Source organism: Papaver somniferum, chromosome 1 (genome assembly GCF_003573695.1).
Source record: "Papaver somniferum cultivar HN1 chromosome 1, ASM357369v1, whole genome shotgun sequence".
Taxonomy (NCBI): domain Eukaryota; kingdom Viridiplantae; phylum Streptophyta; class Magnoliopsida; order Ranunculales; family Papaveraceae; genus Papaver; species Papaver somniferum.
This window is the reverse complement of record NC_039358.1, coordinates 136,040,513-136,112,601: the sequence shown is the minus strand read 5'-3', so window position 1 is coordinate 136,112,601 and position 72,089 is coordinate 136,040,513. Positions and strand designations below refer to the sequence as shown.

Sequence of the window (72,089 nt, the reverse complement as noted above, 5' to 3'; positions counted from 1 at the left end):
TCATTTGTTTGTTGTACAGGTCTGGCTCGCTACACTTACTACTTTCTGTTCAATGGTAGTATTTTAGTCAACTCTTGATAGTTAGTTCCCGAGTCACTGTGTTTGTATTCTCAATAGCCAGAGTTGTTATTCTTACACAATGGCAAATAAATGCAATTTTGTTCTTGAAAGTCATTTTCGTTTTTTATGTCCAGAACTTCGTTTTTTATGTCTAGAACTAGACAGGTTTATTAGAGACCACATCTGAGGGAGAGAGCATGTAACAAACAGTTAATTAGGTTCTGGCAGAACTGCCTTTCTTTGTTCTCAGTTGTTGTAAAGTAAAAGAAGTTCGGTAATGTTTATTGCTGTGGCCAGTTAATTTCATATCGCCCTTGATGGCACAATTAACGGGGAGGGTACCGGGCATAGTAGTTTTTACAGGGTAGCCTGATATCTGCAACTTACCAAACTTCTTCCTTGACTTTCACGGTGTAACAGCTCTTTACTGTAATGAATTTAAAATTTGTCAAGGCGCCGACAACTAAGTGTGCAAAATTCACACATCTCCATTATAAAGTTGATTTTAAAGTGGTACACTAAGAGCATCCATAGTGGGCGAGTATAACCAAAAATTTGGGATGAGATCGTAACACAGTGGGACGGAGTAAAGATCAAATCCCAACCAAAGATCAAATTCCAGACCAAATATGGTCGCGACCAAATCCCAAATTCTAATATAGTCGGGCGTAAATTTAAAGTACGCTTGTTAACGGGCGGAGATTTAAATTACGCCCGATGAAATTTTAATTAAATAATAAAAAAAAAAGAATGAGACGGACTTTTAAAGTCCGCCTGATGAAAGTTACAAAGAATGGGGCGGACTTTTAAAGTCCGCCTGATGAAATTTACAAAAAATGGGGCAGACTTTTAAAGTCCGCCTGATGAAATTTTACAAAAAAAAAAATGGGGCGGACTTTTAAAGTCCGCCTGATGAAATTTTAATCATGTACCGTTGCGTCACAACACGGACTAAACCCAAATTTTGGTCTTTTTTTTGATCTTTGATCTTTGGTTTTGATCGCACCACTGCAGTTGCTCTAAGTATGTATTGAGTTAGTTTTTTATTTTTATTTTTTTTCCGGAAAAGAGGCTGGCCTCATATCATGATAGTAGGCGCAGATTCATAATCGGAAAAGTTAGAAGAATCATTACATATCATCTTAACTAATAAAACATAAAACATCAAGGAAAAAGAGTCATTACAGGAGGCTTTTCTTAGACGTAGCCCACACTTTTATTACCGATAATCCATGTGATTTAGTCAATCAAATTGACCAATAAAATAAATTGACTTTTCCGGTTATTATCGAGAGCCCATGAAATTGGAAGGCAGATCTAACTCCTCTTATTATAATTATTATTCTTCCATGATCATTATCATCATCAACATATATTTTGATTGATATCAAATTATAGAAACATGATTTATTTATAATTAGCAAACTAAAATAATTTAATTAATCTAGCTACATGAATTTTTAGTTATATTATGAGAATTAATTATAAACCCTAATTCTCCCATTATTCGTGAAAAATTACCATGTCTTAGTTATGAAATAGAATGTCAAAGCTTTATAGACTTTTCCTCAATTATGATATTCATGGATTTGTAGTCTAGCCTTTTTTGATCGTCGAAAAGTTTAACAGGTTTTAGCCATTCATAATTCTCCATCAAGATTTTTCACTGTGATCTTTTTTTTTTTTTTTTTTTTTTTTTTTTTTTTTTTTTTGAAGATTTTAATGGGTCGGCGGAAATGGAGTTACTAATGAGAGTTTTCTTTTAATATTTATCGATGAATGCGCTTGTTAATCATCTATGTTGTGTGAAAAAGGAATCACGAAGTAGTGGTGAAAACCAACAGCAAAATAGTTGATATAACACTAATCCCTGATTATCAAGTCGTTAATGATAAAATTTAATGAAATTTGTTTTGTGGGTTTGCTTGTATTCATTTATACAGAGAATAAATAAGCCGAAAACATATTGAAACTTCTTTTAAACTGAAGAAGAGTGCTAATCACGGAAAAATGGTAGAATCACGGAAGAGTGCTAATGATGAACGAGTTGCATTTGGCGTTCAATCTGGACAAGCTTAATTTCATGGGCTATGGATAATAACCGGAGAAGTCAAATATACTTATTATGGGTTGTCAATAATAAAAGCGTGGGCTATATTTAAAAAAAGCCTTACAAAATACATATCATCTTAACTAATAAAACATAAAACATCATGGTACCGACATTATCACAAGATTTGCTCTACAAATACTGATCATGAGAATCATCTTCTTCTATTAATTCTACCATCCCAGTAATCAAGTAACACATTAACAGGTTAAATGGTCTAACTGTTTTGTTAGAAACAAAAACAAACTACATATAACTACAGATTGTAGAAGTGTAGGGATCATCAGTTGATCCAACCATTTCTCAGGGTTTTCAATCCAAAAGTAACAATCAAAACTAACTAAACTAGAGTAACAGAAGTTTACTGGGTCGGTCGGAATCGGTGTGAAAAAACTTGAATTTGTCTGAATCTGCATTTGTATCGGAGTCTTGGTGGCTGTTGTTAGTGTCTTGGTGTCTTTTGTTGCTCTACGTATCTTGGTGTCTATTAATGTCCCTTCAATTGTTGTTGAGGTCACAGTTGTTATCGGAGATCTTCTGTTTGTAGATGCAGTTGAGGATGTTGTCACTGAGAATTGAGTTCTTCTGCAGAGAATCGAAAACCAACTTTTGGGTTTCCTCACCACGGTTCTCATCCACAAATTAGAAGAAAAAAAAAACCCAAAAAAATGGGAAAATTAGGCTAAGGCCCAACCCATGGATAACCCATAATATGAGGCCCTTAATTAAAAGAAGTTTAAATCTAGGCCCCGAGTTATTAAAAGACATCCATGCGCTTTTATATATTGTCAAGCCCCACATTAAATAAAATTTAAATTTAAGCCCAAAATTATTAAATCTAGGCCCAAAATTATTAAAGTATAGTGTGAATGTGTAAACAGAAGTTACACATGCATATGCCATGTGTATCCAGAATTTACACATCCTTATGACATGTGTAATGCAAAGTTACATATCAAAAATAGATATCAAAAAGAACGCATAAAAAAAATACACGTATTACTTTAATATTCATTTATAATAATTTCTTAGCATGTGTAACTTCTAGTTACACACGCATCTGTCTAGTGTAATTGAGAGTTACATATGCATCTATCTAGTGTAATTGAGAGTTACACATGCGTCTGACTTGTGTGTTCCAGCGAGACCTAAAATATAACGACAAGAAATTAGTTTTTATAAGATTAAATGAAAAACAATGTATATTCAATTTCACATACATCTGAGTAGTGAAAGTAGCAGTACCCATGCAACTGACTAGTGTAACTAGGAGTTACACATCCATATTGGAATTCAGCAGACGAACCAATAAAGAAAAGAACATAAGCATGATTACCAAGTGTATAATGTTCAAACCACTGATTCCTGCGGTAAAGCTATGAGTTAAAGGTTCAACATTTCCAGGAAAACGAAGAATAGAAAACAAAATATAGACTGAGGCATGCTGGACTAACCTTGCAGTAGTATCAAGCGCAATTTTAGTGCTGGCATTCACCAATCCACCATTCTTTTCCACTCGATAAGTAAGTTCAGCTCCATCTAGACTTGCATCAATATACACGACAGAGTTCTCATCAATCTCCTCTCTTAGAAGCATATTTGACAATGTCCAATGCAGCATCAGACACATCTAGTGCAAATTTCCCTATCAGCCAAGCGAGATGCCACATCCTTCATCAGAAATCTAGTTACTTTCCTCAGTTGGATATTTTCATGAAATAAATGTAAAAGAACATTTTGAATGCTACAACAGTTAAAAGAAGTAAAAACAACTAAAAAAAACTATAAAAAGTTCATACACAAGCAAACTGTTCTACATGTAATCGGCAGTTACACATGCATATATCATGTGTAAGTCGCAGTTACATATGTCATAGGCAGTTACACATGCATATGACACGTGTAAGCCGCAGTTACACATCAGTATTATGGCTTGTATACTTGGAACGTATACTATGTTAGCTATCAGACACCACACAAGCCCTTTTGCCTGCAATATCAAACAAGTTGTATGATATTAATATACCATCTGGCATTCCATCCATACGTGTTGAATCGCATACTAGCTCAGGTTGAGTCACATACTAGCTCAACACTAAAAACCTATAAGCAAATAAGATTGTGGATGGGGAAAAACAGTTTGCTGGTTTTTTAGGAAAGTGAAGAATCGAGCGTGTGGACAAGACTCCTCAACCGAGAAAACTGTTGAACCTCACACAGATGCACTGCAAAGGGAGTGCTTAGATTCAAGAGATCAATCTGTAGGACTCCATCCTAAACCAAGACAATGGTCGTTCCAGAGTCAATTCAGTCACAAAGAGGGAGATGGGTTGATCTGTAGGAGGAAAACTGAGAATTGTGTGGGATCAATGATGATCAAGGATTGTGGATGTGTTGAAGGTTTCTGCAAATTTGATGAACTGCTGAAGTTGAGTTCTGTGAATAAGTTTTTATCGAGTTGTTGACGAATGATGATCCTGATCGGTTGTCCTCGATTTGGGCTTATTTATATTGCAAGAATGATGAACACCCTGATCCCTGTAAGTGTCACGGTTTCTTAAGTGAAAGAGTGGGAAAGTGGAAGATCGTGGTGAAACCAGTTCCAGGTCGTGTGGTGACTTGGTTAACCGTCCACCCACTACTTTGCTAACTCCTTCAACCGTTGCACGACTTACTCACATTCTCATCGTGGATGAATCCACGTGTCGTAGGCCGCCAGACCAAAAAACCTAATTGATATCCCCCATGTGACGTGATTGATGTCTCACGAATCATGGAGTCTGCATGACAGACATGTATTTGATTAGTCACGTTGACTGATTAGACAATGGCTCTAGGTTTTGTTGAATTGAGCATGAATGACGAATTGCTCAGTAGAACATTCGAGTAATTTGCTCGACGAATTACTGGATATCGATGGGTGGATCAATATTCGAGCAATTGAGAAAGTATTGCGAATTACTGAATATTGATAGTTGAGCGATTGAGAAAGTATTGCTCAATTCGACGAATTACCGAATATTGATAGTTGGATCAATATTCGAGAAATTGAGCAAGTATTGCTCGATTCGAGGAATTACTGAATATATTACTGAATATTGATAGTGATCAATATTCGAGTAACTGAGCAAGTATTGCTCAATTCGACGAATTATTTATTTATTGGTGATGTGATCCAATAAAATATTAATTAAAGTATTGGTATATTACTGAATATTAAATAATTAATCCGCATGTTGCTTGATGGATCAACATAAATTTATTTAATGTTTGAACTTGCTCAGAAAAATGATTTATTGAGCGTTTGTTCGAAAACCCTAATTTTTGATCAATTGCTCATTAGTCGACGAATTGCTGAAAATAGGTCATGAGCGAAGGAGGGACCGACCACATGAGACTATGGACGTCCATGTGATGCCCAACTGCTCGAGTGAGCGTACACCAGGGTCCTGAGTTGGCCAGTTGGTGAAGGAACGACGATTAAATGTCGGTTTCATCATTTATTGAAATAGTGCTGGATTGAGCATTAGGTGATAAAACCTAATTATAGAAAAGTGAGAGACCGACCAAGGTGGCATGAGACCGGCCCTTGGTGGTCATGGGACCGCTGATGGGAATTTGCACAAACTCTTAGTTAGTTGTGAAGAGTTTGGACCCAATATGAGCGATTGCACAAATTAGGTCAAAAGTGTGAAAACGTGTGGACCGGCTTTGTGCAAGACCTAGGAATGACCTTGGTCGGTCAAGAAGGCATGCACGTGTTACCATGATGCCCATGTTTCCGTACTGAGAGTTTCAGTATTTTCTGATGTGCGTTCGAGCAATATTTTAGGTTTCCAAAAGAGTTCGATATTTGGCTGAAATCCTCGATTTTGCTCGAATGAGCAAGTATACTCGTTTGATCAATATTTTGTGAATATTAAAATAATAATATTTTAATATATTTTTGTGAGTGACCTAGTCGGTCGTGTGACCATGTTGTCTTTTGGCTTTTTCATGTTTTGCGCAATATTTGAGAAAATATGGAGAAACCATGATTTTTGCTGAAACAGGGAAGTTTCACAAGATGAGAAAAATAACAATTTACGAAAGATTAGGGATTGCAAGATGTGGGACCGGCCACGGCTAGGGTATGACCGGACGACGAAGTTGCGCGGTCCCGCAACACCTTATCATATTTTATATTATTATTTTTCATGAGACCACGAAAATATGGAGAAACCATGACAATGTGCAGAAACCATGAGTTTTGCTCAAACAAGGAAAGTTGTTAGAATGGAGGAGTCTTTATGAGTTCATGAAAGCAACAAAAATAAAGAAAAAATAATGGAGGAAGCATGGGACTGGCCACGGCTAAGGCACGACCGGCCGGCTGGCCTGGCCCATGGGCGCTTCTCCATTATTTTAATGTTATTATTTTCTCTCTCCTATTTTATGCAGCATTCCTCATTTTTCCATGTTTTCGCATGCTCATTCGTGCATTTGGGTGTACGTTCGTGCATCATTGTCGAGTACACTTGCACCATTTTATGGGGCTTACTCAGTGGTAGTCCAGATGCCCGATTATTGAGTATTTATTACTAATTTATGAAATTCAGTGGAGAATCATTCATGAAACTGAGTAATAAAAGTGAGTAGTTTTTTATTAACAATCCATAGGATCATCCGTGGATTCGACCATGAATTCAAAATAATAAAACGAGTATTACCATTCCATGGGATCATGGATTCGACCATAAAATTGGAGTAATGAAAGTAGTTATTACCGCCCATGAAATCAGCCGTGGATTCGATCATGAAATCGGAGTAATGAGATTATCTATTACCATTTCATGAGATCAGCCGTGGATTCGATCATGAAATCGAAGTACTGAGATAAAATAGATTATCTTCTAGGAATTCAGTGGTGAATATCACGGTAGAATTAATCCATTACAGAAGGGATATTAGCCAGTTAAAGCGTCATACCCCTTCTGAAAGGTGCATAGTCAGAAAACAACGAGTGTTGCCGAAGTCCTGAAGGCGTTATTTCTCTCAATCTTATGGAGAACCGCCTGGATGTATACACGGTCTCTCTACATAGTCAGGGAACAGTGAGTGTCACCGACGTCCTGTAGGCGTTATTGCTCTCAATCTTATGGAGAACCGCCCAATCGTTCTTCTATGTGGAGGGGGGTGTCTCTCATGTAGTCAGGGAACAGTAAGTATCACCGACGTCCTGAAGGCGTTAATGCTCTCAATATTACGGAGAACCGCCCAATTATGTTATTCTACATAGAGGGCACGATGAAACGCGAGGTATCGAACGCTCAGCTAGTGGAGGCCTTTCGAGAAGCATATTCATCATGGCTTGTAAAATATGAATCGTCACATCCCTGAAAGTCGTGTCAGAAACATGCAGTATCATGATTTTATGATTTTGACCTTTGTTGAAAATCCACCATCTACATTAAGTCCCCTGCTTAGTGAGGGACAGTCATGTTCCGCAGTAAGCATTAAATGGTGATTTTCATTCGCCAAGATCAGTGTTGAGCTCAGTTGTACAAAGGTATTTTCAGAATCCTCGATTTGCTCAAATGGTGTCATGTACGAGCAAATATTCGGGTGAGGACCCTGATAGTATGATAGAGTGTCACCCCGTGAGCACGGAAAGATGTGGCACTGCTTATTTGGTCGGTCGAAAGTCCAGTTTTGGTCGGTTTAGCGTTTGCGGGCCCGAGCCCAAAAGGAAATCTATGTTTTAGGAACAAAGTTCGTTCTTTAGTTTAAGAAACAAACAAAATAGACCTGAGTCCAATGATAAAATTTTTGTCTATGAGCTTTCACAAAAACCAAAATTTTATTTTCTTTTAAATATGTGAGATTTCACAAAATGGAATAAATCGTCGTTTTAAAGATGGATGCTCGTTGGAGAGAAAAGTTTTTTTTTTTTTAGACGTGTCTGTTAGTAATAAAATTTTGTCCATGAGCTTTCATGAAAAAATTTATTTTTGAAAATATGCTCTTGTTTCAAAGATGGATGCTCGCATGAGGGAGCAAAATATATATTTTCAAATTTACGTGAGTTTCAAGTTAATTTTTTTTTTGTTTGTAAAATCAATGTTTTGATTTTGAACAACTGTTGAAAGTAGACAATCATACATGGTGAAATAATGTCTGAGTTTTCACAATTGTAGAATGGGCGTCTGTCCAATTTTTGGAAAATCAGTGGATGTTCATAGAGTAAACTTACGTGGGTTGTTCACGGTTTTATGAAAATCAATTTATGATTTTTGAGCAATTGCTGAAAGCAAACAATTGTATATGTGATGAAATAATGTATGTATGAGTTTGGTGATTTTATAGTGTATGCACACATGTAGAAAATCAACGAATGTTCACATGAAAGGTTATGTGAACTATTTATAGTTTCATGAAAAGTCAGGTGTTGACTTTAAATAATGAATTTTTGCTCGTCTTGGCAAGTTTGAAGAGGCGAGCAAGTTTTTCGAGGTTTTTACGTTATTATCACTAAGTTCGTGAAACCGTAAATAGGTAAGACTGAGGATTACCATTTTAACGCGTATTGTTATTTGTATATCCATGACTCCTTGTCTTTTGCCTCAGATAGCGGTGACTTCTGGTTACAACCACTCTTCAGGATCTTCCGGGGAACGATCCAAAAATATCAAGTCAAAGATGAAGACTTCTGCAGATGCTCATGCCGAGGTGCATCAGCCTTTCAGAGACATTGGAAAGCTGACACATTGTATGTCTCTCGATCATCTGGGAGTCATCCCTCAGCAGAAGCACCGCCGGCTTCAGCAAGTGAGACTATCGACTGAAGATGAAGTTCGGATTTGTGTTGATGGTGTAGCTCCTGATTCAGATGTGGATGAATGAAAATTTCGTCATAATTCGTCATCAGAAAATTCAGAAGTTAGGTCTTCATTGAAATTGTTGTAGAATCTTCGTCCGATGTCGGATTTTTGTGATCTACCCATGTTTCTTCATCCTCAGAAAATTTCCAAGATTTTTCAAAGAAGATTTTCGTCTTTGGAGCACGTTTAAGGGGCTAAATTGACGAAACAGTAAACTTCCAGGAGGTTTTCAGAAAATTTTCAGCTGTCATGTAATCCAAGGTTTTGGCCACATCGTTTTGATCGTTTCTCCAATTGCTGTGAATTTTGGATATGTTGTAGAGGACATGCATACGAAGAGAATGGTATATGAACCATCCCTAGATTCTTCACCAATTTCTCCCATCTCGCTGATTTGTGCGTGACAGTGTAAAATCGTCTCAGGCGAGCTTATTGTAAAACACCCATGTTGTGTCTTTAGATCACTCACTTGTGTCTGGAACAGTTGGTGAAGGATTTAAATGTCATTGATTCATTTGAGATCAGGACTCCTTGATTGATACATGAGCATGGTGCTTGCAACCATCTTGTTTCTGTCAGTCGTACAAACATCACTTCTGAAACCCTGGTCACGGGACCATAACTGAAGTTGCTCTCAAGAGGGTTGGTGTAATGACCATGGTTTCATGTCCCGGTGGTAGCATTACTTTTATGACGAATGATTATCACATGAGAGTCTGGTGCCACGTGTTTTGGACTGTGAAACTGATCGTCATGATCAGTGGACCGTCAGTCCCCAGTATTTTGTTAAATCTCTCCTTTTCGTTTTCTCTTCTTCCGGAAAGACTTGGATAGAGGACCCAGGTAGAAAAATTTATGTAAAGACCTAGATGGTCGAAGTTGGAGGTACCTTGATGAAGTACTTAGTGGAAAGACCTAGTGGACACCGATCGACTGTGGAAGTTATGAATCCCGACTAAGAATTGCTGCTTGCATGTTGTACGCTCTGGAAGCTGTAGGAATCTCATACGACGTCGGAATTCGATGCTTGACCCCAAATTTTGAAGCTAAGAGACTGAGTTATCACATGAGAAAAGAATCACTCAATTTTCAGTTGTAGAGGTCAGCCAACGAAGCATGCACATTTGTAATTTGTAATCCCGTATAAATTTTTCAGATACCATAGACCTGACGATAAAGGCCATATCTTTCAGCTCGTATGTCCGATTGATGCACCCTTTTGGTATGTTGTAGAATAGACATAGGCGAACATCTTTTGTTGAGGAAGAATTGTCCCATTCCTCACCCATTAGTACGCTTTTGTAAACCCATGGCCTGAAATGTGTTGTATCTCATTTGTAAAGGTGATGAGAACATCTTATAGAAGACTTTGGATTGTGCCCGCCAGTTGTGCAAGCTTTGGGAAGACTTTCATGTGAACATGTTATCATGTCAGCACATCTTGATATGAATCATTAGTTCTTGGAGAAGTCCACTTCATGTGTAACACTTCAGAGAATGGTTAGTTGATGAAGCCCTGTCATGAGGATGTTGCTCCTGAGACCGTTGTTGATGTTGAGATCACGACTGAATTTTCTCCAGATGTTCTTGTTGATGCTGAGACTATGAATGGAGTTCCTCCACATATCCTTGTTGATGTCGATACTATGGTTGAAGTTGCTCCAGAGACCAAAAAGGCTAGATTATCGACATAGTCTTTGCTCCTCCTTTATATGCACGAACTGATTAGTGAATTGAGCATTCCTAAGATGAAGGTGTACTAGGATTTCAACCCAAATTCTCCAGAATGGCTTCGTCAGGGAATCGATGTTGTTGTGGCAGATAGCAGTGACAGTCTCCATTCTAGATGTGAGGAGAAAAGGTTCCTTGGTCGAGCAAGGTTCGTGATGTAGAGAAGTTTCGTTGATGACGTTTCATGGAATTACATCAGTCTGCAATAACTTGTTATGTGGATAACATTTATTGAAATAGATTTGAATTGATTTCTCCAATAAGATCAAGTCCCCAGTGTATGTTGAAGGAGTTTGTGCCATCCATGGATGAATGATGTTGCATCTGCTTCAGAAGTCTTATCATGGGACAATGAAGACTTATTGATTCTAGTTACACTTTGATCGTGTTGTTGTTAAATCAGTGTGTCATCGTCGAGATATTTTTGCTGAAGCCAGATGCGCCAAAGATGTACTCTCTGATTGGGAGTATAATTTGAAGGTTATTAGATGCTTGAGCATTGAAGCGTATATTTCTTAAGCATCGAGTGTCTTAGGTTTGATCGTCTCGGTCCAGTATCTTCTGTTGATTCATCATTTCTTTCGTTGCGGATGTGGGATTCAACACTTGTGCAGCCAGAGCTTTATGATTTTGTGGAACACATGGACACTCCTGCAAGGCTGGAGAAATGCCCAAAGTGTTCTTTGTCAGACATCATCTCAGTAATGAATGTCCCAATGCTCGACTCGGAGAAGTGTCAGATTCAACCACTTGGTAAAGTACTAATGCGTGAAGCTACCATTCATAACGTCTTGCAGAGTTGCTAGCAATTGAGTCCCCATGCTAGGATAGCATTTGAGGAAATAAATGACACATACATGAAAGGAATGAGACTTTCCTGAGTGTGGAACCTCTTGATGAATGTCTATGCATCTTTTACAGGTTCTTGCTTCAACCTCGTCAAAGTTTGAAATTCCCTCAAGTGCTCTGATGATGGAATTTCCGCTAACCCTATGGATCGGAACTTTCTTTGTTGGAGAGATGTGCAACCAAATGCGCTTTGTCAGTAGCCATCTTTTCAGCGTGGATCCACGCTTGTCTGAAGAACATGTCATATCCTGGATCTTCCTGATTATGTGGAACTTGATCTGTTGAACTTATGTTCACTTTGAGAGTGATGTATCCATAAGTATTTTCGAGATTTAAGGTCTCTGATTGAGATGGGATCACGAGTAGCTTCTTGTCGAGTGTTGCCTGCGGCTCTGAGGGTTTTCAGGGGAATGATGTTAACAGCAGTGCCAACGTCGACCAACGCTCGCTTGAATTCATTTCCCTTGAGGTGAAATGTGGTGAGAAGCCCCCAGTCGTACATCTCCTTGTCTGTTTCTGGAGGTTCAGGGCGTATCTCCTGAATGTCTAATCGTTTCCCAGACACGATTTGGTTCAATACAGCAAACATATCATCTTTTTGGTGCTTTGACAAGTACAACAACTCGCAGACATGCTCAATTAAGGATTGAACTGCTTCCTTGACCGGTTGCTCGGGGAGTGCAAACGTTCTGATCGGGAGAGGATTTATGTGCACTCCTTCAGTCCCCAATTCCCCTGAGTCGGCCTTTTCTTTGAATATGCGCTTCAAAGTTCTGCAATCACTTGTTGGATGACTGACATACCTATGGAAATGGCAGTAGCGTGCATTTTCCATTTGTTCCTCAGTTGGTTCCTTTTTGACGGGAGGTAATTTGATTGCACCATCTTGAATCCAGACTTCTAATAGTTCGATCACTTCTTCAATGGGAAAAGGGACGTCAGGCGATTTTTGATCGTTCTGTTGATGCTGAACTGGTGGTTGCGCGTTTCTAGTCTGGTTGTCCTTCCTTGGTGCTTTTGGAGGGTGAGACGTCGGAGGAGCATTCTTGTGTTGCTGTTCCTCAGCTTTTCTCTTGCTCCCTTCAGCAATATTCATGGAAGCTTCAACGTTGTACTGCTTGTTGATTAAACGCCTATTTGTGCTGCTTCGAGCGTTTAGTTCGTCGATTTTGACAGTTTTTGTTCTTTCTAAAAAAGCTGGAGCAGTAGTTGCTGATCTCTTGGCTGCTTCATGAAGTTCTGAAAAAGTTTGAAATCGTAGATTTTCCAACAAGGCTCTATAGACTGGAATCATTCCGTTGATGCACAAGTCCACCAGTTGTTGCTCAGTAACATTAGGATCATGACAATCCAAAGCTTGAATCCTGAACCTCTTCACATAATCATTCGGATTTTTAGTAGTTTTCTGAGCCATCCTTCCTAAGTCAGAAAGAGTAATCTGCTCAGAAACAAAAAAGTATTTCCTGTAGAAAGCATTAATCATCTCTCCCCAATTGGCTATGCTTCCTGGTGCAATGTTGTTATACCAAGTACATGCTCGACCCGTCAGGGATTTTGAAAACTCCTTCAAACGGACAACATGGTTGTGTTCATGCTCTCCTAATGCTTCCAAGAATCTAGAAACATGTTCTCTAGCATTCCCCGTTCCATTGTAGAGTGTGAACGTTGGAGAGGTGTAGCCCTTTGGGAGAGGGATTCTTTGCGTAGCAGCGGGATATGGAGGTTGGTGACGGTGCACGGAAGATGTATGTCCCTTTACCCGATTCTCCATGAAACGTTCCAGGTCTTCACGGGTGATGAAACCAGCAGGTTCTACAGTTTTACGGACTTCGTCATCGTCGTGGACTGGAATAACTTCAGGATCGTTGGTTAGAGATGTTTCCTTGTCTTTTCCCTTCTCCTGAGTTTTATCTGACATCTTGTCAGTGAGAGTTTTGAGGTAGTTACACAGCTTCTTCTGAGTGGCAGCCATGTCAGTCTGATTCTTGGCAAGAGTTTCCTGCACCTTCATGAGATCGCCTATGGTAGGCGGATTTTCTCTGACTTCCTCGGGATGCCGGCCGAAAAGAGGATGATTTCCAGCGTTGGGTTGAGGGGTATTAACGTCACCACCATTGTTGGAAGCAGGAATGGTTTCTGGAATACCATCATTGTTATTGTTGCTAGTGCTAGGGTCGTTTGCATTTGTAACTAACCCAGACCTAAGACCAGCCATTTTGTGAACGTTTGAAATTGCAAATGAGAGATTAATCTCCCACTGTGGTCGCCAATCTGTGGATGGGGAAAAACGGTTTGCTGGTTTTTTAGGAAAGTGAAGAATCGAGCGTGTGGACAAGACTCCTCAACCGAGCAAACTGCTGAACCTCACACAGATGCACTGCAAAGGGAGTGCTTAGATTCGAGAGATCAATATATGTAGGACTCCGGCCTAAACCAAGACAATGGCCGTTCCAGAGTCAATTCGGTCAAAAAGAGGGAGATGGGTTGATCTGTAGGAGGGAAGCTGAGAATTGTGTGAGATCAATGATGATCAAGGATTGTGGATGTATTGAAGGTTTCTGCAAATTTGATGAACTGCTGAAGTTGAGGTATGTGAATAAGTTTTTATCGAGTTGTTGACGAATGATGATCCTGATCGGTTGTCCTCGATTTGGACTTATTTATATTGCAAGAATGATGAACACCCTGATCCCTGTAAGTGTGACGGTTTCTTGAGTGAAAGAGTGGGAAAGTGGAAGATCGTGGTGAAACCAGTTCCAGGTCGTGCGGAGACTTGGTTAACCGTCCACCCACTACTTTGCTAACTCTTTCAACCGTTGCACGACTTATTTACATTCTCATCGTGGATGAATCCACGTGCCGTAGGCCGCCAGACCAAAAACCCTAATTGATATCCCCCATGTGACGTGATTGATGTCTCACGAATCGTGGAGTCTGCATGACAGACATGTATTTGATTAGTCACGTTGACTGATTAGACAATAAGTCTAGGTTTTGTTGAATTGAGCATGAATGACGAATTGCTCAGTAGAACATTCGAGTAATTTGCTCGACGAATTACTGGATATCGATGGTTGGATCAATATTCGAGCAATTGAGCAAGTATTGCGAATTACTGAATATTGATAGTTTAGCGATTGAGCATTTCGACGAACTGAATATTGATAGTTGGATCAATATTCAAGCAATAGAGCAAGTATTGCTCGATTCGACGAATTACTGAATATATTTCTAAATATTGATAGTGAATCAATATTCGAGTAACTGAGTAAGTATTGCTCAATTCGACGAATTATTTATTTATTGGTGATGTGACCTAATAAAATATTAATTAAAATATTGGTATATTACCGAATATTATATAATTAATCCGTGTGTTGCTTGATGGATCAACATAAATTTATTTAGTGTTTGAACTTGCTCAGAATAGTGATTTATTGAGCGTTTGTTCGAAAACCCTAATTTTTGATCAATTGCTCATTAGTCGACGAATTGCTGAAAATAGGTCATGAACGAAGGAGGGACCGACCACATGAGACTATGGACGTCCATGTGATGCCCAATTTCTCAAGTGAGCATACACTAGGGTCCTGAGTTGACCAGTTGGTGAAGGAATGCCGATTAAATGCCGGTTTTATCATTTATTGAAATAGTGATGGATTGAGCATTATGTGATAAAACCTAATTATAGAAAAGCGAGGGACCGACCAAGGTGGCATGAGACCGGACCTTGGTAGTTGTGGGAATGCTGATGGGCATTTGCAAAAACTCTGAGTTAGTTGTGAAGAGTTTGGACCCAATATGAGCGATTGCGCAAATTAGGTCAAAAGTGTGAAAACGTGTGGGACCGGCTTTGTGCAAGCCCTAGGGATGACCTTGGTCGGTCAAGAAGGCATACACGTGTTACCATGATGTCCATGTTTCCGTACTGAGAGTGTCAGCATTTTCTGATGTGCGTTCGAGCAATATTTTGGGTTTCCAGAAGAGTTCGATCTTTGGCTGAAATCCTCGATTTTGCTCGAATGAGCAAGTATACTCGTTTGATCAATATTTTGTGAATATTATAATAATAATATTTTAATATATTTTCGTGAGTGACCTAGTCGGTCGTGTGACCATGTTGACTTTTGGATTTTTCATGGTTTGCTCAATATTTGAGAAAATATGGAGAAACCATGATTTTTGCTGAAACAGGGAAGTTTCACAAGATGAGAAAAATAACAATTTATGAAAGATTAGGGATTGCAGGTGTGGGACCGGCCACGGCTAGGGTATGACCAGCCGACTAAGTTGCGCGGTCCCGCAACACCTTTTCCTATTTTATATTATTATTTTTCATGAAACCACAAAAATATGGAGAAACCATGAAAATGTGGAGAAACCATGAGTTTTGCTCAAACAAGGAAAGTTGTTACAATGGAGGAGTCTTCATGAGTTCATGAAAGCAACAAAAATAAGAAAAAATAATGAAGGAGGCATGCGACCGGCCACGGCTAAGGCACGGCCGGCAGGACGGTGGACCTGGCCCATGGGAGCTTCTCCATTATTTTAATGTTATTATTTTCACTCTCCTATTTTATGCAGGATTCCACATTTTTCCATGTTTTCGCATGCTCATTCGTGCATTTGGGTGTTCGTTCATGCATCATTGTCGAGTACACTTGCATCATTTTATGGGGCTTACTCAGTGGTAGTCCAGATGCCCGATTGTTGGGTATTTATTACTAATTTATGAAATTCAGTGGAGAATCATTCATGAAACTGAGTAATAAAATTGAGCACTTTTTTATTATCAATCCATAGGATCAGCCGTGGATTCGACCATGAATTCAGAATAATAAAACGAGTGTTACCATTCCATGGGATCGTGGATTCGACCATAAAATTGGAGTAATGAAAGTAGTTATTACCACCCTATGAGATCAGCCGTGGATTCGATCATGAAATCGGAGTAATGAGATTATCTATTACCATTTCATGATATCAGCCGTGGATTCGATCATGAAATCGAAGTAATGAGATAAAATAGATTATCTTCTAGGAATTCAGTGGTTAATATCACGGTAGAATTAATCCATTACAGAAGGGATATTAGCCAGTTAAAGCGTCATACCCCTTCTGAAAGGTGCATAGTCAGAAAACAGCGAGTGTTTCCGAAGTCCTGAAGGCGTTATTGCTCTCAATCTTACGGAGAACCGCCTGGATCTATACACGGTCTCTCTACATAGTCAGGGAACAGTGAGTGTCACCGACGTCCTGAAGGCGTTATTGCTCTCAATCTTATGGAGAACCGCCCAATCGTTCTTCTATGTATAGGGGGTCTCTCTCATGTAGTCGGGGAACAGTGAGTATCACCGACGTCCTGAAGGCGTTAATTCTCTCAATCTTACGGAGAACCGCCCAATTATGTTATTCTACATAGAGGGCATGATGAAACGCGAGGTATCGAACGCTCAGCTAGTGGAGGCCTTTCGAGAAGCATATTCATCATGGCTTGTAAAATATGAATCGTCACATGCCTGAAAGCCGTGTCAGAAACATGCAGTATCATGATTTTATGATTTTGACCTTTGTTGAAAATCCACCATCTACAAAGATACAGTATATACAGACAAAAAGGTATAACAAACCGGCAATGACTTCAAAAATGTGATGTATACCATCCATACGGGCCAAGATGCAATGTCAGACCCTGATTGAACAAGAAAGCAGGAGCTTTTAGACAACTATGCACTACTAAATTGGATGAACAAAAAGAAAGAAACAAAATTACATAACAATTGCAGGACTAATAAAAAGATCACTGAAAGGCACTTGATAACCTAACATGTGTAATTAGGAGTTACACATGCACCTGGCTAGTGTAACTAGGAGTTACACATCCATATATTAGCATGTGTAACTTACAAATACACATCCATACAGTGTAACTTCCAGCTACACATGCATCTAAATTGTGTAACTAGGAGTTACACATGCATCCGACTTAGATATGTCAACATAAAATCAGCAAATTCATATCTCTATGAAAAAACCATGTGTACGTGATTTCATCTCCAACAAACATATGTCAACTAAGAAGACAGAAGTCAATACCTTCGAACAGTCTCAGGATCTTCATAGTTCGACGACATCAAAAACACACAATAATGCAACCAAATGTCTACAGAATAGATCATAGATACAACTGCCCGCTCATACACCTCCAAGACATTGTCGACATAGGCCAGGCGTGCCTCATGGTCAGTGTACTTCTTCCGGTAACCATAACACAAGGGGAATTCTGCTAAAAATGCATCATAAACTTTCTCGATTTTTGATATATTGTCCTGCCAACATGAAGATTTTAAGTTCATTAATCCATAAGAAAAAAACTAAAAAAAAGGAGAGGTGACTATCAAGCAATTACCAGTCATAAAATAATAATACAGTTAACATTGCAAGTGAATGAGAAGCTCTTAATGTGGTGTTTTACCAACATGTTAATTAATGTCAACACTGATCTGAAAATGTGGTGTTTTACCGGCATGTGTAGCTAGCAGTTACACATCCATATAGCTTGTGTAACTAGTGGTTACAGATCCATATAACTTGTGTAACTGCTAGTTACACATCCATATAACTACTGAAATACATTTACAAAAACAGTGAAATTCTGAGTTGTAACTTTCATACCATCTGGATGAGGCTCAACAATCCTCAGAATAAACTTAATACGAAACCCTCAATAATTACTAGAGCATAGAAATCACACACAATCCCAGCTCAGAAAAACCACAGACAAAGCAAAACAACTGAGCATTTTAAGGTTTAACATCAAACTCTATATAACAAATATAAATCAAAATACACCGATCAAATTATTGCCTCTTCTTTTCAAAGATATAATTACCATCCATAACTGTAAACTTCGAACCTAAACTATGTATATTTCAGTATACTATGAAGCCAAACCTGTAATAGGATTTTGTTTTTAATCAAAATAAGAGCTTGTTTTACCTATCATGATTACCTAATGTATAATAAAACAGAAACATAAGTGCAAAAGCGTACTTGAAAAAAGGTTGGCATTTGAAAAGTATTATCAAATCCTTCTTAAACCAACACGACAAGTAACTCTTGTATCAATGATGACAATAGGTACTTACTACTAAGTCATATTAAATACAACCAAGTTTTGCCGCAGAGACAAGATTTTATCATCATTCCACACAATGTATTCACATGTTAGTATGAATAATTACCTTCAAAACTAGAAGAGGGTAAGTCACCACAGAAGCTCCTAGTTTTTCTACAGCTCCAAGAAGAAAAGTCCACTGCATCATGATAGACGCATTTGTGTGTCTAATTTGTCCTTAATGTTTCGTTTTGTTAGTGCTCGTTTTTGTCCTTATTATGGTATTTTGTGTGTTTGTAGGTATTTTTTTGGAAATAAATATTGTTGGAAAATTCGGCTCGAAAAGTTCCTCGGTGCACCCACGGAGGACATTTTCTATATGGACCCCCAGTTTTGCTATGTGTCACCCACGACTATGTGTAGCCCACTTTTGTCCACAACACCCATTTTTTATCCACAACACCCATTTGTTATTCGGCACCCAGGACGTTGGATATGGGCTAACCATCTTCTTCATTTCAAAAATTAAGTTTTGGCAGGAAATATTTGGTTTCAACAACCAGAATTAGGGTTGGAGATTTTGCGCGATTCAGTGAGACTCAACGGCTAAAATTGATTGGGAAGAATCGTTAGAGCTTTACAGGCGTGGTATGGTTGATTATTTTGATCATAATTGGCTGAATCATCAAGATTGAGGGAGACAGGGAGTTACGGGGTTTTCTCAACAAAACCCGAGTGTTGCTGGATTCGGTTTTGGAGATTTCTGGAGTGATTCAATCACTCAAGTGGATTAGTTTGGGCCTGTTACGCTTAGACAGAGTTGGTATAGTCGTTATATTCATCTAAATTGGGCTGAATTGTCCAAGAGAAGTAAGCAGAGCAACACGTATCCGAGAGAAGTATTTCACGGATTTTCCCAAGCTTTGTTGTTCTTTGCGTGTGCTTAGAAGGATCCAACCACCAGTAAGGCCGTGTCAGAGATAAACAAGGAGAGTTTTGCAGCTGTATACGCGTGAAGAATTAAATCAGGGAAGAAATATTCCCGAATCTTGCATGGATATATTCTTGATTAACTGCCGGATATATTGGAGTTATGAGGAGTAATCCGGGGTCCTGTCGAGTATATATAGAGTCCTGGGGAACCAAAGAGAGGTTATGGAGAGTTAGGGGAAGAAAAGAGAGGAGTTTGATCGAGTTGCAAAGTTGGTTCTGCTGTTGCAGAAACCCTAGAAGACGAAGAACATTGACCCACACAAGCAGTCGTTTATGCTACAGTGAATACGACAGTCGCAAGAAATTCTTATATGCTACAGTGGCAGCGACACCTTATTCATATCATTTTCTGTAACAATTAGGTTTGTAACAGAAATAACTGTTACAAATCCGGTTTTAATTGTTTTTCCTCATTTTCACCATTGTAAACACTTTTTGAGCAATGAAAAAAAATCCTTTGAGTGTGTTACCAACATGATGAGCTAAACCCTATCACTGGGACAACGGAGGAAGCAACTTTTCATGATTGTGGTAAATGAATTAATTCTTTTATTGACTTTTTGCATAGATTTAATTGCTTTATGATTTCTATTAATTACTTGTTATTTTGTTAGATGCCGCATGCTTAGTTTTAAATACTTCAGATGAGTCATGCTTTTAACTTACAAATAATATTTTACGAAATCTATTTTTGACAAAGAACTAGAGTCACAACTTCTTTTGTTTGAGCTATATTGTCTAGAATTAATGACTGAACCACAACAATATGAAAAACAGTGGAATCCCGAGTCCCCGTCTCTCTTCATCTTGTGACAAAGTGTGTATATAATCTTTTTACTACAACTCAACTGAAAATCACATCACATCACATCACATAATAACAACATTAGGCACTGAAACCAAGTTGAACTAGCCTAACCACAAAGCTGATAATATTATCCAATTGCCATAACACAAACATATTTAGGAAGTTGTACACTTACCTTTATATCCGTAGCAGAGTTAAAATCATTTAAATTCAATTGTTTCTCCAAATCAGAGTTGTTTTCACTTGCAACTGCGAAACCTAGCTTCAGCAACATCTGCTTCTCCTTCACCCTATTAAGCAAAGACTTAATAAGTTTCATTTTGAAATGAGCATTATGTATCAGTTTCTATAACAGATGTTAGATGATGCCAAATTTAAGATAAAAATTTCGATTAGATATGCAATATAAGTCTTGAAATCGTATTTCATCTTGTTGTTTAACTTTGAACAACTAAAACAAATTTGGATCGAACTTAAAACAGTCAATCAATAACAGATAACGCTAGACATGAGATCAAATTAGTTCGAAAATCAAAGTAAATAAAATTCGTATCAAATAGATGGGTAAAAGAGATAATGATTCACTGATTTCGAATCTAAAAACAAAATTCGATCGATGTAAGAGATTAAACTATAGATCGAACTTTGTTCAAGAACCCTAAAAAATTTCTTAGAATTTTTCTTGAATTTTTTAGTGATTTTCTCTCAAAAGTATGATTAAGGTGAGATTATAACAGATTACTCCGAAAATCAATCTTTCAAGAACAGATACAGATATATATTTGCTTGAATCACTTCGAAAATCAAAGTATAAAATTCGTAACAACAAATGAAACTTATATGCAGGTCGATTTGATTCTGTAGATGAATCTTCAGGTGCAGTTGATCTTATTCATCTTCCATATGATCTCTCTCTATCAGATGCGATTGATCTTCGTAACAACTGAGACTATAGAGGAATCGATGGAGAAGATGAAAAACGGTGAAATAAAACCCTAAAACTTCTTCATCTTCGTTGCAGTAGAAGATCTAAAATGAGAAGATGAAAATGAATCTCATAAGAACCCTAGAAATTTTTTTCCTTGCAACCGAGAAAGATAAAATGAGAGAGAAAGAAAATTGGAAAAATGAAAATATCTACTGATATTCCTCTTGTATTTATAGAAAAGGGTAGTTTTGTCAATATCAAAACATATTATCTAAAATTATGGGCCAGATCTGAAGAAAATTTGATATTTCGGGCCTAGCAATATCATTTTCCTAAAGTACGGAGTTGACCATGAAAGATCCGTTTTATGAGGCTTCTATATATTGAACTCATATAGTAGGGCGTTATAGTATTTTTCACAAAAAAAAATTAACCCAACCTCATATGTATTGAGTTAGTGTTTTCACAAAGTAAGGCATCCAGGAAATTCAATGTCATTAAAGTGGTTTGCAGTTTCCCCCCCTTCAGAATTGTCTGAAATTCGAGTTCCCCCAACAGGGATCAACCTCAATAACAGGAAAGGAAAAACACTTACACATAAAGAAGCTTGGCTAGTTTGGGGCATACATAAATTATTAGAGGCCTATCACTAAAACAAAAAATAAGACATTTTGAAGTAAAATATAAAATCCCTTAGACAACTATTTTTCTTAAAGCTAACTTACCCTTGATTATTAGTGTTAGTTCGGGTGATCAAGAGATGTTTAATCTTGTTGACCTGGAAATCGACTAATGTTAATTCATCATCAAAACATGAAAATAATTTGATATGTTTTTTTAAACCAACCCAGAATCGGTGGATGTTTATGCACTTGTCGACCGATTATGGATTAATGTTTTAATTCTCGAAGAACACCAAGAATCGGTTCATATGACTTACTACAAAGACCGATTGTAGGAAACAGAGAATGTAAATGTACACATAGACCTATTATGTCGTACTTTCATAAGCAAATTTTCATTCATAGTTTTGGTAAATCGACACATTACATAGTTTAGGAAATTAGCGCATTACATTGGACAATTTAGCATGCGTATTCTTGAATCTCGCACATCAATACATAGTTAGTGAACCTACTAGCATGTTTGTTAAACACTATATATTACTCAATTTCTCCCTACGAGAAGCTTTGGGATGATTGTCGGTAACATTCTTCTAATTTTACGGAACTTTCGCATATCTTGATGTAGTTGAATCTAAATGCTAAGTCTCTCCATCTCAGATTTTTTGGATTCCAGGTGCGCTCATAATAGAACTCTTTGACTCTCTTCTAAAACATTGAAATATAGTCCATTGAGACGTTTGTATCCAACAATCGAATTGTCGACCGCAACCAACAACTCCACAACATCGACTAGCTCGATTACTTCCTCTACTTCTCCTACCATTTATGGTTCTTCCGGTGGCTATAAGGTCATCATACTCGTTGGTGTTCCTGGCTTAAGAGGACGTGCGTCATCGGTGTGGTCCTAAAAACCAAAACAGATTGACAATAATTAAAACACGAAACGGATAATAAAAGGTCTTATTTTCAATAAAAGTCTGACACATAACATAAGATTAATATATTTACTATGATATGGCAGACGAACATCCCAACTTTGTTTGTACCCCCATCGCAACTCTCTTTTATTACAGGGTAACCCATAAACGAGAACAGTTGGGCCGCGAGGGAACTTCTTCCCTGGATCGAGCATGTGGTCCCCCTTTTCTTTTTTACGATGGATCATATTTTTCACCTTCTTGTTGAACTTCTCCTCCTCCTAGCTACTACTTCATTAACTTCCTTGTCAGTAGTTTGTTCTTCGTTACTTTCTTCTTCACTAGGTGTATCAGAATCAAGTTCTTCGTGTGATGGAAGCTCCACTTGAGGTGTTTCATTGATGTGGATCCCTTTGGCTTTATTCTCCGAGCCCCTAGGGTGTTTAGCATCCAATTTCTTACCTCCCTTTCGACGAGATTACAAAATCTGGGGAGAAGCAAGATCATGTTTCTTCTACATTTTCTTTTCGGCGTGATTTTGCTTTCCTTGACGTCCCTAGAGAGCATGGAGATAAACGACAAACAACAATCAAATTAGTGTATATAAATTACAAGTATAAAATCGTTTTGCATGATACACACACAAAGACCGATTCCTAACATTGCACAAAAATAATAGGTTCATACAAGTCCTCATGCAATCCGATTCTAAGATAAAAACATACCGAAAAATTGTCATTTTTTCCCACCAAGAATCGGTTTATGTCAACACCTACATAAACCTATTATGGGCTTACAATCAATAAATCAAAGGTTATATGTAACACCCGTTGTTTTTAGCATGGCGCAGGCTCAAAGATGCGCCATGGCCTGAGATGAAGCTTCATCCAAAGCTTCTGCTGCGTAGTAAAAGGAACATTGGACTAGGACAATACGCTTCCAAAAATGGCATATTACATGGGCATATTGGTCAAGGACAATATGGCACCATGAGAGTGTAAGCTAGCTGTAAGCTATATTGGCCAAATGCCAATCTCGCATCAAAGGATGCATTAGGCCAGTTGGGTAGATGGCCTTGGGAAAAGTTACTGCTAACATAGTGTTAGAGCACCGCTCGGTCGAACTCGCAAGCGTTTCTATCTCAAGCTTGTTTGTCAAGTTTAGGTGATCAATACTATAAGTCTTGATTTCTAGTCTACTTATAACTATGTCTTGGATTATGATAGAATGCGTAGTTGAGATTTAGACTTCACGGCGTTCATCGATTGAAAACGAATATTTACTGAGGAGAGCTTGGAGGAACTTCATCAACAAAAGTATATGGAGACTAAAACTTATCTATCACTCAGAAGTCTATTTTATTCTACCGCATATTGAGACTAAGTCGTATAGCTATATAGACTTTTACATTATACACGTTTGATATTTCGAGTTGAGTTTAACTCGCTTATATCTTTCTCGAAATATGTGTTGGAAAGTTTTTTGCTTTAGCTACGTTCATCATTATTGTTGACGAGTTTAGTTGGAAACTAAATAATGAGTCAAAAGATGATCATGTGAAAATTGCCTTGAAACATCTTACATGATTTGTGTGAGACTCAGAATGTTTCGTATTGATCATCCGATCACTTGAAAATTACTTATAAGCTAATAGTTTGTGTGAGACAGCTACTGTCGTCTTCTAAGGACGTTTCAATGATTAAAATAGGAGTTTAGAACAATTAACCATTGTCTGGATATAACACATTATGCATACAAGTATGCAAACTATTGTGGTATGATTCAGGTCTGGGAACCAAGTTTGCATACCAGTATGCGAACGGTTTTAACTGTTAAAGTTCGGGAACCAAGTTCGCATACCAGTATACGAACGGTTCTACTTGAGTTAGGTCTGGAACGACAGTATGCATACCGGTTTGCGAACTGTCGTACATGACCACAGTCCGGAACTTAGGTTTGCGTACCCGTTTGCAAACTAAGTTGGTTTAAGTTCTAAAATAGGTTAACTATGATTCCATAATCATGAACAAATATATTTATAAATTAAGGAATGCAATCTTTGCAAACCATGACTAAATTTTCATGAATTGATTCTCCTGAATCAATCCGATTTTGCTTCAATTGTGTCTTGTATACTTCTATGATAATATAAACAATTGAACAAATCTGTGAGTAATACAATTATATTCATTTGATCTAGCAGTGTTAGATGAATGAGGTTAACACAAAAGTGCTCATATGGCTAACTTCGGTTAACTATTGTTCATCCAACTCAATATACACGTTTAGGTACGGTTTCCCATATCTAAATGAAGGTATATTTCATTTGTGTGTAACAAGCTAAGACCATCTAACGGTATAGAGATATTTCTTTGGTTTTGAAAAGACGAGGGTAACCAAATATACCTCAAAATAAAACTTTTCCACCTATAAGTCCTTTCTCCGAAAGTGATTGTCTATGGACTGAGCCGAGACAATACAACTAATCGGTTCACACTTCGTGTGATCGTCTATGGATACGAGATCGAGACAATACAACAACGAAGTATGTTTACTTGATAAGAGGTTCGGACTTAACCAAACACAATAGTATTACTATCAAGTAAATAGGAATTAACGTTTGTGTAATTTACTTTAAATTATAATAACAACAATTATAATTGCGGAAAATAAAAGTAAATGACACATCAAGATTTTTTTAACGAGGAAACCGCAAATGCAGAAAAACTCCGGGACCTTGTCCAGAATTGAATACTCTCAGGATTAAGCCACTATACAAAATCAAACCAACTTTGTATAGTTGAGACCAAACAACTAAAGCTATAGTTCACCTAGTTCAATCTGTATTCCCACGCCTCCGACCTGTAATAAGTCACGTACTTGGACCAATTCCTTTGGTTCGTATTCCAAACAGTAAAGGAACAACAAATCTGTTTGGTATCAACTCTTTTCAACCAAGTGATGTGAGTTCGACAAATGGCTCTTCTGTTTATCTCAATAAACTCCTTTGTCAGGTTCTTAGATCTATCTTATCATCAACTATCAAAGTAATTTTTAAGATTAAGCAATAAACCTCGTATTGTATTCCTTAATACTATGTCTAACTAGAGTATAATCATTCATGCTTTGCAGTTTTGTTTTCAATATGCACGACTTGAAAGATACGTTAGGGAATGAAACATTTCAAGTCAAATATCACTAACCTCAAGTGGAATGATGATGTTGTCGTTGTAGCTCCGTACTTCTTCACTTCTTCAAGTATTCACAATACTTGTAATGTCTCATATCTTAATACTTTCAAGCTAACCTATACGAAGTTGACTCTAGTACATAATCAAGCGACTCTTTAAATGAGTTTTTGGCTCACTAAAATATGACAACCAAACTTGACATACTAACGCTTGATGAGTTCAACCGAGCTATGCTCTAACAATCTCCCCCTTTGTCAATTTTAGTGACAAAACTCTTACATCACATGGATAAACAAATTAAAGAATTCATTACACATACGCTTGATTCCCGAATTCAACAACACAATAACCTGTATACATTCAATCCATAAATGTCGATGTTGACATTGTAATAACAAAGCTAATACTCCCCCTAAAGGTGAGATAGGTAGATTTTCAATTCGCACGTCTTTGTTATTCCTTTGTAGTCCATATAACTGCAAGTATCATATGATATACTACTCCCCCTTAGTCTATGCTTTTACTCTTTCGTTAGATAAACGTTTAAGCACCAATGTCCTTTCCCTTAGTGATACCAATCAATATAAATCAATACCAGTATAACTTGTTTACTCCATATATTTCTCCCCCTTTTTGTCACAAAATGACAAAGAAACAAAAAAATAAAGGACAAACCGAAAGGATCTTACAAATCTCAATAGACTTGCAACCTATAGAGTTAAGCACGAGGGTTCCACACACCATCTTTGATAACCAATATCAAAACCGAAACTACAGAGTAATTTTGTTTTGATATGTTACCAAGAAGACAATTGCCCGAAACAATTTTCCCTAATAGTTTAGCATACCAAAAATCGACTAAGCATCTTAGTTCCTTTTCTAAATCGATTGTATAGATACAATCGCTTGTTCGATAAGACCAAAATAAAGATAACTCTATTTTTCTCATCAGGTTCTAGTTATCCATATAACTTAGACCTTTAACTTTTAAACAAGACAAGTACTAGGTTAGTTAACTAGCATTTCTTATTATGGCATTCGATTAGACTTGAATAACCGAAAGCTCCTCTTTGATATGTCTAATTAAAATCAGAATTAACTTAGTTTCTCTTATCCGAAATCAAATTGGACTAAACAATTTACCCCGTAAACCTTTTCTTTCGTTAAGACATAAACAATTCATACAAACCAAATAAATCAACTTGCATAATTATTTACCTCAACCGGAAGCAATTGAAACAACATAAATATCAAAGCACCGCAATTGCACCGAAATTTTGTAAGCCTAAATGATTGATACCAAACAATAAAGTAAGATAACAATAGTTTTTCTTGACCAGAACCAATTGAATCACACACACATCCATACACAAATAATGGAATAAAACATCAATTGTACCGAAATTTTGTTAAGCAAAAGCAATCAATATACACAATAAAATCAGGCTTTTCTTAAACAGGAAAACATTAACTAACAAACTCGTTACCTCAATTTTCGCATCCTCTTCTCCAATATGTTTGCATATTCTTCCAGGGAGAATTGATCTTGAAATATCATTATGCTGTCATCCTTGTGCAAAACAAAAGAATAACAACATCCAACCTTTACCAGAGAAAGGTTGAAAACCGATTTTTAACTATTGCAAGCAAAAGTTGAAAACCCCGAAACACATATGCTTTTATGCTAAACCAAATGATTCAACATATTGTGACTTTTTCACATATTGTTTCTATCAGAAACCCTCATGATCCTTTGATAAAGCCTACCAATAAGGGCTAGAACTTAATCCTGCTAAACCAAAAAGTCACCCAAACCATACGGTTTCACAACATATGAGATCGAATATCAAGGTTAGAAAACTGTAATCAAACATCCCATACATCGATCAATTTGCAATACACCATAAATATTCAACATAAAAAAAGTATTGAAACTACCTCAATCTTGTAGGAAACTGAATTACGAAACCAGCGGAAAAAGAATGAGGTCATTCCAAATTCGGACGAAGAAGTTATAGGCAAAACAGTTTTACACTCCTTCGTATTGCACCTCTCACTAGGATCGGTACCCATGTGTTGCTGCTAGTGAAGGATCATAATACTAAACTGTTGTTGGCATAACTTTTGCATACGATGTCTGAATTCAATGTTTTTTGGCTCATTTTAACCGTAAAAACAAGAGCTACACGTATATGATCAGTATATATCAATATCATAAACTCAAAATTACCGTTTCTATCAAAATCTCAAATATAGATAGAGAAAGTATGAGTATAGAAGAAAATAAACTTGCCTAAAGATTTTAATTAGTCATATCATAACCGAGAGATCATGTGCTGAGTTTTCATGTGTTTCGTCACCTTTAAAAAGATTGAGCACCAAGGTGAGTATGCACATTCTAACACAACTAGGTTGTGTTTATTTGAGCCTTGTCTTCTCTGTCACTAGAGACTAAGCCAGAATCACTCTTGACCTCCAGATTGATTTGTTTTCTCTTGTTCCATCTCTTGTTTTTCTTCTTTGACTTGTGATAAAGGGTGCCATTATCACAACGTCCACTAGTACAAGAGAATTCAGACATGATGTCTCTCTTTAGTTTTTCAAGAAAACTCTTGTAATTATTGTCAATTAACAGCTGAGAGTCATTCTTGTGACTAACTTTTGGTCCCTTCTTGGCTATGGAGGACTTCAGAACCCTTTTAGAGTTGGGTTTCGCATGAGCAGTTTTCTCCTTCATACCATTAGGATCATTGTCGTTTTGAATATTTTTCGAAACACCCTTTCTCCAATTAGGAACATTATATCTTGTTTTTGCATTTAAAAAGTCATTTCTCTTTCTATTATTGGGTCTTTTATGAAACGACCTTGTCAAGTGATATGCAAAAATTGAACTATCATTATAATAATTCTTTTTCCTAAACTTAGGACAATACCAATCTGAGTTCCTTTTGGGAGCAATCTTAGCCAATTCGTTTGATACAAAAGAAAGTGCATATTGCATCTTACGAGCTTTGCATCCCCATTGCAAGTGCCCTTTATTACCACAATAATAACAATGCTTGGTATAAATATACAAAGTATGAGTTTTAATGTTATCTTTCTGTGGATCCTCTTGCATTGGAGCTTGACGATTTTTCTTACTCCTCTTCTTCTTCTTATCTTTGTTCAACTTTGTTGCTTCCTTGACATTAGCAGAAATGCTCTCTTTGATTGTCGTACTTGAAGAGAATAATTGAACATGATTTTTAGGCTTGACTAGTTTTACTTCTTTACACGAAATACGAGCATTTTTTATATCAGTGGAAGCCTCTGGTTTAGAAGAATTTTTAGCTTTAACAAATTTTACCTCTTTGCTAATATTTGAAGCATATATTCCCTTGTAGCCCAATCCTCGTGTATCACGATGATTTCTACTTGCTTTTAACATTGAGGTTAAATTGTTTGAGCTAGCATTGAACTTTTTAAGGTCCAAATTTTCTTCTTCCAACATCTTGATTTTATCAAGAGCACAAGCTAGATCAGCCTCAAGGCGTTTTTCTCGTGTGAGATATTCTCCTTCTTTCTTTTCAAAGTTCTTTTGTTGAGAGTTAATCCTTGCATAAGATTCAGAAAGTTTCTCTTCCAACAAACATACTTTTTCAAGAGTCGCATCACGATCTTTCTCAAAAAATTCTGCTTGAGAAAGACTAGCACATACTTTGTCATTAAGACTCTGTATTTGTTGAGAATCATTTTCCCTCAACTTTTCGTAGTCTAGGCGATGCCTTTCACATTCAGTAGTCTTTAATTATAAATTAACCAAACGTTCCTTTACTTTCTTATTAGAAAAACTTAGGAGAATTTCATTAGACAACAAGCTTTCACGAATCTGTTTCAACTTAGAGTTTGTGTCCTCTGATTCTGAAGGTGGTTTGACAACCTCTTGCGATACGTTAACTGAGTCTTTCTTTAGTTTTCGCTCTCGCTTAACTTTATTTTTACTCATGTCTTATAGGATGGATCACACTAAACACAGATTGTTAGATCTTTTTCGTGTTTGCCTGCTCTGATACCAATTGAAAAGACGAAGGTACCCAAATATACCTCAAACTAAAACTTTTCCACCTATAAGTCCTTTCTTCGAAAGTGATTGTCTAGGGACTGAATCGAGACAATACAACTAATCGGTTCATACTTCGTGTGATCGTCTATGGATACGAGATCGAGACAATACAACAACGAAGTATGTTTACTTGATTAGAGGTTCAGACTTAACCAAACACAATAGGATTACTATCAAGTAAATAGGAATTAACGTTTGTGTAACTTACTTTAAATTATAATAACAACAATTATAATTGCGAAAAATAAAAGTAAATGACACAGCAAGATTTTGTTAACGAGGAAACCGAAAATGCAGAAAAACCCCGGGAACTTGTCCATAATTGAATACTCTCAGGATTAAGCCGTTATACAAAATCAAACCAACTTCGTATAGTTGAGACCAAGAAACTAAACCTATAGTTCACCTAGTTCCGTCTGTATTCCCACGCCTCCGACCTGTAATAAGTCGCATACTCGGAACAATTCCTTTGGTTTGTATTTCAAACAGTAAAGGAACAACAAATCTGTTTGGTATCAACTCTTTTCAACCAAGTGATGTGAGTTCGATAAAAGGCTCTTATGTTTATCTCAATAAACTCCTTTGTCAGGTTCTTAGATCTATCTTATCATCAACTACCAAAGTAATTGTTAAGATTTTGCAATCAATACTTTTAATCACAAATAATTTTATTGATGCCGATCTACACAACTAATCAATCTAATCTACCACAAGGATAAACCGATTATAGTTGGATCCTCTTTTACCAAAACAAGTATTGTGCACACCAAATATTATGAACCCAAATCAGAAATCTTCAAAGTCTTCTTTGTCTTCAAATCTTCTTAGATCTTCAATAAACACCTGCACACAATCAACTTGAATATCTTGTGATCAATCACGCACAGAACGGAGTCTGTTAACAATGGATTATCACAAGACATCTTTAGATCTACAAACAGTCTAAAATCCTTGTCGAAACTTCGATCTAGTTGGAGTGAATCTTATATCAGAAAAGAAGATTCTCAAGCATAAACAAACTAGGTGCAATCAAATTTCAACCACCGCTTAGTCAACCAAATCAATCGAAAACAAAAGATAAACCGCAATTATCTAGTTTCCCACCAACAATACTAATAGAGCTTCTCAATCCCAAAGAAGTCTTTAAACTGAGCGGCCGTAAGAGATTCTGCCTAATTAGGTTACTTTCCTCTCCGAATAGGCGGCTTCACCAGTAGCAGCACAACTGAGATAGTTTTGTTGTCTTTGAGGATTAGTTTGCTAGAAATGCAAACTTTCATATTTATAGACCAAGGAAGTTTGGACACCAAGGAATTTCCAAAACCGAAAATATTCTCAAGATGTGCAATATATTCCAGATTCGGTTTCCATAAATCCTGGAAATGCTTTGTCCAAATAATGACTGAAAATCTCTTAGAAAATCTCCAACTAGTAAATGCACATTACAAATTTTCATTTTCCAAAAATAAAATTAAAAACCTTAAATAAAAGATTCTCAATTTATTTTATTCGAACCGGGATTTTCTTCCTTTAGCTATTAAGGAATAACTTTGAACAATTAAAGATAAGCGTTACTGCACATGTTCAAAGTATGTCGACATCTTTACTTTGTAAGTCCTCTTTCATGCTTACAATCTTGAAACCGATTTGCCACACTTCCAAACAAGTTTAGAATTGGTTCATCTGACTTTCAAGAACTACGTGATTGATCAAGAACACTCAATCACCAAACATGGGTTTCACGGTTCTACCAAAACAAGTTTCGGTTCTACCTCCATGTGAGTACTTTGCATAGTCACGCTAGTTACCAAAATTCGGTTGACTAGGTACTAGGATCGGTTCCCCACATATATATGGTATCTAACTTGTACTTGTTGCACATGTCCATAGGATCGGTTCCCCTTTGCCTAAAAACGTGTTGCACATGCCCATAGGATCGGTTCCCCTTTCTACTAAAAACTTGTTGCACCTCATACAAGGATCGATTCCCCTTTGTGATAGGTTGCACCTCTTACTAGGATCGGTTCCCCTTTACCCAGAGTCAGTCATACCAATAATACTAAATCGATCATACCATCTTAGGTGATTAGTTAAGATCGGTTTCACTAATAAAAGTCATACCAATACAAAAGTCAGGCCTTTGTGAATAGTTTTACCAAGAACATAAACAATTCACACATATTGGTAGTTCAAAAGATATGCAATGAATAACAATATCAATAATGCCTGGCGATTTCCCTTTCGATTCACAAAACAAGTTCATGAATTTACTTCCTTAAATCAAATGTAAAATATTGTTTCCTAGGATGAAATCTTCACCTTATACCCATACATAATCACAATAGCATTCAAACGATTATGTCGATGTCTTATATACCAAGTTTAATGGTTAAGCAATAAACCTCGTATTGTATTCCTTAATACTATGTCTAACTAGAGTATGATCATTCATGCTTCGCAGTTTTGTTTTCAATATGCACGACTTGAAAGATACGTTAGGGAACGAAACAGTTCAAGTCAAATATCACTACCCTCAAGTGGAAGGATGATGTTGTCGTTGTAGCTCCTTACTTCTTCACTTCTTCAAGTCTTCGCAATACTTGTAATGTCTCATATCCTAATACTTTCAAGCTAACCTATACGAAGTTGACTCTAATACATAATCAAATGACTCTTTAAATGAGTTTTGTCTCACTTAGACTTGAATTAGGTTCCTTCAGAGAATATAGTAAAGTGCTTTTAGGAAAAACAATGGTGAAGCGACCACCCTGCTCCACATATGACAGGGTAACTTGACATACCACCGCTTGATAGGTTCAACCGAGCTATGCTCTAACAGGTTTTTAGCAAACTTAGCTTGAATCTTAAATCAGGTTTTCACCTAACGGTGAATATTGATTGCGTTGTTTCTAAGCTATCAAACCCTGATTTGAAGACTATATAAGGGAGAACTCTAGCAACTAGAAAACCTAATCCCCACACTTATGTGTGATAATAGTTGCGACTAGAGTCGATTCTCCTCTAACCTAGGTGTTTTTAAAAAAGTTTATAGGTTAACAACTTAAAGAAGCCAGATCTAACCATTTTCTCTGTAGTTGCATATTATGATCTTACTTGTTCTATAGTATTGAGTAATATCTTCTCTAAGATTTTCTCGAGATTTATCTCCGATAGGTAAAATATAAAAAGTAATCACAAAGCTCTTCGTCTCATTCTTTGTGATTCCACAATAACTTGTTCTATTACCATTAGGTGTTGTTCTTCGGGAATATAAGACCAGATTATCAATTGGTTCATGTTCACCTTGATTTATCAAAAGACGGAACAAAACTTCATAGGTATTTCTTTGGGAGACATATTTATCTATCAGAATAGACTTTTCTGTGGGAGATTGATTTGTTTATAAAGTCTTCGACTTTGGGTCGTAGCAACTCTTAGTTGTGAGTGAGATCAGCTAAGAAAATCAAGTGCGTAGAGTCATGTTGGGATTCAGAGGCGTAAGGAACGCTACTATACCTTAATCAGTGTGAGACTTGGTTAGGGCTCAACTACATTCCAGACCGAAGTTAACTTGTAGTAGGATCCAGTAACACAAAGATGTAACATCTAAAGTTCTGAATCATATTTAAATTTATCAGAGAATTAATTTTTCGAATCAACCTTAAATCACAATAAATTGAAACATATACAATGTACAAGAAAGTACACATTCTGCATAGTCAAAAAATAAAAGAAATCAATTATTCTACCGATGTAAACCATGGATAACCATTAATAAAACACATAGATGAAGAAATGAAAATCAAAAAATCAAAGATCGAATAGATTTCATATCATACATCCAAAAACAAATCAAATGAAAGATCAAAATGAAAAACATAAATCAAAAGAGTTTCATGAGAATCAAAACCTAACAAATAACAAATCAATACCAAAAACAGAATTCAAAAGATCGAAAGCAAGATGAAAGACAAAATCGATTTCATCTCATGCACTCAAAAAATAAATAATCAAAAACACATCATCGAAGAAACAAACAAAATCGAACAAAAGATGAGATTGAAATCCGAGGTCTCTAACCTGAGATCAAAATCTAATGAAGAAACGATTGAAACCAAGAAATCGCCTCAAAATATCTCTCTGTCTCTCTCCTGATTTGAATTTGATATCTAAGAATTAAAAACTCATTCTCGTACGAAAGGGTAATTATGGTACCGAATTAGTTTGAATCGTTACGAGTTTGGACCAACTCGTTAAAATTTTGGACCAAACTATTTACCCGGGTTTTTTTTGGATTAGGGAGTACTAGGTCTGAGAACGCTGGAATGTGCGATTAAACGTTAATTTCTACGTATTTTTGGCATGCGCCATGGGAACACAATTTGGCAGTGCGTGTTTCTGATACCTTCCCTTTCTCTGGGCACATTCCACTTCTCTCACTCCTCCCACTTCTAAAACCCTAAACCATTACTTCTCTCTAAAATAGGAAACCCTAAAATCCTCTCACTGTTTCAGCAAATATACCATTTCCCGGAGAATCACTATGTCCAATCCAACAAATAACTCAATGCTCCTCAAAATTACAGAGATTCATGGAAGAGGAAGATCTCTAGTTTCAACTCAACCCTTGAAAGCAGGTCAAGTAGTTCTTCAAGACTCACCAATCCTTCTCTACCCAGCAACAACTCCCTCCAAAAATGGTGAATTCTCAAATTTCTGTTCTAATTGCTTCAAAATATTGCGTGTTAACACTACTAATTCCAATAATTTGAATTCATGTCCTTCATGCTCACATCATGCTCTCTTTTGTAACCCTAATTGTCAAAATTCTGCTTTATCTGGGTCTCATTCTACTTGGGTTTGTCAAGCTCTAAACTATATCCGTTACTCTAGTCCCAATCTCCCTTTCCTCCAAGATCCTGATACTCAAATTCAAGCTCGTTTCCTTGTTTCCGCTTACAATCTTGCAGTGACCTCGCCATCTAATTTTCAGTTATTATTATCTCTTCAAGGAGAAGCCCCTTCAATTCCAAACCTGCAAACTCAGGCTCTCCATTCATTTATTGCTTCACTTTCACCTCCTCAGTCTGGTTTTGGATTCTCTCCTGAACTAACTGCTGCATTGCTTGCCAAAGATAAGCAAAATGCATTCGGATTGATGGACGACAATAGCAACAGTGAGAGAACTGTGAGAGCGTATGGTATTTATCCTAAAGCGTCGTTCTTCAATCATGATTGTCTTCCGAATGCTTGTAGATTTGATTATGTCGACAGTAGGAATAGTGGTGGCAGTGCTGTGCCTGATAACATAACTAATAATACCGATATCATTATTAGAGTCATTCATGATGTTCCTGAGGGAAGGGAAATATGTCTGAGTTACTTCCCAGTAACTTGGAATTATCTAGAGAGGCAAACAAGGTTGAAGGATGATTATGGTTTTGAATGTGACTGTGATAGATGTAAAGTCGAGGTTAATTGGAAAGAGGAAGATGATAATAGTGGTACTGGAATGGAACCTGATAACGATGAAGCTATGGAAGGTTCTGATGAAGATGCAAACGAAGCAGATAATGACTTTCCCCACGCTTATTTCTTTGTGAAATATGTTTGTGATGGAGATAATTGTGGGGGAACGTTGGCTCCATTACCACCTTCACAGGACGGCTCACCATCTGATGTTTTGGAATGCAATGTTTGTGGACGGTTAAGGAAAGGAGATGATATGGACGGAGATAATGAAAACGATGAAGATGGTGACATGTTGGAAGGATAAGTTTGAGCTGCTGCTGTCAAGTGCCAAGGTGAGTCCTGGTTTATTTATCGGTTCTGTGTCATTTAGTTTGTTGCTTCCTCAACTCTGTTTGTGTGTTGTCACAGTTTTGTGTTACTTAGTGACAATTCAACATATTTCTATTTGCGCTAGTAATATTATAGTGTTTGCGATGTGTACTATCTCAGGTCCTAAAACTATTACCTTTCGTGGTTTTGAAATTGCGTTATCATTGTTTGTGTTGGATAAGCATTTTATGAATGAATGTGTTTTACCTGAACTGAAGCCACACATTGCATATCCAAACCATAACAACAGTAACCTGACAATCCAACTGTGTTTTTTTTAACAATGTTTATAAATGCCATTGTTTCTTCTAGTACCTAATTACCATGAAGTAGTCCCTCTGTTTCCATGAATATCGTCATTATAAACCACTCAGAAACTCTGTATTGGTAGGCAAAAAACTTAAAACAACAGTCATGGTTATTGGGGATAGCAACTGTACAATGGACAACCCACTCAAATAACCTTGTAAATCTGTAAACTATCAACAACAAATTCTTGGCAAAAGATTCTTTTTGCAAGTTTCCTAGTTGCTATTTATTCTCTTTCTAGTTCTTGTTTACAGAGAGGGCAACAAGATAAAATTTTGAGCCACTGATCCACGCACTTCTGGTGAAACAGATGATTACAAGGTAGCTGTCTAACGTCTTCCTTTTCTCTGTATTTGGCAAGGCAAATACAGCATTCATCTTCATGGTCTGAGCTGAAATGAACATCATCATCACCAAGTTCTAAGTTATCATCAACTTCTTTATACTTCCAACTAGGCAACCTAGAAATCTGATCATCAGATGCTCCTTTATCGAAAGACCCCATGTTCATGTTCTACCCAAGAAAATTGCTCATCAATGGGACACAGCAGCAGAGGAACAGAAACAATAAAAATGGAAATGAGTAGGTTACTGCGTTCCAAGCAAGTATAGAAATACAGAGAATGTGGAGCGTTGGAGCTCAGTTGAAGGATCCAAATCGATTATCTAAGACCCAAACATTTCCCATCACAAACCATATTGCAAAAAACAGCTCGAGAAAAGTTCGGGACTTGTTCATTAAATGAGAGCTCCTGTTACAGAAAACACTGATTTCTGATTAGAAATCAATAATGAAATGGTAGACGGCGATGAAACAGAAATACAAGTATAGCTAAATACCTGGAATCTTCATTGCTCCTCTGTTCTGCTTCAGAAATGCGGCCTCCTTGGGCCACAAAACGATGTCGATAACGCCAGAACAGCAATGGTATACTGAGGAGACATCCGACGACGTACCCAACAATCCATATCCGAAGTGGCCAGACTGGTTTCTCCTGTTTGGTATTCGACAGAGTGATTGTTATCATGCTAATTTGAGCAACTAAAACTAGAAACTCCAAAGCAATCCAGCGTGCAGAGTTGAAAGGATTGGATCCCAGGTCAGATCTTGAACCTTTCTGGTAATGAAAAACTCTTCTCAAGAATCCGAACCACCTTGCTCTAGATACCCTCATAGCTGTTCTAACCAAGAAAGTTGATGGGGCGACACGGGTTGATCCATTTCGAATGCTTACAGAAGTACGAGCTTCTCCTGGTAGATAATCCGACGAGAATGATACTGGAATACCTGAAGCATACAAAGAATCCGGTGGAAAATAATACCGCGTATTCATCGAGGATAAAGAGAGAATGAATTTGAATGTAAGTAAAGGGCGGCGAGTATTGACCGGCAAACACAAGACCTTTATTCCCTTGTGCAAACGTTGAATAACAAGAAAAACTCGTCAACCTTGAAAATATGGTTTGGAGTTCTCCTAACTTTTCAACTAAAAAAACTGCCAAGAACACCAAGTTCCAAATAGGCGTGTCTATCGAAAAAGATTATGGCGTGATAAGAAACTGTGAAATTTGAAGAATAAATATGGAATGGAAGAAGAGGAACAAGTAGCAGTTGGAGAAAAACACAAAGATAAGTTGAAGAAGAAGGAAGATTGGTGAAGTAGCGTTTTAAGATGGTGACCAAAAATCTAACAACTTTGCTTAAAGACAAAGGGAATCGTGGGAACTACTAACTGTTTGCCTAACTTCACTACTGCTTCTTCTTCTAATCCCATGATTTGTTTTACAAACAAGCAAAGGAAATGATTTGTAGTTTGCAAGTGCAACACATACCTTAATCCCTATCCGAGGATGAAAGTTGCGAAGAGCTAAGCAACAAACATCTAAGACATTAGTGAACAGTGAAAAAATGGAAATTCGCTTGCAACTGTAAATGAAATAATAGGTATTCTGATATGTACGTATGTATTCTCCTTTATTTAAAAAATTTGATGGATGTGGAAGTTATGGAGGTCACCACGATATGGTTGGCTACCTAATTCTACGCAACACACTCTTTCGATTGTTATTCCTTCTTACAGTATTACCCTATTACCCTTGCCAGTTAACAAGAAGAAAACAAAAAACACCTGGGCGCTGGAAAGCGCCTTCGGATCGGGTAAGTTACCTTATATGCGTGAATCGTGATGCTCACGATTTTCGGTTCCAAATTATGGCACTGCCGTAAATTTCCAAGGAAAACATCAGTGCACGACTGCACGTTGCCACCGTTGGTGAAGGCTTAGTGCTGTTGACGTAGGCTCATTTTGTACCAGTAACCCATTTGTTTTCTAAGTTGGTGAATGGCGAATTGGCGACTGATAGCCAGATATTAGCACTCGTTACATTTGACAATTTATCCCAATTATTTATTATTGCTTATCCGATACGAATTCGGATACGAGTCCTAATCTTCTGTGTCAGTATTCCATAATATACCAATCTTCACGTGGCATAATATATCTACAACTTAGGCATTTCGTTTTTGCTTGAAGCAATCCATTGGCAATACGAAAACCTGAAAACATTACCGACCCCCACATTCATCACGCATTTCCATCTTTTTGTGTTTTTGGGACTTGTAATAGCTACTGTTCTTGAGATCCGAAAGAAAAAGGGGAAACAACAATCTACAAGAAGTAATGCTTTCTGCTGTGCTCATCTGAGTCATGAACATGTTCATGGTGTTGGCGGTAACTCAATGAACACATGGGTACTTTATGGATGTCGCAACATGGGAGATGGAAAGTAATCAAACTTTATTCACAATCTGTGATAGCAATCCCATTGCCAGAAGGGAAAAATTCTTATTAGCTGTTAAAACAGGAAATTTTGAAGGGAAAAACAAGCTACTGACTCAAGTTGATTGATCACCAACACAGAAAAATCATCACTTCCCCCTGGAAAGTGAGGATGTCATAATCCTATTAGTGGAGAAGGTATAGTCACCTCTTTCACCCGGAAAAGTACACTTGTGAGTGTCTCAATCCTATTAATTAATTGAGAAGGTAATAGCGAGACACAAATTTCCGATGCTGGTTTTTAAAGTTTCTATGCATTCATCCAGCACTTAAATAAATTCAACAGTTAAAGCATAGAATGTAGGGCAAGTAGTGTAGGGTACACAGTGATTGCAAATGTCAATCTGTTTTATGATGTTTATAATCAATCAAAATTTAATAAATTAACTGTAAATACAATGATAATACTACTACAACTACCACTACTACTAATACTAGTACAGAACATCAAAATCCTAACAATGAGGATTTGATGTATTTTCGTTAACTTGCAAGACAATCGCTACTAGAGATAGACGACGAGAAGAAGCAACCAATTTCAAAAAAAAGAGTAAAACTCCATACCTCAGTTTAGCATTGGTTATCCTCCTCCCAGAAAGTAAAGGGGTGTCAACAGATCAATCAAGTAGATGCGCTACAGGTGTAAACACCGTCTTTGCAATCGGAAGTGAGATCATTGAAAGTTTCAATCTGTTTTTTCCCTCTCAAGAACACTTCGGTGTCAACCGACACTCTCATATATCCATCAAAATCCACTGGATTCCCACCATTGAGCTTCGTGGTCTCTGAGTACCACTCACTGTTCTCGTCCCAAAGACCCTTATAGTCGTCAAGGAAATGAGTAGTGTACTTGTCCTTCAATGGGTCGAAGAATGAAGTCTCTGGTTCATTTGTTGCGATATAAAGGTTCCTCCCGTCCTCAATTTTGTCCCTCAGTGACGACATAAGTGATTCAGGTGAAGTATCACTCGCCAAGTTAGGCCAGAGCTGTGTGTTTTTCGCCTTCTCACCTCTTTCAACATGAACAGAGTCGAAATCCCAGTTCATCTTAGATGTAATCTCGGAAACTATCTCCATCAACCGTTTAGATTTCCATATCAAGTGCCATGGCCGTTGGATAACTGACTCAGTTTCCCCTTCACACACCCTGTACCAGTAATTGTCCGGCTCCACTGACCCAAACTTCCTCATAATCAAGGAATCCTTTACGTCAGACAGCTTCACTGGCGTGACCCTGAAATCCTCCACAAGATGAAGGCCCATATGATCTTTCTTCTGCCATTTAGTCCAGTCAGTCCAGAACTGATTTTGGTCCAATACAGAAGCAGACTCTTTCAAATGCTCAAAATCGAAATAAAACCTGAAATCTTTCCCCTCTTCGTCCTGATTTGATGAAGTATAGATCGAAGACAAACATATAGTCAGATCCATGACCAATGTACGATTCAAATATTGAGCTTCACCCAGAGCACACAACAAACTCCATAGGTAGTGGTTCATATTCTTGCATCTATCTCCACCACCAGAGTAAATCAAGTACTTCCCGCGTCTGAATGAGCCTTCAGATTCGACCACTGGAAGTGCATCATTTACATCTTCACCAAAAACAGGCAGAGCAGCAATAGCCGTATTACCTTTGCCAGGTTTGTTCTTCTCAAAGCCACCTTTTTGGTTCCTCTTCTTCTTCCTTGCGTTTACTCCTGTATGATATTCTCCAACCCCAGTCACAGTGAAATTACAATTCTCACTCCGCAGAATAACGAACCTACGATAATCCTTATAAAAACCAGCTGCTTTTCCATCCTTGGGTCTAAATCTCCACGCCATGTCACAAGTAGTTGAGTTTGATCCAGCAACAGGCTTCCCGAACCGGTAAAAGTGAATATCCTTAAAATACTCTATGGCATAAGTCATCATTAGATGAAAAATGTCTGGGTCCTTACAATCAATTGGTGTATTGATATCACCTTCACATTCAACAGTATCTTCTTTCGCAGGAGCAGTTACAGAAACATCGGTAACATTTAAGACCCCAGTTAAGTCAGTCTGATTAAAAGGCACCAAATCTTCACCCGTCTTGGCAACAGTATTATCAGACATAAAAGTGGCATTGGAATCAGATACAAGAAAATTTGTAATTTTAGTTGATGGATGAAAAAGAGGATCTTCGGGTTGGTATGTAGCTGCAATGATAGTGAAGATTACCACTCCAAGTACAAATAATGTAAAACATAGGTTTCCAATCATGGCAAGGGCATTTTGACCTAGATTTTCCGGCCGGAAACTTCCGGATCTGGAGAATGATGAACGACCTAACATTTCCACCCTCTAGGAAACCCTACAAGTTTCTAGATTTACCTCCACTGCAACATAACAACATCAACAAATACGAAATTAAACCAATACTAGCCGAATTCCAAATTTCCAAAACGATATTGCAGACCCAAAAGGCTACTTATCAATAAATAAACATGCATTTTCTCTCAGTGAATCAAATGCGTTCAGGAAATCAATTTGAAAATGAAAAATGAGATTCAAAACAAGTTTCCGAATAGAAAAACAACTAGGGTTTTAACCAGAAAGAAGTTTTTATTTACCTTGTGAATGTTGAGATCAAATTCAGCTCAGAAACTACTCCGCATTTTCGATCTCTCTGTCTCTCACTCACTAACTCACTCTCACTATATTTAGATTGCTTCTCTTTTGTTTAATCTTTTTCTGACTTCTGTATCCAATTTCTCTTCTATTCTATTCTTTCCCTAGAGATTTGTGTCAGATTAATGATATGATTAAACTACTGAGATTGATGGTAACATAAGCAGGGGTGCGTAGTGGAACCCATCTTGTTTAGATACTTACACGTCATAGATTGTTCTACGTGGAAGGGAATTAGAGGGTGGCGCATTGTGCACCCCAGCGCACTAATAGTTGATCAGCTGTTATTAATAAAAAAACTTAATGAGACTCTTGTTATAAGACCACCGACAAAGCGACAAGGGTTTAAGTTACTAACTTGACCTTCACTCACTAAATAATTACACAGTTTTTTCCTTCACAAACGTGCAAAGAATCTTCGTCTGTTGGCGGTTGCAAATGTGCATGGGTTGTTATTGTGCTTCATTTCCCTTCTTTTCTTCCTTGTGCAGGTTGGGACTTGCTATTTTCTATTGTTCCTCTCTGCCCCATCTCTAGCGTCTTTGCGGAAAACTGTCGCTCAGGCCTGGTCATTGCGCCCCTCTTTGTGAGGGGCACCTCTTCTCTCGAAGTTACGTGGCTATTTCGGTGAGTTTGTTAAAGAGAATTGTGTCACAGTCACAGGGTTACACTTATAGCTTATAATACGGTAATTATCAAGCTTATGTAGCACCCCACCACCTTGGTGGCTACTCGGAAGATTGTTTCTGTAATAGTGGTCTGTATCTAGAACTATCCTGACAATTAGATGATTCTTAAACGAGGTATCTGTTCAGTAGAATCTTACTCTTCGAGTTTTGGTGTTCGCTTGGAGATAATTATCACCTGCACAAGATTATTCATATCATTTGGATGGTTACCAATGATATCTAAAATTATACAGCAGTTTTGACGGATATCATGACCCTTGGAATGAAAGCAGAGTTTACATACTCATAAAACAGTTTGGCATAAGTCAATAAAAGTTTGCTTGGTAAAAATCGAATTGGTTCGAAAACTTTGAAAGTTTGATTTCTCGAGTGGCGTGTAAGAGAGTAGTAGTTTTTCATGCGGGGCATAACTAATGTAGTACAAGACCTGGCTGAATCCGACTTGGAAGAAAGAGACCGACGCAACCGTATTCATTAACCAAATATGGGTACTTTTCTGAGTTTGGTTAGTTTAAGATAATTATGTTAGGAAATAAGAGGTATCACCCAACTTTTTGGCATGATATCGGATTCTTTTGATTTTGCTGAGATTTCCTATTTATTTGTTTAGATTTTGTAGTGATCTTCCTTTATTTTCTAGGTCTGACAATTCAGTTTGTAAGCCTTTATAAAGGCCGCGTCTTTTGATTGTCAGGGCATTGAATCAGAGATTAATAAAATCACTTCCTATTGAGAATGTTATAAAGATGTGTTGATTTATATCGTTTCAAGTCAGTGCTATAAATTAGCATTGGAGAGACCGAGCAGCATTACTAGCCATTCATATATGCCTTCCCTAATTTTAAAAGCGGTTTTCCACTCATCACCCGGGCGAATACGGATCTGATGATAATCACTTCTTAAATCCAGTTTGCTAAAAATAGTAGCATCGTGCAACTGATCTAATAAATCATCTAGGCGAGGAATGGGGAAGCGATACTTTACCGTAATCTTATTAACAACACGACTATCCACACACATGCGCCAAGTACCATCTTTCTTAGGGATTAATAAATCCGGAACAACACATGGACTGAGACTTTCCCTAATAAGACCCTTCTCTAATAGTTCCCCCACTTGACGTTGCAGTTCGGCATGCTCTTTAGGGCTCATACGATAGTGCGGACGATTAGGAAGAACCGAACCAGGAAAAAAATCTATTCGATGATGGATATCTCGAGAAGGAGGTAGCCCGTCCTGAAGGTCCACTGGAAATATGTCTGCGAAGTCTTCCAATAACCCCTGAACACAAGAAGGAACTTCCAAACTACTTGAATTAGCCTTAGGAATCGACGACAGTAAAAATACCATGCCAACATATAGCATCTCAGTTTCAAATCACGCCAGGAAAGCAAATTTGAAGCAACAGTAGAGAGAGTGGAAGGAACCAACTCTTTTGATGGAATTAATGTTATATGAGTAGTATTAAATGTGAAAGAGTATGAATTCTTTTTACCATCATGACTTACGTCCCTATCAAATTGCCATGGTCTCCCCAACAAGAGATGGCAAGCATCTATTGTCACAACGTCACACCAAACAATATCTTGGTACAATGACCGAATAGAAAAATTCACAAGACAACGTTTCGATATAGTTACCTCGGAACCTTTACTGATCCAATGAAGAGAATATGATTGGGGATGTTTTTCAGTTGGCAGTTTCAACTTACGGACAGCCTCGTCAGATACTACATTCTCACAACTTTCAGAGTCAATTATCATACGAAAAATCTTACCACCCACAACACAAGTTGTCTGAAATATATTCTTTCGTAACCACGACTCATCATCAGCAATTTTTTGGGTGAGGAAGAAACGACGAAGAACCATTAAGCATTCACCTTGATCTCCAGGCAAAAATACTTCATTTAGCTCATCTTCATCAGCCTCAGCAAAAGAATCATCATTTGCATCAACTTCTACTAGTAAGGCTTTACCAGGTCTACCGGCTCTACGACAGTCATTCGCAAAATGACCCGGATCACCACAACGATAACACTTCTGACCAGATTTTTGTGGTATACTAACACCCTGTTGTGCGGAAGCATTCTGTGAAGGGACAATAGGAGGACGGCTAACTGCGCAGTCACATACTTATGGGAAAATTGTTTTTCCAAGCGAAAAACACGTTGATGGACTTCAGAAACAGAATAATAATCAAATAAATTAAGTGTGTATTGAAAACTTTGACGCAAACCTCCTATGTAGCGGTACACTAGTTGCTCTTCAGGTTCTATAATTCCCGACCGAGTAACCAAATCATAGAATTCTTTCCTATACTCGTCAATTGAACGAGAACCTTGGCGAAGATTTTGAAGACGAATATACAACTCTCGAGTATAGTTAAAAGGTAAAAACGTTGTATGCATACACTTTTCAAGCCTTTCCCAAGATGAAATAGGTGGTTTACCTTGTTGAATGCGTGTTGCTTTAAATTGCCGCCACCAAACAGCATCCTTCCTCGAAAGCGGGTAGTAACAAGAGGAACCACACGAGCAACAGGTACCCTCTTAAACTCAAGCACTTCTTCCACGGTAGAAAACCAGTCGATACAATCTTCCGACGTCAATCCACTACCATGAAACTCAGGAATCTCTACGCTGAATGCTGATTCCCAACTTTTAGAGTCACGTTCATGATGCAAGTTCTCCCTTACACGCTCAACAAAGGGCTTTTCAGTATCATCATCATCAGTTCTTTCGGTGTCTGATTCATCCGTAGGAAGACGACGGCGCTCATGTCGTTGCAGCAAAGTAGCTATTTGACCGGCGAGCTGCTCAACCGCGCGTGAGAGTTCAACATACCTTGTTCTCTCCATCACCTCATCAACCAAAACTTCGTGAGGACCACTACGACCTCTGCCACGAACCATGATTGAAGGATCGATACCCACTCTAAATACCAAATGGTGTAGAGTGTTAGTACTGGAAATGATAGAAATCAACACATCTTTATAAACTTCTAGTAGTGGCATAAAACAACACACCACATCCAACGAAGTAGAAGATGATTTAACACAAAGTGAAGATACACAACAAATGTAGACACAAGGATATACGTGGTTCGGTATGATTATCTACGTCGACGGGGTGAAATGATGAATGTTATTATTGCTCTTCTTTGATTACAAGTTGTTCTCTCCCTCTCAAGTGGTGAAGCTCTCACAACCCAAGTATGATGACTTGTTCCTCTCTCCTTTCTTAACCTGCCTCTCTCTCTCGACCTGCCCTTATATTTATAGGCCAAGGTCGACATACAACAGAATTACAATGTTGGTCACATTACATCAATTTAGTTGTTCCCTATCGGACCTTCACTGCTCGCCCGACTTTCTGGTTTGACCGATAGTTCTTCACCTGAGGTCGAGTCTTAATCGTCTGGTTAACACGATGTCGCCCTTCTTTCTTCTCGTTCCTTTGTTTGACCATCTTCCTTCGTCTGACCGAGTGCTTTCTGATTGTTCGCCCGACCTGTCAGAGGATAAGGGTCACGTCACATCCGACAACTATTGGGCATCACGTCCGACCCACGTGATACCTCGCTCTTTGTGCCGTTTGGTTCTATCTTGTGCTTCGCCGCTCTTTTTTCTTTGGTGTATCACAGCTTAGGATCTTGCCACCTAGCCCTGTGGATTATCTACACCTACATTTATGCCCCTTTTTTCGCTCGTGTGCTTGGCACGGGGGAAAGAAAATCGCTCCATCTTCCCACGTCCTCGAGCATGCCGAGAATTCCGCCATGCAGTCTCCCACTAATTCTCCCTTTATGACTTGTAACCGTTGCTGTCGGTTGAGGCGCTGCACCCTATAAATACCTACCTTCATGTTCTCTTTCCTTTGCTCGCCATTTTTCAGAGAAACCAAGTGTTGTTCTTCTTTTTTCTTTTCCTCCCACTTTACCGACGCCATTAATTCCAGTGATTCTCTTATCTTCTCCGTCTTCGGCTTTGCTGTTTTTGTTGGTGAGGTTTGCGACAGTCATGGTTAGTTCTTCCTTTTGCTTCTCTCTTCACCAACGTTTGTATCTCTCCGTTCGCTTTCTGCAATGGCTACTTCTTCTCCGTCAATGACTGAAAAAGGTGTGTGAGTGATACCTTCTCCGAGGGCGATGTTGTTTCTCTTGATTCCCTATTTTGGCTTGAGAGTCCTTCCCATCACGATTATCGCGCTATAAATTCCCTTTTCCCTGATGATTCTCGTTCTTTTTCATGTAGGTATGATAAGAGGGCCTCTAAAGATTTGTCTGATGATGAGTTCATTGAACAGTTGAAGGAAGAATTTGGTCTTCAAAACTACGAGGTGACCCTAGTGTCGGGCCAAACGGGTATGTTGAGGAAGTCCGATGTCGATAGGTATGAGCAGTCATCCGAGGCAGTCATCGTTACTCGTGGGAAATTAGAACTCGGTCTTCGCTTTCCTTTGTACAACCCTACTAGCCCTTTCTACTATGAGGTGTTATCACAGCTGCGTCCGCCTCGGGCCTTGACCCAGTGAATGGCAACACTTTCCGCCTGATGAATGAGTGGAGAGACGGAGGCAAGGGTCATGGATCTACGTCCGATTGGTCGACCTATAGTCCTGAATATGCTCCCAATTATACTTCTGCCAATTTCATTGTGAAATATCGGAGCGGGACATCTACCAATGGCGACCTTGCTGGTTTTGCTTCCAGCCCTCATCGTCTGAAGTCTATGCCTGAGGGTGTTGAACGATTGATGCTGGATGTTTATCCTCTTGGGAGAGGTTCCAACAAGTGTGCTCGCCACACCAATGACCCATACTGCGACCGGGTTCCACTACTTGTTCGCGGCCAAATTTTGCATGGTAGCTTCCCACCTCCTCAGTTTCCTGCGGAGCCTTATTCATTCTAGGTGATTAACGATGACAGGGTACGTTGTTTTCTTTACATTTTCTTTGATTCCTGCTGTATCGGCTTAGTGTATTGATTACTTTCTTGTCGTAGGTTAAGCCCTAGAGCGAGTCTACTAAATCGGCTTCTATTTCCAAGAAGAGGAGCGCTGGCACAAGGGTCGAGGAAGACCAGGGGAAGGTGACAAACATATAGCTTTTATTCTAAGTACATGTACTTGCCCCTGTTTTTTGCCTTCACGTGTTCTGACGCTGAACCTTGTGCTGAAATTCCCTAGGCGCGAGGATGAAGATGTTGGAGGGTCCGTCCATCAACGTTAGCGCCTCGTACCCACTATAGATTCCACCAGTTGATCGATACTTGGGAGAGGGAAACTGTCCTTCGGACAAGCTTTGTTCAGGTCGCTGAAGTCGATGCAGATTCTAACTCCTCCGTTTCTCTTTGGTACCACGACCATGTTAGATATCCACTTTGGGTAGTGCGATTTCCTAATTATTCCCGATTCCTGTTACTTCTTTAGCTCCTTCTCGACGGCCGTCTGTAATTCTGGCGCGACTCGCCTCATCTTTTGTCGGACCGGTTTGAAGCTTGGGTCGATCTTTAAATGGTGACAGCATACCTCCGGGTCTATTCCCTCCATATCGTGCACGCCCCATGTGAACGCGTCCATGTTCTACTTTAGCACCTCCACGAGCTGGTTTGTTTGCTCGTCTGATAGTAACGACCCGATCCTCACTATCCTTGGTTCTTCTATAGTTCCCAAATTAATCTCCCGAGTGGGTTCTACGGCCGAGAAGTTTGGTTTTGGTTCCTTCATCGGTGTCGTCTCCTTTAATTGCTATGAAGGTTCACTTCCTTGTGTTTCGTATACCATGACCGCCTGCGAAATAACTTTTTCCAAGTCCTCTGCCGCTTTGGCTTCTTTAGCTTTGTTCTTCTCTCTCCTTTGTCGTGCTCGCCGCTTCTCATTTATTTGGGCATCAACCTGCATGCACTATCGGGCTGATTGTGAATCTCCTACGACCTCATCTATCCCCTTGTACGTTGGGAATCGTAGCCTCTGATGATAAGTTGATGCCACTCCTTTGATTCCCGTGATCCACGGTCTCCCGATAATAGCTTCATAGGGCGAGGCGACATCGACCACACAGAATGTAGTTAACGTATCTAGGTAACCACCTCCGTCCGATACCCTTAGGGTTACTTCGCCCTTTGGGATGGTCACGGTCCTATTAAAACCGTAGATACGATATGTCGATGGGACGAGTATATCATCTAACAACTCCATCCTCTTGAACGTGTCGTAGAAGAGTACTTCGACTGAGCTCCCACTATCCACTAGTATCCTTCTTACCCCACATTCCTCAATCAGCAGGGTGATAACCAAGGGATCACTGTGAGCTTGGCCGTTCATCGGGACATCCTGAGCCGAGAAAAAGATGGGTCGCAGCATCCAGGGTTCCATCGGCAAAGCTTTTGCTACACTGAAAATTTCCTTCCCGTTAAGATCCCTCTTGTGGCTTTTAGATATGATTCCAGGATTCAGATTGTACGTTTGAGTGGCCGAATGCGAAATCGTGTTGAAAAACTGCGTGGATCTGTCGATCCTGACCTGGTGGACGGGTGCATTGGGCGCTGCGGTCATCTGGGATGGGTGTCGGACGAACTGTCTCAGGTAACCGTCTCGAATAAGATGTTGCACGATGTCTTTTACTTCTCGGCAGTTATTTGTAGAGTGGCCTCGATATTGATGATAATGGCAATACTCTGGGTGATCTTTGGTCTCCTCGAACTGTATCCCTCTTGAAGCTGGGTATATGATGTCACTCCTTTTCTCGACCTCTTTGAAGATTTTTCTAGTGGATCATTCAAAGGGGTGTATGTTCTCGCCTCGTGCCTCGGCCTCTTTCCTTTAGCTAACAATTCCTTCTTCCCATTTCCTCGCGTTGTTGGGCTCGGTCTCTTCTCGGGCCGACGTTGAACATCGACCGATGTCGACTCGGGCGCCGCACTAGCCTCTTGCACTCCCCTATCCCTTGTTTCCTCCTGAATTTCTTCTAGGGCGATGAAATTCTCTTGTATTTTCCTCATTTCTTTCAATGTCTGTGGTTTTTCAGTAAACATGGCTATCCAGATGGGATCCGACCTCCCAAGTGCGTTTTCGAACCCGAATATCTGCTGGTCGACTGGTACTTTCCCAATTTCTATACACAAATTTCTCCATCTGTCGGTCAATGATCTGAGAGGTTCTCTGAACCATCGGGTCAAGGTGAATAACCTGTTGACCCTGGGCCGAGGTCTGCTGTTGTGCATGTATGTTTCAAAGAAGGCTTCGACTAGAGTCTCATAACTGTCGACTGTTCCTGGTGCACATTACCACCTCATGGTTTTTCCATTGTATTAGGGACATTGTGTACATCTTCAAATGCTCAACTGCGTCTCACGTGCCGTCGAACCTTGATGGGAAGGTGAGGAGCGTGCACTTAGGTGGGAAGGCCCTTAGTTCTAGCTCTTGGGTGAAATGGGTCCTCTCGGCCTCGCTTATGACCTCGGCGAGCTTATCTTCTTCGCCGGTTCCTGACAACTTCCTTATCTTTTCCTATAACTCTCTTAGCTTGGCTTCAGTCGCATTGTCGGACCTTGTGTTTCTCTATTGATTATTCCTCTCGTGCCTTTCATCGTGTGTCGATGAATCCTCGGGTGGACTGTATCTTCCGATAGGTGGTGTTGGGGGGTGGTCCTGATCGACCGAAATTGCTTGGTCCTACTGCAGGTGGTACCTGCCCGATTCGGCCTTGGTGCCCTGATGTCCCTCGGCTAGAAGATCCTCTAGACCTCGACCTTAAGTTTCATAGCTGATAGTTCTCGAACTCTAGAGCTAGGTTCCTCTGCTGAAGATTCCTTAAAGACGCCTTTTGCCTTCTTTGACTTTCTAGAATTGCGAGTAGTGTTGGATCTGTACTCTCATGGATAAAGTGACCATTTGGATGGCCTAAATGGGCAGGGGTGGTGTCGTCATCACAGGTGGTGGAGGTGGTGATGTGGGGGGTATCTGAGTCGATGTCGTCGGATCGATTACGATAGTTGTTTCTCGTCCTAGTTGTACTCGCCTTAGTCGTTCCTGCTCTCGCCCGAGGGCTTCTTGATACTCAGCTTGTCGTCTGATGTCTCGTCTTTGAGCATGCAGGATTAATGCTTCCTCATCATCTTCCGTGTCTGACGCGGTAAGTCCATCTATTTGATCATCCCTCCTTGGGGGCGAGGCGATTCGTTCCAGAGGCGATGGGTCATCGTGTCGTCCCAGATCGATCTCCTCGTCCACAGTTGGCATACCCCTTGCAGCAGCTCGTGATTCCTCTGGTGGTGGATGCCCGTCACTCCCTCGCCTCGTCCCAGTTACTCCTCCTTGCATGCTGTTACTAGAGACTGTGCGGTTCCTCAGAGTTCTTCCCATCCCTGACGTGCTAGCCATCAGACACAGTGTGATGTTAGTCCGAGAGTCGTCCCTACCTACGTCAGTGAAAACAGACAACACCTTACTTTGACCTGTTTTTGAAAAGTTTCTATAGTACGTACAATTTTAGAAGAAAAAGGTGACTGACACTAAAACTGAGTTTCAAAAGTACGATTCCCTATACTCTGCCATGTTGACCTCGCCAATTTGCCCTGTTCAGACTCTAAGTGTCTCCTTTTAGACGGGTATCATTCTACGTCGCTTTCAAAGTTGCACGATGTCGCTTTCAGTACCACGACTCTGCATTAACTACAATTTGTCCTACATTCCCTAGACTCCAAATCATTAGTACCTAGTTCTCTTTGGGTAAAAGGTCCAAATTCGTACTTTTATGAGGTCAGCACGCCACGGCAAAAACTGGACTAAAACTTATTCACTCCCTTGGAACTACAAAGGGATGTCTTCCCTTGATTCCTTGGATTCCTTCACCGGCGACCAATAATCTCGCCGTGCTGTTGTTTTGGCATTTTCCCCAGCCAATATGGAACCTCAAGCAACTTCAACCACACATCAAAGATGTTATTTGGGAGTTTATGGGTATTCCGTTGTTGAACTCGCAAGACAAAAAAGATCAAAATACGAAGACAAGTGCGAAAAATACTATGAAAACGAAGGTTAAGACACGAAAACAGACTCACCTACAAGCAAGACTAGTCGACTGTTCGGGATCGACCCAACTGAAAATGTTTGCTAACGACTTGATCTTAACAACGAAAACTTAACTATCTCAACAAACTTCAAATCAAACGATCATATATAGACTTTCACCGAGCAGAGTTCATCCCATAGCATCAACTAACACACAAAGTGTTTTTAGGAGATTTTGGATCGTCTCTGTCGGCACATGCAGTCAAGGTATCCAGAGAACTTAGACGTTCCCCTTAGTCGGCGCCAAAATGTAGTGGCATAAAACCACACACCACATCCAACGAAGTAGAATATGATTTAACACAAAGTGAAGATACACAACAAATGTAGACACAAGGATATACGTGGTTCGGTATGATTACCTACGTCCACGGGGTGAAAGGATGAATGTTATTATTGCTCTTATTTGATTACAAGTTGTTCTCTCCCTCTCAAGTGGTGAATCTCTCACAACTCAAGTATGATGACTTGTTCCTCTCTCCTTTCTTAACCTGCCTCTTTCTCTCGACCTGCCCTTATATTTATAGGCCAAGGTCGACATACAACAGAATTGCAATGTTGGTCACATTACATCAATTTAGTTATTCCCTATCGGACCTTCACTGCTCGCCCGACTTTCTGGTTTGATCGATATTTCTTCACCCGAGGCCGAGTCTTAACCGTCTGGTTAACACGATGTCGCCCTTCTTTCTTCTCGTTCCTTTGTTTGAACATCTTCCTTCGTCTGACCGAGTGCTTTCTGATTGTTCGCCCGACCTGTCAGAAGATAAGGGTCACGTCACATCTGAAAACTATTGGGCCATCACGTCCGACCCACGTGATACCTCGCTCTTTGCGCCGTTTGGATCTATCTTGTGCTTCGCCGCTCTTTGTTCTTTGGTGTATCACAGCTTAGGATCTTGCCACTAGACCTGTGGATTATCTACACCTATATTTATGCCCCTTCTTTCGTTCGTGTGCTTGGCACGAGGGAAAGAAAATCGCTCCACCTTCCCACGTCCTCGAGCATGCCGAGAATTCCGCCATGCAGTCTCACACTAATTCTCCCTTTATGACTTGTAACCGTTGCTGTCGGTTGAGGCGCTGCACCCTATAAATACCTACCTTCATGTTCTCTTTCCTTTGCTCGCCATTTTTCAGAGAAACCAAGTGTTGTTCTTCTTTTTTCTTTTACTCCCACTTTACCGACGCCATTAGTTCTGGTGATTCTTTTATCTTCTCAGTCTTCGGCTTTGCTGTTTTTGTTGGTGAGGTTTGCGACAGTCGTGGTTAGTTCTTCCTTTTGCTTCTCTCTTCACCAATGTTCGTATCTCTCCGTTCGCTTTCTTCCATGGCTACTTCTTCTCTGTCAATGAATGAAAAAAGGTGTGTGAGTGATACCTTCTCCGAGGGCGATGTTGTTTCTCTTGATTCCCTGTTTTGTCTTGAGAGTCCTTCCCATCACGATTATCGCGCTATAAATTCCCTTTTCCCTGATGATTCTCCTTCTTTTTCATGTAGGTCTAATAAGAGGGCCTCTAAAGATTTGTCTGATGATGAGTTCATTGAACAGTTGAAGGAAGAATTTGGTCTTCAAAACTACGAGGTGACCCTAGTGTCTGGCCAAACGGGTGTGTTGAGGAAGTCCGATGTCGATAGGTATGAGCAGTCATCCGAGGCAGTCATCTTTACTCGTGGGCAATTAGAACTCGGTCTTCGCTTTCCTTTGTACAACCTTGCTAGACCTTTCTACTATGAGGTGTTGTCGCAGCTACGTCCGCCTCGGGCCTTGACCTAATGGAATGGCAATACTTTCCGCCTGATGAATGAGTGGATAGACCGAGGCGAGGGTCATGGATCTATGGAAGATTGGTTGACCTATAGGCATGAAGATGCTCCCTATTATACTTCTGCCAATTTCATTGTGAACTATCGGAGCGGGACATCTACCAATGGCGACCTTGCTATTTTTGCTGCCAGCCCTCATCGTCTGAAGTCTATGCCTGAGGATGTTGAACGATTGATGCTAGATGCTGATCCCCTTGGGAGAGGTTCCAACAAGCGTTCTCGCCACACCAATGACCCATACTGGGACCGAGTTCCACTACTTGTTCGCGGCCAAATTTTGCATGGTAGCTTCCCACCTCCTCAGTTTCCTGCGGAGCCTTATTCATTCTAGGTGATTAACGATGACAGGGTATGTTGTTTTTTTTTCCATTTTCTTTGATTACTGCTGTATCGGCTTAGTGTATTGATTAATTTCTTGTCGTAGGTTAAGCCTCAGAGCGAGTCTACTAAATCGGCTTCTATTTCCAAGATGAGGAGCGCTGGCATAAGGGTCGAGGAAGACCAGATGGAAGGTAACAAACATATAACTTTTATTCTAAGTACATGTACTTTCCCCTTGTTTTTTGCCTTCACGTGTTCTGACGCTGAACCTTGTGCAGAAATTCCCTAGGCGCGAGGATGAAGATGTTGGAGGGTCTGATACTGTTGGTGGTGAAGGTTTGGTTCCAAGGCGTAATCCTCCTCAGTGGAAGGTGGCGGCGAAGGGAGTGGTGCTGAAAAGCTCGGACGTTGTGATCGACATCCCCGATCAAGATGATGATGACGATATATTCGGGGACGAGCAGCTGTTTGATGTGGATGCTGGTGGTCAGAAGGAAGGGGAGGTTCCTGTGGAAACTGCTATTGTGACTCCTATCGTGCAGCCTGGAGCTCAGGGGCCGACCCAAACATTGATCCAAAAGCTGCCCCAGAAGGATGTTGGGTCTCCCTCGGTTGTTCAGACATCCTTTACCATATCGGGCCCTATGTGTGATTCTCTTGGCACATTACACTTGGAGGAGTTTGGCTCCTATACTGATGAGCAGATGATTGCTGCCGTGCCCCTGTATCATGACATTGCGCCGGTCTTTGATAATCTGGTAAGTGGTTTATTTGAACTCTTCCTTTTGATGTTATCGGGCCTTACTAATCTCGTCTTGGGATGGAATTTGTAGGCGTTGAATCGGTCGAGGTTAGAGGCTGCACTCCGCCGACAATAGATTAGGAAGTTGGAGGCTGCTCTTCAGCAGGAGAAGGAACGATCTCGTGATCTGGAGATCAAACTTGCCGATGCACAAGGTATATTGTTTACATAGTTGTGTTGATTGAGTTCTTCGTACCAATGTCCTGAGTCAATTATTTTTCTTCTAGCCGAAATATCTAGTATAGATCTAGACGCTTCTTCGGAGTATAGGCTTATGAAGAGAAAATGGGATATCGAGAAAGATCTTGTGGAGAATATTCGACAACGAATTTACAATAAGGATGGGAAGATAGACCGACAGGAAGCCGAGATCCAGCAACTTCAAGAGGAATTGGACAGATATCGCCTGTTTGAGTATGTCCCCGAGGAGATAGATAACTTACGGGCTCGCTTGGGAATGTTTCAAAGACTTGATGGTGATAAAACGTTACTAGTCGATAATCTGGAGAGTCAAAATGGTTCCCTTAGGCTTCAAAATCGAGATCTTCATGAAGATCGGCGACGAATTTTGAGGGAAAAAGTTGTGGCCGGACAGTCCAACCGAGATCTTCTTGAAAGGACCAAGGGTTTCGATAAGCTGTCCAGTGACCTAGAGTGGACCCAAGCCCAGTTATCGATGCTACAATTGTCCTATAATCGTCAGAGGGCCGAGTGGAGCGATCACAAGAAATATTTCCCTTCGAATGAATTCAATGAACAATACTATAATGAGTTAACTTTGAAGCTTTCCAAGGTCGAGGATGAGTTGTCCAAGTCCGTGGAGTCGTTAGAATCTGTGTTTTCAACCCTATCAGGTCTCTGGAGTGCATGCTGGGGTGGCCTTAACACCGAGTTAATTTGTTGTTTTTAAGGAATTGTTAAGACGTTCAAGAAGGGTATCATTATCCAAGGCATTAGGAAATGAGCGAAGAAGGGTGGCTTCATCAGAAAGACCATAGATGTCTGCAAAAAGGATTATTTAAATAAGATAAAACAACAAGATGAATGAATAAAGAGAAAAGAGAAAAGTAATATACCATAAAGCTGATTATAAGCTTGTTGAAGACTAGAAATTTTATTCTTATACGAGGAAAAATCAATTTCTAATTGTCTATTTTTCTCGCGAAGACTTTTAACTTCAGCTTCCAATTCTTCATTCTTTTTGCGAAACTGAAGATTTTTTTTTCAAGATTTTCGCGTCTTCTCTCCAGATCTGAGGCAATAGCAAAAGAATATTTTCCAGCCTACGAAAAGAAATAAAAATATTAATATAGATAGAGATTTTGAGTTATAGCAATGAAAAAGTAAAAAGATAAAAGTATACCAGACTATTGAGAGAATGCAAAAAGTCGGGAGTCACGGATCTAGAAACTCCGCGAAGAGAATTATCGCCATCCAGCAAAGGGACATCACAAAGAGTAGCGAGAGCTTTGCAGGTATTTGCGAATTGGCTATCTCCCATCCCTTGTAGAGAATCAGAAAAGAGGCCAGAAAGCTTAGCCATAGAAGATTCAGGTGGAGAATCTCCAGGTGCAGCAAGATCATCGTTATCCTCATCACCCTTATCATTTTCAGAACTTTCGTTAGGAAGAGCATTTGAAGGAGAAGGAGAACGAACTTTTCTTTTCTTTGGAGGAGGACCACTTGATTTTTCCCTGCGAAGAGTACCTTTACCCTTATCACCAATCTTTGCAGCATCAACAGACTCTTCTACTTCAGCAATAACCTTCACACACAGATAGAAATAAGAAATGGAAGCATGGAAGTAACAGTACTATTTAAAGTCATAAGAGAAAGTTTCTTACCTCATCTGTGTATGAGCGCAGAGCTAATAGAGTACTAGATTTCCCAGTCCTGTTATAACTATCCTTTAGTTTTTGGATCTGCGAAATGTCGCAAGAGTTAGCGAACAGAATAGTAAAAATCAATAAATAAATATAAAATGAGTTAAAGGAGAGAAACATACCTCTTTCTCTTTCTCGAGCCAGGAGAAGACCCAAGGTTGATATGTAGCGAGATTCGCAGGAAGAATGTTCGATCCAGCAATATAGGAACCCTTTAGCATTAAAGGAAAGACACACCATTTGTCATCTTTGGACTGGCAAGGAGTTGTATTTTTACCAGAATTCCAATCAATATCTTGCATAAGAATTTTGGCTTCATCAATGTTATCTTTTCTTCTTAATCGAATGCCCTAACGAGTATTCTCCTTCTTCATGGAGATAAGTTCGTAGTTTTCAAAGAAATTCGCCACTGTATATTTCTCAGCAACTATCTCTAGGTCTGCGAATTTTGGATCTCTAAGTTCTATGGATTAAAGAGATCCTCTACCAGCACCACGATTAGCGAACTCTAGCATCAGACCGATGCAGTCCCCACTTAGTTGGAAAATGGCTCGCGAAAATCTCGGATGAGCGAGAATCTCATAAAATAAAGGAATGTCTGGGTTATAAAGAGGAATAGGGAGACCTGCGAGAAGTTGTCCTAGAGAAATTATGATTGATTGATCATCACAATTTTGATTGGAGAAAAGCTTGACAGAAAGAATTGATTTAGCATTCACACCAGGAATTGGGGAGAGTGAAATACCTTTATTAGCAAGATCTTTTTGGACATCTTGTAGATTCTTCTCATACCTATGACCACTTGGAGCCATGTTTAAATACATAGTATGGGAATATATGGAAAGTAAAAGAATTGAAGGAAGAAAAAATTACAGCAACAGAATTTGCAGAAGAATGACAGAGTTGCAGAGATGAGAGAATAAAAATAGAAGATAAAGTAAAAAGAAAAGTGGAAAGAAGGGGGGGGGGGGGGGGGAATATAAAGAAAATTTACTTCTCGAAGAAATAAAAACCATTAAGACGAAGAGACGTGAACGGTTGAAAGGTAGCGGTTACAGAAGACGTGTCAAGAAATAAATGGAAGAGAGAGTACGTGTGATAAATGTGGAATATGAAAAGATAAGAAGTTGCGGCATTTCTCACATCATTCTCTACTTTGCAGAGAAGATATGAGAAGAGGAAAGATGTAGGATCAGAATCTCGCAACGATTATATCTCAGCGAAATTATCAATGGTATTGCACAATAACGTCGCAGAACAATTTCAGAAACGACGTCAGCAAGGATCATGAGAAAGATGTGATAGTCTTGCGAAGATTAGAGAGCTTGCGAAATTAACATTTGTAAAGTTGCGAGAATGTCGCAAACTATATCCGAAAATAAAGGACATATTAGCTGTCATCCACTATGTATTTCCTTATAAATAGTCATTCGAATTGTAATGGAGAGAGAGATCTTTTTTGAGTAAGAAACAAGTAAATAGGAGAGAGAAAGTCCAGAGCAAAGTTCATTCTTGATTTCTTTATCTTTCTTGTAAGAACATTCAAAAATTAATCAATAAAATTAAGAGTGTAAACCTAAAGATGAGTTGATCAACAATGAAATCAAATGAGGGGTGTAGTGTAGGATTTCCTGCAACTACAACACTAATTCCACTAACGGTCGCAGATGAGTGTCTCAAAGATCATCTCGTCCGTTCAACTTCAACTGCTTGGTTATACAACCCTGGTCAGGAGTTAACTGGTCAATGAGGTGTCGTGGTGATTACCATCCGTCACTCTACCACACCAAGTGATCGGCCAAGTCAGGACATACCTGTACATCCCCAAATGATCACTTGAAGATGGCTAGACATGCATCTATTTTAAGACGCTTAATCGTGACTTACTCCATTAAGCCTTAAAACAGCGATGCTTCACTCATGCTAAATACATTCGATGCATTACATACATATAATTCACACGATATTTCATAAATATCGACTTCCTAAATAACTTAGTTATTTAATCTAGCATTACATGATACTTTCTGTGGGTCCCACGATCCACATGCTCAAGACATCAATCATGTCACAAACTGGGGGATACATACTGGGGTATTGGTCTGGCGGTTTACAACGTGCATCGCACAACGCGCCATCACAAGAACGTGTCGGGAAGTCATGGACGGTTAGTGATGATGGGAGAAGTGGGCAAAAATGATCGTGTAACACTAACACACTCAACTCCACTACTCCATCACTCCAGTTTCTCCACTTCCCATGAGAAACGTGGGTTAGGCTCAATGACTTGTATAAATAGGTTCTCCTCCCTATTTTCAAAAAAGACAAGACAACATAAACCAAGTGTTGATACAACCGTATGCAAACACTAAAACTGATAGCTTACATTCTGCAAGCCAGTTCGGCTTTCTGATACAAGTCATACACAACCAATACCTTCACAATCTCAACATCTTCTTCGCTTCCCTCCCTAAGATCAACCCCATCTCCTTCACTTTGTGACCGAAGCAAGTCTGGAACGACCATTTCTTGGGTTAGGCCAGAATTGTACAGATTGATTTCTCGAATCACAAAGCACTCCCGTGCAGTGCATTTGTTTAGGGTTTAGATTCATTCCTCATCCATACACCCCAAATTACCAAATTCGGCAGGAATAGTTTTCACCCTTAAACAAAAGTGTTTTGTCAACCTACCCTGAGACGAAATAATAGAAGTTATGTGTTTCTCTCTTTTCATGTTTGAAACATTCCCAAAAGTTAAAATCATTAGTTTGGGCAATTTTCAATTGATACACAACTTAATTCTTAAACAATAAGTTGTTTCGAACTAATTTTATTAAGGACCTTGAACATCCATGCTTGAATCATATTTCGAGTTTCTTAACAAGAGAAGTTTGGCTCATAATTTATTCTTTGCGATAAATCTATAATAGGACATACGACATAGTCTCAAAAGATAGAATGGTAAGATAATGGGTAAAATAGAATGGTCCAGTCTTCACATACCTGATTAATGAAGTTCTCCAAATGTATTCGTCGATCTTCAGTCTTCGAGGGTGATGTCTGATACTAAGCTACCATATTCTAACCTAGTCCGAGACTTGACTTAGTAGACTAGAAATCAAGATATAATTTTGTTCATCTAACATTGACAACAAGCTTGAGATAACAAAACTTTTGGGTTCAACCGAGCATTGCTTTAAGAGACACGTCAAGAATGAATGATACACAATTACAAGTCTGACAAGATGATTTTGATAAAACTCAAGCACAGAAGGCAAGAAAATTCCCAACATCAGTTGACATTGAATTTGATGAAAAGTACTTAGATGAGAATGAAACTTCTATTACACTTGTTTAGTTTTAGTTTAAAATTATGGATGTAATTAGTTTTAAGTTCAATGTAATCCTTAGTTTTAAATTCAATGTATTATCTAGTTTCAGTTTCAAAGTTTGTTAAATTCAAATTACAATCCAAATTACACAAAACAAACTAAACTCTATAAGGATTTATTCTTCCGAATTCAGCCCAATTATTCACAAAAAGATCCTCCCTTAATATTAAATATAAACCTGTGTTTTCAATTATTTCTTATAATATTTTATACTATCTTGCAAATACACCATGATGGGGTTAAACTTATTTACTTAAATCTTCATCCGTATAACTTGTCTAACTGGTATTCCGTTGGGTCCTTCAATTACCATATTATACAAAATGATGTGGTTCACAAATTATATGGAACTTTCTCTTTAAAAATCAAATACTCTTTCGATATCCTTCCTACCACCCGCCTGGTTCTTGTTAAAGTACTTTGAATCACGGTTCTTATCGTGTTCGGGTATCTAAGCGTAAGCTTGAAGTAAACTTAACCACGATGAATAAATTTCATCCGCCAGAAAATATCCCATGTTATAGTTATTTCGTTTGACATTGAAATTTGCATATGAAGCATTTTCATACTTCAGTTCTTCAAAGAAAGGCGATTTATGCAAAATATTGATATCGTTGTTGCGACTTGGGAACCCAAATTAAGGATGCCATATCCAACAATCATGAGAAGCTATCGCTTACAGAACAATATTTGATGTTGATTAGGTATCCGATGACATATAATAACCTAGAATCCTTAGGATTGTAGTGACCATTTGTTCAGGACTATGTCCTCGTACATTTCTTGCATTAAGATGATAGTCGAGTTAAAGGTTGTTGATGGTAAAAACGATTTACTGGTTGAAGTGTAAAGTTGTGGAGTATGTTAGAGCGTTTCTCGGTCGAGCTCACAATGATAGCTATCTCAAGCTTGTTGTCAAATTTATTTGTCAAAACTATATCTTGATTTCTAGTCTACAATTAGTTAAGTCTCAGACTATGATATAAATGTAGTTGAGAAACAGAGGATCACGGAAGTCATCATTGCTTTCTACCAGTTGAAGGCGAAGATCAACCGAAATTTTTGGAGAACTTCATCAACAAAAGGTAAGTGAAGACCGAACCACCTATATCTCAAGTTATATTCAATTTTCAATCATCTGAAACGATGTCGCATAACTAATTAGACTAGTATGCCTAGACAAGAATTTCGGGCCAAGTTTATCTTGATAATTTCTCGAAATATAATGACTTGATAATTTATTGTTCGGAATCAAAATCATGATTCAAGTTTTATCATTCGAGAATAGCCTGGATCAGTGATATGTGTCATTGATGTTATTCGGGAATGTTTTGAATCGATTTGGAGAGAAATATAGAACTACTATAGATTCGGATACAAGACAGTGGTATCAGTCTTACAAACTGGGAAAACTGCTATACGTCTGAACCCGTATCACATGTACTCGTACATGTAGCGGAGTAACTATACATATTGACTTAAAGATTTGTGATACACATATTCTTATGCATATCATGTGAAAATTTGTTTAACTCGTTAACCGGATCGATATGCATACTCGTATGCAAACCATTATTGAACTGTGGTTATGGAACCGGGGTGAGTATCCAAACCGGTACGCGAACTAAAACAGTGATGTGTTCCTGAACTCGGTAGCGTTTCCAAACCGGCACGTAAACTGATTTAGTTCTGTGAACTCCGGAACCGACGACACTTTAAGTTTCCAAACCGGTATGCAAACTTAAAAAAGTTTTGTGAATTCCAGAACTTTGGTTTGGCGGAAAGTTTGCAACTGGTACGCAAACCTACTAACCATGTCGATTATATTTTCAAGTGTGTTTAAATTATTTCTACGAGATAATTAGAATTTGATTAATTCTCTATAAACACTAGACTTAATTTATCACATGTTTGTGCTTATGTGTTCATGAAAATGAAGGTTAAGCTTTCAAGTTCAAACAAACTAGTTTCGGCTAACCATGTTGAACATAGTCTTTGTACACGGTTCAGTTATGATTTCACCTAAACAGAGTGTATATCTTTCTTATGTAAATTAAATTCAAATATTCATCTAACGGTGGATATTGTTTGCTTGGTTCCAAAGATATCTTAGCTTAAACCTAAAGCAACCTATGCTTTGAATGTCTATAAAAGGGGAACTTCAAGCAACTGGGATCTTTAAATCCCTACACTACTTTTTGGTGTGTCCTAGTTGTATCTAGAGTCGTCATCTTCCTAACTCTTTTAAGGTTTAGCAACTATAAAGTCTTCATAGGGATTCATGAAGCCAGGTCCAGTTATCTTTCCTTGACTTTTTGGTGTGTCCTAGTTGTATCTAGAGTCGTCATCTTCCTAACCCTTTTAGGGTTTAGCAACTATAAAGTCTTCATAGGGATTCATGAAGCCAGGTCCATTTATCTTTCCTTGATAACTTGATCATCTTGATTTTGATTGTTTGTAGAGCTTACTCCATCAATAAAGATAGATAGAAATCATCAAATCCCTCTTCATCTCAAACTTTGTTATTCCACAAGTTTTATACTTGTGAGGAGAATAATAATCTTGGCTGCACTTTAGGTTGCGTAAGCCCGTATTTTGAGGTTAGCTAGACTTTGTCTATTGCTATCGATTTTCACACCTTTGATCAAGTTATTTGATTGTAAAAGGAAATCATTATATAGTCTTAATCTGCGGGAGGTAAATTTGGTTTAAAGTCTTCAATTGAGTTGAAGCAACTCTTAGTTGGTGTGACGTCATCTAAGGGAATCAATTGCGCGGAGTCCTGCTGGGATTCAAGAGGCATAAGGAGTGCGACTGTACCTATCGATGGGATACCTTTTAGGGCTCAACTACATTCTAGTCCGAAGTTAATTGGAAGTAGGCTAGTGTCTGTAGCGGATTAATACAGTTTGGTGTTCAATATGGACTAGGTCCCAGGGTGTTTTTTATATTTGCAGTTTCCTCGTTAACAAAACTTCTGGTGTCTGTGTTATTTATTTTTCCGTATTATATTGTTTATCTTTATAATTGAAATATCACAGGTTGTACATTGATCAATCTTAGTAGATATATCAGACTTAGTTTGTTGGATACGACTAGATTGATTCTTGGACAATTGGTCTTTGGTACCGTTCAAGTAATCTCTTTGTGATTAGGTTCACGGACTTGTTTCCGTAAACGTTCTAACCGTAAGAGAGTGAAATATAACTATAGATACTATTCCTTGATTGAGTTTAACTCTCAGAGTTGTATCGAGTTTTTCCATACAAATTGCCTAAAAAAGTGGTGGTGTATTTTGGTATGCCCGCGTTTTCAATTGGTATCAGAGGAGGCAAACACGTTAAGACCTAACGAGTCTGTGTTTGAAGCAGTCTGACTATATGGACAAAGACGAAATCTCGAAAAATGTATCACTAGTTCAGAATCGTTCAGACATGATTCAAAAGTTTGGTTCACATGAGAAAATTGTCACATCTGTTACATCATTTAAAACTGTGAATATCTGGGAGACACGCCTAGAGGAAAATTTGGATGAACTTTTTGAAGAAAGTGATCCTGATCTTGATACAAATGTTGATAAGGAAGTCTCACAATATATTAAATTGTTTGACCATCTTTTAAAAGGAAAAAGACCAACATCTTGTCTGACTCCGTTTCTGACTCCTCTTTGTCAAGAAAATAAGAAATTGAAAAATATATTTAAAGGTTATGATTGTGATTATTATTTAATACAATCCCTTCTCAAAGATCACAAAGAAGAAGTACGTTCATAGAACTCTGAATGTGAAAGTCTTCGATAAAAATATCACCGTGTTGGAAGAAAAACTTGCAAGGAAGGTTACAATGTTTAACTCTCAATAGATTAGTTTGGATTCTCACTCGATAAAGACATCTTGAGGCTGATTTAACTGCTGATAATCATAATATCAAGTTGTTGGAAAAAAACTTGAAAAAGTTCAATACTAGCTCAAACAAATCATCCACTGTGCTAGGAGAAAGTAAAATTCATCGTGACACATGACGATTGGGCTATAAGGGAATAGATGCTCCAAGTATTAGCAAAGAGGTAAAATTTGTCAAAACTAGTGCTTCCTTTCAACCATAGGTTTCCAATAAATATGAAATACCTAAGTTAATAGTTGAAGTTCGAAAGAGCAAATATCAACCTCCAAGAATAGCACACGAGGATGCAGATAATAACACTTTTCATAAGTGTGATTATTGTGGTAAAAACGGTCACATGTTAAAGGAATGTCGTTTTTCGCATAAGGGATGAAAAACTTCATGATGTACTTTTTTGGGCACCTCAAGAAGTGATCAAACCTAAATCATATGTTAATACTAATACTCTTGACACTACGGGTTGTCAACATTCAACCTTTAGGCAAAAGAATCAGTGATGTGATAAACCGAGTTTTGCTTATAAATGTTCTACGAAGCCTTTTCACAATTGTAAAGATTTTCAAAAGGTTAACCTTGTAGAGACAAAGACAAGATCCGATGTTCCCAGTTGGATAAAGTCTAATTTGAATTGTCATCCAAATATTTCTCCAAGAAATATTGAAAAAATTAATGGGAAGAAAAGAATACCGAAGGAATCTGTCTTAGAAACTCATAATAATATTGTTTTGAACCTTCGCACTAAGATTGAACATATAATTTCTAAGCTCCGAAAACAGATTAGCAAATTCGATAACTTCAGGAAGGCTAGGAAAAAGCCGAATACAAGTAAGAATTCTAGATCCTCTTCCCTTAAAGATAAAAACTGTTTATTTATATTTACTAAAATGGGTACAAATCATGTAAGTTTACCAAAGAATCTTGTTGTTCATGATGGGCATTTGACAGATGCCTACCATAACATAATTTGATTATGGTAAATTGTGCGTCCTCCTGAATCATGGAAAGGAGGAAACACAATATATTCAAGAATGATATTCTTCTTGACACATAATGGTTCGGTATTATGTACCATATATTCTGTTTTGAATTTCACTAGTAGTATTTCATCTTTGATTATGATATCTCAACTATCTCTTGTGCTCTAGATTTTTATATGTTAAGCTAACAAGGTTGATTAAATTTTCCTGTTTGAATGAGTCCGGACACAACTCTTGTGCTCGTGGACCCATGTGCGTTAAACTCCGAAACCGGCCCGAACCTTGAGTCAAAGCCTCCTCAAGAAGATTCTAGAAAGAATCTCTCTTCCCTCGGGTTTCTTAACCTAGAAATTGTGATATATATATATATATAAGGTTCGTTCACCTTGTATTGTATACAAAAGTGCTATAATAACTCATGAACATTCATGAACCATGGATGTTGTTAAGTTTTCAAACAAGATAAAGGAAGATAACAAGAAGAAGGAGGAGGATAGTTTCACGGGTATTGTTGAATTTTACGATAATGTTGTCTCCATGTCATGTTACTTTGCTCAAGAATATTCAACGTCAAGACAAGTTCAGACTTCTCAATTCGGAACTGGGAAAAGCCTTTGATGAGCTCAACTCTCTCAAAAAGAAAGTCACAGACTATATATGAGTTCGTTTTATATCTAGGAAACTTCTTGTAAGAATTTATTCTTATTTTTGAAGGATAACTAGGGTTTGGTATAACAAAAATTGTGAATACACAAGCTATTTCCAACATTTTTCATCTTGACTGTCTTTACATTTATTTATTTAAATTCTAGAGTTGTTGGAAGATGAACTTGCAGTATGTAATCATTATTGGTTTAATATATTGTAAAGTCTTATGAGATATAAATGTTCTTTACTTCTTATAATTGAACTGATATCTCATATATGTTAAGAAGTTAAATCTATTATGTCTTTTAAACTAAAAATGAAACAAACTCTTTGAGAATTTTCTCGCAGTATCGATCTACTTGTGATCACACTTCTGTGTTATTACTGCACGAAAAACTCCGTAAGATAATCTTATATTGAGTCATATCGATTAAGATTATATCTTTGTTCGTAACTGGCTTTGAGATTAATTTAAGTCGATATTCAGGATACAAATCCATGTGATTTGTTAATGTCCGAGAAAATCTTTTCTTTAAAAGTAAGGTCACCCATGTTGTTCTCTTGGGAATGACTTTAAATGGGGGAGAATTCTTAAATGATCTTGTGCTTAATTGTTATATGTTTGTGGGGAGTCTGGCTTTGGAATTTGAAAGGGGATTGTTAGAGCATTGCTCGGTCGAACTCGCAAGTGTTGATATCTTAAGCTTGTTTGTCAATTTTACTTGATCAAACTTGATTTCTAGTCTACCTATAGGAGTTTCGGGCTAGGATATATTGTATAGTTGAGCTTTAGACTTCACGACGCTTACAACTGAAGACGGAGATCTACTGAAGAACTCGGAGGAACTTCATCTATAAAAGGTATGTGGAGAGTAAAGCTTATCTATCCTCAAAAGTCTATTCTATTATTACTTTCTCAAGACATACAGGTTTCTTGAGAATTATAAGCATCCTTCCATATTACAAGAAGGATGCTACATTGAGTAGCCATGTTGTATTTTGATGAGCTTTTTGCTCATCAAGAATATTGACTTCTTCTCTCTTTCCTTCTTGAAGATTTTCAGAAAAATCATTAGGATTAGTAAAAAGAGATTTAACCAAAGGGGAACAAGGAATACCTGAACCTGCTGCTTTCCTTGCCTTTTTGATGCTCCGTTTGAGTCTGTTTATGCTGATCTTGAGCTCCGAGACTCGAATATTGATATGAATGAAATATGTAGCAGACACCTCGGATTCACTGTCTTCTTTAGAAGGAGATAAGGAATTTTGCTTTTCTTTCTTTCTCCTATGCCTTTTTCTCTTCTCAGAGTAATTTAAAGAGTCAGTTGTCCACCTGACATTCTTCCTTCTATAACTGTAGGCATTTTTTGTCTCAAAATCATAATCTAGAAATGACTCATCACAACATTTCTCTTGATTGCAGACACTTCCTTTTACCCCAACAATATGAGAGAAATGTTTAATTACTTCTTTAGACATCCATGTAAGAATGTTATGAAGTTTCTCATTCCTCAGTTGAAATAGACATCTTCGTTCAAAATGTCCTTTATTTCCACAATAATAGCAGTTAAAGGATTTGTTCTCGACTGTTCTCATGCGAGTTAATTTAGAAGAAGCACAATCCTTCTTCCTAAGATTGTTGGCTGCTTGAAAAGTTTTTTCACATGAAGAGTTTTCATTAGCATGAACAAAATTAATCTTACCAGTACTTGGAGCGTCTATTCCCTTATAGCCTAGACCACGTGTATCACGATGTTCTTTACATGCTCAAAGCATATTCTAGAGCTAGAATTAAATCTTTTCAGATTTTCTTCCAGTGATTTTACTTTATTAAGAGCAGCAACGAGATCAGTCTCCAACGATTTTTCTCTGGCGAGGAGACTGAGTTCTCTGTCATTAAAACATTTTTGTTGAGAGTCATATCTTGCTTCAGATTCCGCAAATATTTATTTCAACACAAAGAGATTTTGAAGAAGTTTGTCCTTGAAAAGACGAGGGTACCCAAATATACCTCAATCTAAAACTTTTCCACCTATAAGTCCTTTCTCCGAAAGTGATTGTCTATGGATAAAGTCGAGACAATACAACAAATCGGTTCGCACTTCGTGATCGTCTATGGATACGAGATTGAGACAATACAACAACGAAGTATGTTTACTTGATAAAAGGTTCAGACTTAACCAAACACAATAGAATTACTTATCAAGTAAATAGGAATTAACGTTTGTGTAATTTACTTTAAATTATAATAACAACAATTATAATTGCGGAAAATAAAAATAAATGACATAACAAGATTTTGTTAACGAGGAAACCGCAAATGCAGAAAAGCCCCTGGACCTTGTCCAGAATAGAAACTCTCAGGATTAAGCCGCTATAAAAAATCAAACCAACTTCGTATAGTTGAGACCAAGCAACTAAACCTATAGTTTCACCTAGTTCCGTCTGTATTCCCACGCCTCCGACCTGTAATAAGTCACGTACTTGAACAATTCCTTTGGTTTGTATTCCAAACAGTAAAGGAACAACAAATCTGTTTGGTATCAACTCTTTTCAACCAAGTGATGTGAGTTCGACAAAGGCTCTTCTGTTTATCTCAATAAACACCTTCTTCAGGTTCTTAGATCTATCTTATTATCAACTACCAAAGTAATTGTTAAGATTTTGCAATCAATACTTTTAATTACAAAGAATTGTATTGATGTCGATCTAGCAACTAATCAATCTAATCTACCACAAGGATAAACCGATTATAGTTGGATCCTCTATATCGAAACAAGTATCGTGCACACCAAAGATAATGAACCCCAAATCAGAAATCTTCAATATCTTCTTTATCTTCAAATCTTCTTAGATCTTCAATAAACACCTGCACACAACAACTTGAATCTCTTGTGACCAATCACGCACAAAACGGAGTCTGTTAACAATGGATTATCACAAGACGTCTTTAGATCTACAAACAGTCTAAAGATCCCTGTCGAAACTTCGATCTAGTTTGAGTGAATCTTATATCAGAAGAGAATATTCTCAAGCATAAACAAACTAGGTGCAATCAAAGTTAAACCACCGTTAGTCAACTAAATCAATCGAAAACAAAAGATAAACCGCAATTATCTAGTTTCCCACCAACGGTACTAATAGATCTTCTCAATCCCAAAGAAGACTTTAAACTAAGCGGCCGTAAAAGATTTCGCCTAATTAGGTTACTCTCCTCTCAGAATAGGCGGCTTCACCAGTAACAACACAACCGAGGAAGTTTGCTGTCACGAAGGATTAATTTGCTCGAAATGCAAACTTTCATATTTATAGACAAGGAAGTTTGGACACCAAGGAATTTCCAAAACCGAAAATATTCTCAAGATATGCAATATATTCCAAATTCGGTTTCCATAATTCCCTGAAATGCTCTGTTCAAAATATTGACCGATCTCTTTGGAAAATCTCCAACTAGTAAATGCACATTGCTAATTCTCATTTTCCAAAAATAAAATTAAAAACATTAAATAAAGGATTCTTAACTTATCTATGTTTCGATCCTGGGATTTTCTTCCTTTAGCTATTAAGGAATAACTTTTAACAATTAAAGATTAGCGTTATTGCACATGTTCAAAGTATGTCGACATCCTTACTTTGTAAGTCCTCTTTCATACTTACAACCTTGAAACTGATTTTCCATACTTACAAACAAGTTTAGAAATTGTTCATCTGACTTTCAAGAACTATGTGATTGATCAAGAACACTCAATCAAAAATCATGTATTTCACGGTTCTACCAAAACAAGTTTCGGTTCTACCTCCATGTGACTACTGTGCATAATCACACTAGCTTTCAAAAATTCGGTTGACTAGGTACTAGGATCGGTTCCCCACATATATATGGTATCTAACTTGTACTTGATGCACATGTCCATAGGATCGGTTTCCTTTTGCCTAAAAACGTGTTGCACATGTCCATAGGATCGGTTCCCCTTTCTGCTAAAAACTTGATGTACCTCATACAAGGATCGATTCCCCTTTGTGATTTGTTGCACATCTTACTAGGATCGGTTCCCCTTTATCGAGAGTCGGTCATACACAAAATCACAAACTCGATCATACCATCTCAGGTGATTACTTAAGATCGGTTTCACTAATAAAAGTCATACCAATACAAAAGTCAGGCCTTTGTGAATAGTTTTACCAAGAACATAAACAAGTCATGAGCGGTTATACTAATCACATATATTGGTTGTTCACAAGATATGCAATGAATAAAAATACCAATAATGTCTGGCGATTTCCATTTCGATTCACAAAACAAGTTCATGAATTTACTTCCTTAAAACACATGTAAAACATTGTTTCCTAGGATGAAATCCTCACCTCATACCCACACATAATCACAATAGCATTTAAATGATTATGTCAATGTCGTATCTACAAAGTTTAATGGTTAAGCAATAAACCTCGTATTGTATTCCTTAAGATTATGTCTAACTAGAGTGTTCATGCTTCGCAGTTTTGTTTTCAATATGCACGACTTGAAAGATACGTTAGGTGATGAAATAGTTCAAGTCAAATATCACTAACCTCAAGTGTAAGGATGATGTTGTCTTTGTAGCTTCTTACTTCTTCACTTCTACAAGTCTTCGCAATACTTATAATGTCTCATATCCTAATACTTTCAAGCTAACCTATCCGAAGTTGACTCTAGGACATAATCAAGCGACTCTTTAAATGAGTTTTGATTCAATAAAATATGACAATCAAACTTGACATACCAACGCTTGGTGAGTTCAACCGAGCTATGCTCTAACAGTCACACTCGGACCTTTTTGAGCGTAAGTCTTCGTCTCGATCTTTAACAGTTGATTCTAACAATTTATTTCCATAATCATAACCTTTAAAGAGTTTTCTCATCTTTCTGTTTTCTTGATAGAGAGGTGCCAAATATTTTCTCAAGCAAGTTGTTGACTTCTTTTCTTTCAAATCATGGTCAAACAACTTGATATATTGAGAGACTTCCTCATCAATAGTTTGTCCTTCTTCTGAATGACTCTCATCTGAAAGATCATCCAACTGTTCATCAAGACACTTTTCCCAGTTGAAGTCAGATTCAGACACAAAGGCAGAAACAAGAGATTTCTTAGATGTCTTAGGATTTTGAAACATCTCAAGGAACTTTGATCTGATGTTGTGTTATCATAAAGATTACTATCCATATAGTCAGATCGCTACAAACACAGACTTATAAGGTCTTTAAGCGTGTTTGACTTCTTTGATACCAATTGAAAAGGAGGGGGTCTAACAACCACACCCAATATTTCGCTTAGCAATCTGTATGGACAAACTCCAATATACTTTTAAGAGAATCAACTAGACAGTCAGACTCAATCTTAATAAAACTATATCAAAGAGTTATATCTCACTTTCTCGATTCAATACTTACTTAAGCAAATAGAAATATGCGAGTCTAATTGAATATAAGAGAAATCACTTGAACGGTACCAAAGACTAATGTTCAAGGATCAATCAATTTCAATTAACAACCAAAGGTTGGATTTCCCAATTGATCGATTCGACGCGCAACCAGTGATATTTCAATTATATAACAAAATATAATGTGGAAAAGAAATAACACAGACACCAGGAGTTTTGTTAACGGGGAAACCGCAAATGCAGAAAAACCCCGGGACCTAGTCCAGATTGAACACACACTGTATTAAGCCGCTACAGACACTAGCCTACTACAAACTAACTTCGGTCTGGACTGTAGTTGAACCCCAATCAATCTCACACTGATCCAAGGCACAATTGTGCTCCTTACATCTTTAATCCCAATAGGATACTACGCACTTGATTCCCTTAGCTGATACCACCCACAACTAAGAGTTGCTACGACCCAAAGTCGAAGACTTTAATAAACAAATATGTATCACACAGAAAAGTCTACGGTAATAGATAAATCTGTCTCCCACAGAAATACCTACAAGTTTTTTTTCCGTATTTTGATAAATCAAGGTGAACATGAACCAATTGATAACCCGGACTTATATTCCCGAAGAACAGCCTAATATTATCAATCACCTCACAATAATCTTAATCGACTAGCGAAACAAGATATTGTGGAATCACAAATGATGAGACGAAGGTGTTTGTGACTACTTTTATATCTTTCATATCGAAGAAATTAATCTCAAGCCAATCTTAAGATTGTACTCAAATACGATAGAAACAGCAAGATCAGATCACGCAACTACAGAGAAAATAGTTGGGTCTGGCTTCACAATCCCAATGAAGTCTTCAAGTCGTTAATCTACAAGGTCTCGGTAGAAACCTAAGGTTAAAAGAGAATCGACTCTAGCTAATACAATTAGTATCACACATGAGGTGTAGGGATTAGGTTTCCCAGTTGCTAGAGTTCTCCTTTATATAGTCTTTCAAATCAGGGTTTGCAATCAATGTTAGCTTAGTAACAAAGCATTCAATATTCACTGTTAGATGAAAACCTGATTAGATTCAAGCTAATATCTTTCAACCGTTAGATCGAACTTAGCTTGTTACACACAAATGAAATGTACGTTTATTTAGGTTTGTGTAACCGTACCCAAACATGTACATTTAGTTGGTTCGACAGTAGTTAACCAAATGGTT

General features: G+C 38.3%; 4 protein-coding genes and 1 pseudogene across 4 annotated transcripts in view; 2 read left to right on the top strand and 3 right to left on the bottom strand.

Moving 5' to 3' along the window:
• The window catches only part of LOC113301853 (ribonuclease E/G-like protein, chloroplastic), a 6,297-nt gene extending 5,931 nt beyond the window's left edge, over positions 1-366 (top strand). Inside the window, exon 14 of the mRNA XM_026550697.1 lies at positions 1-366. This exon is cut by the window's left edge and continues 191 nt beyond it. The gene's annotated coding sequence lies outside the window, so the exon portion shown is untranslated.
• Positions 367-34,678: 34,312 nt separating this feature from the next.
• Positions 34,679-36,345, top strand: LOC113301842 (histone-lysine N-methyltransferase ASHR2). Its single transcript, XM_026550674.1, has one exon. The coding sequence runs from the start codon at positions 34,836-34,838 to the stop codon at positions 36,066-36,068; it is 1,233 nt and encodes a 410-aa protein (XP_026406459.1). The 5' UTR covers positions 34,679-34,835; the 3' UTR covers positions 36,069-36,345.
• Positions 36,346-36,486: 141 nt separating this feature from the next.
• LOC113301845 lies at positions 36,487-38,348 on the bottom strand (annotated as a pseudogene).
• Positions 38,349-39,609: 1,261 nt separating this feature from the next.
• LOC113301832 lies at positions 39,610-42,072 on the bottom strand. Its single transcript, XM_026550664.1, has 2 exons — positions 41,880-42,072; positions 39,610-41,645 (listed from the first exon to the last, which is right to left on the bottom strand). The coding sequence occupies exon 2, from the start codon at positions 41,599-41,601 to the stop codon at positions 39,904-39,906; it is 1,698 nt and encodes a 565-aa protein (XP_026406449.1). The 5' UTR covers positions 41,602-41,645; positions 41,880-42,072; the 3' UTR covers positions 39,610-39,903.
• Positions 42,073-43,403: 1,331 nt separating this feature from the next.
• Positions 43,404-46,648, bottom strand: LOC113351126. The gene is made up of 4 exons (XM_026595179.1): positions 46,486-46,648; positions 45,078-45,559; positions 44,135-44,716; positions 43,404-43,907 (listed from the first exon to the last, which is right to left on the bottom strand). The coding sequence occupies exons 1-4, from the start codon at positions 46,646-46,648 to the stop codon at positions 43,404-43,406; spliced, it is 1,731 nt and encodes a 576-aa protein (XP_026450964.1).
• Between the last annotated feature and the right edge of the window lie 25,441 nt (positions 46,649-72,089).

Excerpts from the sequence above, each read along its gene's own strand:
- LOC113301842 (XM_026550674.1), top strand. The coding sequence starts at position 34,836 with ATGTCCAATCCAACAAATAACTCAATGCTCCTCAAAATTACAGAGATT.
- LOC113301832 (XM_026550664.1), bottom strand. The coding sequence starts at position 41,601 with ATGTTAGGTCGTTCATCATTCTCCAGATCCGGAAGTTTCCGGCCGGAA.
- LOC113351126 (XM_026595179.1), bottom strand. The coding sequence starts at position 46,648 with ATGACTGTCGCAAACCTCACCAACAAAAACAGCAAAGCCGAAGACGGA. Across the intron at positions 44,717-45,077 it reads AGCAACACGCATTCAACAAG|AATGCTTCCGCACAACAGGG; the intron begins GTAAACCACCTA and ends GTCCCTTCACAG. Across the intron at positions 43,908-44,134 it reads CATGGCAATTTGATAGGGAC|GGGTTATTGGAAGACTTCGC; the intron begins GTAAGTCATGAT and ends TCTTGTGTTCAG.